Source organism: Pagrus major, chromosome 9 (assembly GCF_040436345.1).
Source record: "Pagrus major chromosome 9, Pma_NU_1.0".
In the NCBI taxonomy this organism is placed as follows: Eukaryota; Metazoa; Chordata; class Actinopteri; order Spariformes; family Sparidae; genus Pagrus; species Pagrus major.
Window position 1 is genome coordinate 15,742,140 of NC_133223.1, and position 61,869 is coordinate 15,804,008.

General features: G+C 39.8%; 3 protein-coding genes across 4 annotated transcripts; 2 read left to right on the top strand and 1 right to left on the bottom strand.

Annotated features, from left to right (window-relative positions):
• Window positions 1–1,605: 1,605 nt before the first annotated feature.
• LOC141002149 (immunoglobulin superfamily member 3-like) lies at window positions 1,606–10,009 on the bottom strand. The gene is made up of 10 exons (XM_073473347.1): window positions 9,848–10,009; window positions 8,053–8,427; window positions 7,526–7,942; window positions 6,958–7,362; window positions 6,255–6,620; window positions 4,819–5,193; window positions 4,306–4,698; window positions 2,976–3,386; window positions 2,134–2,526; window positions 1,606–2,046 (listed from the first exon to the last, which is right to left on the bottom strand). The coding sequence occupies exons 1-10, from the start codon at window positions 9,918–9,920 to the stop codon at window positions 1,853–1,855; spliced, it is 3,402 nt and encodes a 1,133-aa protein (XP_073329448.1). The 5' UTR covers window positions 9,921–10,009; the 3' UTR covers window positions 1,606–1,852.
• Window positions 10,010–13,049: 3,040 nt separating this feature from the next.
• On the top strand, window positions 13,050–24,167 carry klhl6 (kelch-like family member 6). Its single transcript, XM_073473761.1, has 7 exons — window positions 13,050–13,803; window positions 13,882–14,047; window positions 18,427–18,876; window positions 20,018–20,255; window positions 20,628–20,830; window positions 22,079–22,292; window positions 22,659–24,167. Exons 1-7 carry the CDS (start codon window positions 13,547–13,549, stop codon window positions 22,955–22,957), a joined length of 1,827 nt encoding a protein of 608 aa, XP_073329862.1. The 5' UTR covers window positions 13,050–13,546; the 3' UTR covers window positions 22,958–24,167.
• Window positions 24,168–24,624: 457 nt separating this feature from the next.
• On the top strand, window positions 24,625–36,364 carry LOC141001942 (uncharacterized). Of its 2 annotated transcripts, XM_073473106.1 has the most exons (13): window positions 24,625–24,873; window positions 26,652–26,942; window positions 29,027–29,290; window positions 29,697–29,795; window positions 30,108–30,170; window positions 30,855–30,917; window positions 31,215–31,259; window positions 31,356–31,430; window positions 31,670–31,882; window positions 32,951–33,055; window positions 33,477–33,737; window positions 33,938–33,997; window positions 34,129–36,364. In XM_073473106.1, exons 1-13 carry the CDS (start codon window positions 24,825–24,827, stop codon window positions 34,548–34,550), a joined length of 2,010 nt encoding a protein of 669 aa, XP_073329207.1. In that variant the 5' UTR covers window positions 24,625–24,824; the 3' UTR covers window positions 34,551–36,364. The 2 variants fall into 2 exon arrangements, with proteins under 2 accessions (XP_073329207.1, XP_073329208.1); XM_073473107.1 differs by lacking the exon at window positions 31,670–31,882 and having other exon boundaries at window positions 24,733–24,873; window positions 34,129–34,731.
• Window positions 36,365–61,869: the final 25,505 nt, after the last annotated feature.

The window sequence follows — 61,869 nt, forward strand, 5'->3', positions numbered from 1 at the left end:
CCCCTCTTCACTCTGCCGCCCTCTAGAAGGCGCTGCAGGTCTTTTAAGGCCCGCACCTCCAGACTTCAGAACAGTTTTTACCCACATGCCATCAAAGAACTGAACTCTGACAAAAACTGTCTATGAGCAATATTTTCCTGTGCAATATTTTACATGTATTTTCATTATATATCCTGTGCAATATATCTGGTTAAAGTGCAATACTATGCTGCTGAGTCTTATTCAAGACTAGTGCAATACATTTTATTATATTTAAAAAAAAATATTATTCTACTTTTTACTTACTTACTTGATTTTATACTTTGTGTGAGTCGTCTCATTTGCTGTGTACTGGTGTTGTATACACATGACCACTGAGGAGTTGCATGAAATTCCATTGTACTCGGTGCAACAACAATGGTGGCATTCACTGACATTTTCACTTCTCCTTTGCTTTTTTAAAATAATCTGCATTCTGCTGTAGAAACATTTCAATCGTAGACGTCATCTCTTGGCTTGGTCTCCATTCTCACATCTCAGGTTGCTAATGTGATTGTAAACTATGACCAGCACATGGAAATGGAAGTCTGGCCCTGGATATCTGCTGGCTACTTCAGAAGCCCCCTTAAAATTAGCCATAGCCCCCAGAAGCTAAACACTGGCGGCTATCAGACAATAGCCGCCAGTGTATTCCAATTCTTTAAATGTTTAGATGGGATTTAACTTTAGTCTTGTGTTCAAGAAGTGAAACACATGCTCAGCTGATTTTAAATAATAGACTTGGCTATTCAAGGCCATCTCTCTAGCCCACAATGCCCTGTCTCTGTAGGGTTGCAGTGTTATTCTGGTTTTAAGATATGCTGTGACATTAAAATTGACAGTTATCATACCACGTTCACTTTCTTACCAACGGTATTGAATTCTATTGTGTTAGTGTTAATAAAAAGTACATATATTTCAAGTTTATATCAAGTTTCATGTGTATGCCAGGACATATTATCCTGTGAAATGATAATATAGCATTTGTTCAACCCCAAGAAAACCTTCTGTTTTAATACTGTAATACTGTGAAACTGTGATATTTTCTGAGATGGTTATTGTACTGTGAATATCTCCTCTTGTTGCAGAGTATTTAGGGTCTTTCATCAGAAACAATGAACAACCTTTAGCAGGACTAATTAGTAATGTGTGATTTCCGCTAATTTTACTTCTATTGCCCAAAAGTAACCTCTTAAACCTCTCTGTCTGCACATATGCTTGTCACACAGACATCTCAGCAGACCACAGTCATCCTGTGCTCTCACAGAACCACAGAGCACTTTCTGGTTGACTCATTGCTCGTGGTACTGATAAAGAAAAGTTTTACATTTTACCACATTTTGTGCCTAGCTGCTCCCTGATACATGCTATGCTTTGACTTCTCCTCATCAAAGGCACAGCATCAAGCTGCCTGCTATGTTGCTACATGAAAAGGAATCTGTCAGAGAGATCATGTTGTTTTGTAGGTGCAAAGCCACAAAGTTGATCTGCTGCCTAGCTCAACTGTCCATTGCAGGCGGTAAGAAGCTGGTAATTATGCAAAGAAGTTTTGGCTGTAAAATGAAAAGAGCCTGTTTAATGTTAAAGGTTTAATGAATTTTATTAATTCATAAAGGCATAAAGTTCTTCCCAGCTGCACAATAAAACACTGAAACAAGTATTTTATGGAACATTATCAACAGATTCATTTAAACAAGAATGATTGAACTTTGGATAAAAATGAATGAAAAATATGTACAGTGGAATTATAAAACATTATTTCATATATTACATGTAACATAAAAAAAAATATGAGCGCAATTTTTCTCTCCTCTCGTCAGCTGGTCTACGATGTTCAGTCCCCTGCACTGGGTTTCAGAGGGTGTTGCTCGGTCCACAGAGAATTTTCATCCTTCTTTCCTCCATTGTTCTGACACATTTTCAGCACCAGTATGACTATGACCACCAGTGCGCAGATGACAAAGGCTACAAAAATCCCTATCCACATAACCGACTTGCATTTGGGCTCAGAGACGGCTCTAGTATCTCCTGCAAAGAAGAAGACAAATGTTGATGATTAAACATGATCTTTAAACCCTGATACCTGCTGAGAGAAACTGCAAATCACATGCTTACCTTCTGCGTTGTAATAAACAGTCAAATTTCCTGACTTGTCCACAGCAACCCTCCTCCACCCATAAGACAGAGATGGGATCCACTCCTCTACCTCACAGAAGTACAGACCACTATCTCTCGGACCTGGCTTCAAGACTGTGAGGCTGAACTGGTTGGGCAAAGGGTGGCTAAATCTTAGCTGATCAGCCATCCCAAACCTGTCTTGTAGGGTGGCGTTTCGATAAGCGATGAATATGGGGAGTTGTTTAGTCTCTGCCTCTTTCTGCCAAAACCAGGTGACCTTGAACTCAGAGTTACTGCTGGATTGTTTGGTGATGTGGCAGGGGATAGTGAAATCCTGGGTTGTGCTCCTATTCAGCTCCAGCTCATTCTTTTCAATGGACAGATTATTTTCTGTAAAAAAACAAACAAAAAGAAATAAGCACAGCCGTAAAAAGACATTTTAATTTAACAAGGCAAACAGATCAATGTTACTTTAAATTAAATTCCACAGTACATCTTTTGCAAAAAGGCAGAAACAGACAACGCAACAAAACAAAACTTTTAAACTGAAAGTGCTGAACAAATAGGACAGATGTGCGTAACAAAGTGGAGAGAAATAAATGCATAAAATCATCAAAACCACTAGAGCAAAACATAGCAGCAAAATTAGGGAAGTGGTTTATTTTGGCTGAGAAACAACTTCCATGTGTGGTTGAAGCGAGACAACTGCATGCAGACCAACATGCACATATGGTATTAGTATGACTGGACTATGACTTGTTACAAGTTTTATGGGAATATTATCAATCTTCTTGTCTTACTCCGCATTCATTTAGCTGCTCTATAAGATGTCATCATACCTGGAACATTTACTGTCAGCGTGATGGGACCTCCGCTTTCTGAAGCCTTTTGCTGCCAGCGACCTTCATGATCCAGCTGGTGCTGCTCCACCTGGCACTTGTAGGTCCCGCCATCCCCCTCATGTGCCCTCTGAATACCAAGGTGGAAGCTGCTCTGAGTGGGTCTGGAGAGACGAAGCCGCCCCTGCAGGCCTCGGACCTTCTGGTTCTCTGGGTAACTCAGCAGGCCCCTGTGATCAAGCTCCACCAGGGCGTTCATGACGGAAGAGTCGTGTTCAGTATAGAGCCAAGTGACTTTGTAGAAAAAAGAAGGACTGGGTGCACCCGAGATGACGTTACACTCGAGCTCCACCTCTTCTCCCTCACGGGTATTCAACGACATCTCTGTCTGATCCAAACGAAGGTCATTGACTGGAAAATGAAAGTGGGCAGAGAAAAGACAGCTAAGTCAACCGAGAACTGAAATTGTTGTAGTTTAAAGTCCCTGAAACTTTCAAATCTAATAAATAAGATAACAGAAAGACACAATAAATATAAAAACAAAAGTAAATGCTCAGAGGTCATATTCACAAAAGGATTAAAACTTTTGGGTCAACAAGCACTTCACAAAGGCTTCTAAGAGTTACGTTAGAGGCAATCAGGAGGACTTCTAAGTCACTGAGACCACACAGTTAGTAATGTTCCTCAGGTAAGGTGTGTCATCTTGTCAGTGTTTTGTAAAAACAGAATGACAATGAACCTGGCCACTAATAAAGGATTCAGTTGGCTCACTAACAAGTCAAAACAATCACATAACCACTTTGTATTGATGAACATTAAATTTCACTTTCACTGACACAAAACAGGTCACCTAACAAGTAGGTTCAGTCATAAAAACATGATGTCATTCACAGCAATGGAGTCAGCCACACCTCTTTCTCTGCGTTTAGGAGAAAAAGATCTTTTTATTTATTCAGGGAGGGTTTTCAGGAACGCCCTGATTAAATCCACACACCTGGCATTAACACCAGTTCAGCCACAGTCTGCAGATCTGACTGTGGTTCGGGTTAAGGGCCTTGCTCAAGGGCACCTCAGTGGTGGTAACGAGGCAGGGGTCACTAGTTCGATTCTCTAACCTTTAGGCCACCACTGCCCATCGCTTTTGTGAATTTGGCCCCAGAAAAATTTTTACGAAAGTATTAAGAAAGTTGATTTTCTTACAAATTGGACCTTTAAGCTAGTTGAGAAAACAGGTTTAGGGCTTTTAAAATAGTATGGACAACTTGTTGTTGATGACATCTGTTCATCTGGAGACATTTTCAGTGAGCTAATTAAAGACACACAAACTTACCAGGTTCAATGACTGTTATGTTTGTAGTTCTGGACACTGGCGAGAGCTCATACCATTCACCACGAGGATCTTGCAGCCACTCCACCACCTTGCATGTGTACGAGCCTCTGTCTGAGATCTGAGCTTGTCGAATGCTCAACTCAAAGCTAGGGCCCTTAGTGCGCTTCATGCTGATTCGCTGTCTGAGGCTCAGCTCTATCTGGGGTCCAAATGTTAGGAGGGCATCCCGGTCCGAGCTTACGATGATCTGTTTTTCTGCCTGTTGCTGGAGCAGCCAGGTGACTGCATAGCGGGAGGAAGGAGATTGGTTGGAGATGGCTGAGCATTTTATCTCTATGTCAGTGTTGATGTTACTTGTCAAGGTTGGGGCGGAGGTCAGGTCGAGTGTGCTCACTAGGGGAAAGAGAAAAAGTTGAGTCGTATATGCTGAGAAAACAGGAATAGATTACACTGCAGCTTTCATCTAAAAATGCTCCAAAGACAGCATGTTGCCTTACGGATCTCAGGGTTTACCTGGTTTATTTACACTCACAGCCAGCTGGTTGGATGCAGGCAGCCTCTTGTACGCATTCTCCATGAAGACTGACGCACTACACTGGTAGCTTCCTGCCTCCCGTTGGCTCGCACCTTTGATGAGAAGATAGTGACGGGCTTCATTCTGTTGGTTCTCTACTTTGAGCTGGTAGCTTTGCTCGAATCCAGCAGACCAGCTGACGGCACCGTCGTAGCCCAGTGTCAGGATGTTATCGAGGTTTGTGGCATCACGCTGGAGGCTCCAAGTCAGTGTTATTGGCACATGGGGCCCTCTGACCCGGCACATCAATGCCACATTTTCTCCTACGGTCACTTTGTTGTCGCGACTTATAAGGTTCACCTTCACAAAGGATTCTGTAACACAAAGCGTTGGTTAGTAAGAAAGGAGAAGTTTCAATTGTTCAGAGTAAAAAAAGAGATGTGAGAAAAATGACTTTTCCAAAGTTCTGTCTTACTCCCCTCACACTTGCACGTCTGTTCTCAGCATCATTTCCTACTTTAAAACAACAAAAGGTTCATTCATGCATTAGACATAAAGTATTTCTATGTCAAAATACTTGTCTTTACATTAAAATGATCACTTTTGTTCGTCCCATTTCAACATGTGCATGTACAAAAATCTTCCCTGCAATATTCATCACACCCTAAAGGACAACACAAAAGTGATTTGACAGAACTAGGGCTGATAGTTAAACTAGAAATTTAGTTGTTCGGTCTTTAAAATTGTGAAAAATGTCGATCAGTGTTCCCAAAGACCAAGGTCGCGCCACAACCCAGAGATATTCAGTTTACTGTCATAGGGGAGTAAAGAAACCTGAAAATATCGACATTCAAGAAGCAGGAGTCAGTGAATTTGGACATTTTTCTCAAACCAATAAATCAATTTGAAAATAGTTAAATTAGTTGTAATAGTAATTAATTACACTTAAAAAGATGAATTTTAAATCTAAAATCTTTACTCATAGTCGGGTTTTAAGTGCTCAGTTTGTGCTGGTTGTCTTGGAAGAATAATAAGTTCCTTCCAACTTTGAATTGTCTTGAGTGCAAACTTCAAATTCTGAAAAGGAAACGGTTCATCCTCTGTGGGGCATGAACGCACTCAGTAAACTCTTTCCAATTAGATTTAGACATTTCTTGCATTCAGATGAAGGTTTTGGCCCGGTGGTGGTTCAGCAGGTAAGATCAGAGGGGCTGTGAAAACATTAGGAATTATTTTCTGAGAAACATGAATACACAGCTTAGATGTCATGCCGATCCAGCCAGCAGTTGTCCAGATATCTTTCTCTGGACTAAACTGTTAACTGTCAAATGTTTTGACGTCTCAGACGTTGTGAAATCTTGTTAGTCATCAAACCATCTGGATAATAAGAGGAACCTTTTGTGTCAACATGCAGCTTTCATCATCCATGTCTTACCTACAGGATCCACTGTGACAGTAGCGGTCTGTGACTGGCTGTTGGTCTTGCTGTTGATTTTCCATTCAGACACAGTACACTGGTAGACACCTGAATCTGAAGGCGAGACCTCATCGAGCTCCAGGGTGAAGGCGTCAGTCGCTGGGCGCGTTGCCTTCACTCTGCGTCTGGTGAACTCCCCCGCGGTTTCCATAACACCCTCCTGACTCAGGCTGATGACATTTGTAAAAATGGCTGTGGAGGTTGCTTTGCGTTGCCAGGTGACGGAGAGCTGACCTTTGACCCCGTGCACCTTACATGTGAGCTCCAACTTGTCACCTTCATTAACTTTCACAGTGTTTTGCATTTCAAGTGAGAGCCCACTTTCTGTGATGAGACAAGAGACAACAGACGTGTTGGAGAGGATAAAAATAGAAAACACGACAACTGTATATGAAAAAAATTACACACTATCTTATCAGAGGGGCTCTATGTAACTCTATGTAACTATTTGTAGCAATTTACAGATACTAATCACTTTTTTTTATACACAAGCCTCGTCTCAGTGCCTCACTCTCTGTTCCGCTAACAGAGAGCAAATTGAGAAAATAAACTAAACTCATACATTTGAGAAAATGAAACCCTGAATAAATCTATATCTCTATAAATAATCTATAACAGTCTGTTTGTTTGTGTCTTGCTGAGTATAGATTCTCTGACTGACCTGTGGCTGAGATGCTGACTAGCTGGGAGCTGGAGTCTTGGGCTGCCCCCTGTGTGAAGGCACCATCCTGGCCTCTGTCCTGAGGCCATGCTCTACAGATATACTCTCCATGGTCATCAGTTCTGACGGGCTGCAATATGAGACGGTAATCTTTGCTCCCTACCCGGGCTGCCCTGAGCTCTCCTTCTTTTCCTCGCACGCTGTACTCTGGTCCCACGGACAGAATGCCTGTAGGGCCAATGCGGGCCAGCTCAACACTTCCCTTGAGCCAGGCTACAGAGAAGAACTTTTCCTCCAGGCTTTGTGTGTCTACGCTGCAGGATAGAGATAGCTCCTGCCCCTCCTGCAGGGTCGTCGGCTGAGACGAGATTCTCACTACCAGAGACGACGTGTCTGGCAACACCTCTGTTCAAAGCAAAAAAAAAAGCACAGTGAGACAAATACAGATGCACACATCCTGTCAAGAAGCCACAACAACTGCATAGAGGAAGAGCAAAGATGAAGGTGTCAGCTCTTCAGGATGTGATGTGTAAAAGATAAAATCATTTGAATGGGAGCTGCGTCTAACCTCTGGCTCTGACGTTCAGGGTAGTCTCCGCCGCATCCTTCTGTGCGATACTGTACCAGGAGCGGTCAGGATCTTGAATCCACTCCTGAGCCTGGCAGTAGATCTGGCCTTGGTCTGACACCTCCAGCTGATCCATCTTCAGCTTGTATGTGGCCTCTCCCATTTTATCTAACCTTATGAGTCCCGCCTGGTAACGCCCTTCAAACCCCGGGCCTGGGCTCAGCGTGAAGTCTCTGTCCATAGAGATGATGCGCCGAGCGTCGCTCTCGCCGTCTTTACGGAGATACCAGGCAATAGACAGATGGGTGTGCTGGAAGGTGTTGCTGGAGGCTTGGCATGTTAAAGTGAGAGCATCACCCTCGTTAAAGCTCACTGAGGCAGAGGCAGGTGATGAAACACTTAGAGAGTTGTCAATCACTGTGGAACCACAGGGAGAACAGACACAAAGACAAGAAAGTCACACATTTTTACTGTCATACCGTACAGCGACGTAGTCATATTGAAATGGCTAAAAGTTGACAGATTACCTTTCACTACTGTCTGAGCGCTGTAGGCTCCAAAAAAAACCTTTTCTGAGTTGATCACACTACAGTCAAATTCCCCTTCATCATTCTTCTCCAGTCTTTGTATCTCAAACACGACAGCAGTTGGAGACACATGTGTCAGAGTGATTTCCTTGCTCCTCACGCGATCCGAATATATGGCATAGCCAAAGCCTTCGTTACTGGTGCTGATGATGTTGATCTCAAATGTTGGACTTGCAGACAGCTTAACACGGAATTCAAATTCCTGCTTGGCGTCGGGATTGGAGAAGCCGCTCACATTGCAGAAGATGGAGAGCGGAGCGCCCACCACACGATACAGAGGCCCGGCCTGCACTTCAGTGTTCACTCTGGCCTCTCCTGAGTGAAGAACAGACAAAACACAGATGTTGAATACTGCAACTTATTTAAGTGTCAGTCGTGTTTATAAGTGTGCTACACGACAGGGTCTGAACTATGTTTGAGTATTGATGTATAAAGCATAACTCTGTACCGGGCTGGGAGGGTTGTTTGTATACATTTATTCCGATACAGTTACTAATTACCTGTTTAAAAGTGTTGTCACTAGTGTAATCATTTTGTTTTTTTAATTTGTAATTAGTGGTCCTCCTTTTCACTGTATGTATCTGTAATCTAATTACTTATTTTTTTCTGTAACTTTACCAGAATACAGTCAAAATTACCAAGTAAAGTAGGCTGATCATTTTAAGTTGTTAATACATTTTTGCTTGTACATCATTACAACAGTAGTAGTCTACTTTACTTGATTCTGAGCTAATCCATTACTTTTTTCAAGTAAAGTCAACTTAAAAAATTTACACTGTAGCCTTCAAATTGCTACGCGCATTGCAATAAATATAAACTTTTTGTATGGTTGAAAGTCAAAAGGGATAAGCACTTGAGTAAATGTCTTAAAGTATCTGATATTAAATGTAATCCAGTATCAAAAGTAACTATCTGGCAATAAATGTAATTCAGTACCATAAGTACAAGTATAGGAAATCATACATTCAGCATTTTTCTGATGATTAGGATCTTTTTTTTTCTTTTTCTTTTTTTTTCAATTGCTAATTAAATAAATTAATTCAAAAATACACTACTTTGGATATGATGCAGTGTGTGATCAACCAAGTATCTAGTACCTAAAGTTGTGGTAAGAAGTACAATATTCTGCCTCCAAAATGTAGTGGAGTGGAAGTATCAAGAGCAGAAAATAGAATAATAAGTACGCTGCATGTACTTCAAAATTGTCCTCAAGTACGGTACTTGAGTAAATGTACTTAGTTATATTAGATCAGTGTTCATTAATAATATCTGAGAGAAAAGGTCCCTGCAAATAGTGAAAAAGGACTGTTGCAGAGCGTTGATCTTCATTGAATGACAGGAAGATTATTGCTGCTTTTTCAATTTAGTGAAAATGATTGTCAGTAATTTGCTCGCTGACATCAAATTAAATTGTTGGTTAAAAAAAGTCAGAGAGAATAACACACATCAATCATCTGTTATGACTCACTGGGTTTAATCACAGAAGTCTTGCTAAATGCAATTTTAGTGGTTGTTATTATTTCTTTTTATCTATTAGATGAAGATAATTAAGATGGACATAATTACAGATGAACAAACAACTATATTCCACTTAAAATGCACTCAGCGACAACAAGTTTCCTCACTCTGCTTACTTTATAATTACTTCTTCTTTTCTGTCCTTTTTCTTTTTTACCAACAGATCAATCACCAGGATCCAATCCAACTGCAGGAAAGAACTAAGTGTACTACTCACCACAGTGCAGAAAAAGCCCCAGACACAGGAGCAAATTAGCCCCCCAAGAGCAGAATTGCAGGGAACAGCTCATCCTGAACCTCCCTCAGAAGTAACACAGTGTTCACACCAGCCTCCAGTTGTGACCAAGCCGTCAGTCAGTCTCACTGTGGAAATCTGTCTGCTGTCACAGAGACAGTAGAGGGTTTAATGCTTCCTGTAGGTACACCAAGAGGAAGTCTGAAATGTTTCCTGCACACTCATAATCGCAATCACGCTGTGCTGGTAACTCTGTCATTGTCACTTATATGTTTCAAACATATACAGGTGCATGTGGTGGAGTGGATATAAAAAAACAAAACAAACAGACCCACATATAGGTCTTGTTCTGTTTTTTATCTGCACGCGATCATGGGTACCTGGTGCATCATGTGAGTGCTCATTTTATTTTTACCATACCTCAGATAACGTGTTGTGACGTTTTCTGCTCCTGCCCCTGCAGCAGTCAGCATCCTCAAACACCGACATCCCTCCATGTCTGAAAGCTTTTGCCCATGCACCTGACTGCATCAACTTTACCTGTATTTCAGAATAAAATATGTGTGACTTCCGGTTTTATTCATTGCATGAAGAAACGTGTGTGCGTTGTTAGGCAACAGCTTGGGTCCAAGTGTGACCTACTTCGACAAACATCAACGACAAAAAGTGTGGGCTCGTTTAGATTGTGTCTCAGTGGTGGCGTTGTGTGGATCCACGAGGCAACAGTGCCGCCCAGTGGACAATATAAGAGCAACATGTCTGCTGCAGCTGAGTGTATACAGTACTGCTGGAGAACATCTCTGTGCTGTAGGACTGAGATGAGTCAAATAGTAACAGATTGAAATCTTTCTTTTTTCTCTCTTTCTTTTGTTTTATTTTCCATGGATGTTTGAGCAAAAGAAAGATAAGATGAGATGAGATGAGATAAGGTGAGATGAGATGAGATGAGATAAAACGAGATTAAATGAGATGAGATAAAATGAGACTAAATGAGATGAGATGAGATAAAATGAGATAAGGTGAGATGAAATGAGATGAGATGAGATAAACTGAGATGAGATGAGATGAGATAAACTGAGATGAGATGAGATGAGATAAAATGAGATAAGGTGAGATGAGATAAAATGAGATGAGACGAGATTAAATGAGATGAGATAAATGAGATGAGATGAGACGAGATGAGATGAGATAAACTGAGATGAGATGAGATGAGATAAACTGAGATGAGATTAGATTAAATGAGATAAGGTGAGATGAGATGAGACGAGATAAACTGAGATGAGATGAGATAAAATGAGATAAGGTGAGATGAGATAAAATGAGACGAGATAAACTGAGATGAGATTAGATTAAATGAGATAAGGTGAGATGAGATGAGACGAGATGGAGTTACTTGACTAACAAACTAAATACAAATAAAATAGAAATTAGAGAAGTTATATGACATCTAAAATATATTTATACAATTAACATTACAACCAGACTAAACAAGAGAATTGTACAAATATTTGTGGAGAGGAAATCCAGAATCCAGTGGTGCAACTCTGGCAGCCGTAATGTGTGAAGTATTTATCAAATAACAATAGCTATTGTACACATTACATTTGCTTTGGGTTCATTTCAGTATGTTAGTTAGTTTGCTGATTGTGTGTTTATTTAAAGGTGCACAATGTCACTTTTTCAAAATAATGGCCATAGAGATTGCATCTTATTATGACCCATATTGAAGTGTGTTGTGTGTGCTGAACTTTTTTAAGTACAGTGTTGGTATGTAGTCCTATATTCTTGCATGCTGGGACTTCTAGATGGGCCGTGCTGTTTCTCTTTTTAACCCACCACAACTCAAAATGCAAGCCTGTTATTCAACATATCAAGAGCTGTGTCTCTTTTTTGTTTATAGGCCTGTAAAAAAATTGCATAGTGAACCTTTAAGTTGAACAGAATATTATATAAATTATTTCATTCTAGTAAGAATGATTCCACAAGATTATTTTGGTCTTGCAAAATTCAGTTGCAACACAAAAAATATTTTATCATCATTTATTTAACAATGATTTCATTTGTGTATTTACATGTGTGACATTCAAGTTGCGCTTTATGTCCCTTTGCCTGAGTGAATGTTTATTCCTTCCTGCTGAGGAGGGACAGGTATTAGTATGACAAAGTAAGAGAGTAACATGTGCGATAAGGAGAAGAGTTGTGATCCCCAAATGTGTGATGTACACCATCTTGCCATGTTGGTTTGACAACTAAAAGAAGATTAAAGAAAAGTAACCAAAGACAAATTGTATGCCTGCTTATTGCCCACAGCCCAGAGGGACTGGAGAACCAAGAAACAAGTTTACAAGAACATAAGCATAGGTACAGGCAGGTACGTATCAATAATAATCATATACAGTAAACTGTGATTTTGTTGATCTGTTCTGTACATGCGACATCCATAGCATGTCTGTTCGCCCTGGGTGAGGGATCCCTCCTCTGTGGCTCTTCCTGAAGTTTCTTTCATCTTTTTTTCCCCTGTTAAAGGGTTTTTTTTTTCAGAGGATGTCGTTTCACTGTACAGTTTGTAAAGCCCACTGAGGCAATGTGATTGTGATTTTGGCCTATATAAATCAAATTGATTTGATTTGATTTATGATGATCTTTCTGCTGAAATGGAATATAATTCAAATAATTGTGAATTAAACATAATCATTTTTTCAGTGTATTATCTCCTGAATGTTTTTTGTGTTTCTGTTACCTAAGAGTGAGCCGACAGAGGCAGTAGGTCCTCTTCTACAGACTTTGCCATGTTGCACCGCCATGTTTCTACAGTAGCCCAGAATGGACAAACCAAACACTGGCTCTAGAGAGGGCCTTACAGAGAGGGTGCCACCGTAGGGAGGGTGAGACGAGGGGTGTCAAATTGTTCTAATCTGCATCCTCACTGCTTGATGCCACTAAATCCTACACAACGAACAATCTGCTACAAAACTTTGGTTTATTTTTTATCTTTCCCTCTAAAAACTGTCAAAATTGAACAATTTAAGAATCGCATTCCATCGCTCACAACCCACAGATGTGTGTCACAAGTAGACACAGTGACACATTGAAGGGTTACAGCTACCTTTCTCGGGGGCACCTTAGCTGTGGTAATGAGTGAAGGGAAAACCTGCCTCCTCTCTCCTCCCAACCTCAAGATCACAAGTCAGTTTCTTGTGATTACAATCAGTCATGTCCCACTTATTAGTCATGTCTGAATGACAGAGTCAGACATTTAAAAGAGAATTGAGTTCATGTTAAATTGACAGACTCATTACAGCATGCAGTATCTAAAAATATGTTAGAGATTAAACACTTCCCATGCAGTTAAGATATTACTGCTTGGTTCTCTATGTGGTGTGGTCTGAAGGAGGAGAGCAGGCGACTGTGGTTCTGAGTTAAGAGGAAAATTGAGTAACTTAGAGGAACAAGACACAAGAAGAGGAAGTGTCTAGAAAAAAGCAAAGCTACGTATGCATGTTTCTCTCAGAACAGGAATAGGAAGTATGAAGAGGACAGGAAAAAACAAATCCACATCTCAGCACAACTCAACTGTTGCGAGCGTAAACCACAGGGCTCTTTTTACTAGTGCAGGTGCACCTCGAGTAGCTGCACGCTGTTCTTCTGAGAGGAGTTTCTGAAGAGCTTCTGACTTTAAAGATGAGTGCCTCACTGGAGAGGACTACAGACTGTCCCTTGCCACCTCCTGGAGATAACTCCAGCCCAGATGAGGAGAAAGAGAACCTGACAGACTCGAGTGAGTTACACTGGGAAGATGGAGGTCTGCCAGGGGAGCTTCAGAGAGGGATGGAGACCTTACGCGTGAACAGAGAGCTGACCGACGTGGTGCTCAGTGTTCAGGGACATGACTTCCCTTGCCACAGAGCCATACTCGCAGCTGCCAGTCAGTACTTCAGGTAAGACTGATTCTAGTCTTGTCAAACTGGATTGTGATGGCGTTGCTGTTTTTACTGAACAGATGTTTTTCTGTGCAGGGCGATGTTTTGCAGTGGTCTGAAGGAGAGTCACGAGGAACGTGTTGAAATAAAGGGGTTGGACAGCGGGACGATGAGATTGCTCCTGGAGTATACCTACACCAGTCGGGCTCTCATTACACACTCAAATGTCCAGAGAATACTGGAGGCTGCCAGTCAGTTTCAGGTAAAATGACAGTCACTTACACTGAATCAGTTTACGTTGCATGATCCTTATCTGGTACAGACAGTGTTCCTTGTAAATCTTGAGCACGTTATCAGCAGCAATCTTTCTTTTTCTTCACAAAGTGATTGCCAGTAAAGACAAAAAGTTCTACGTAATTATCTCTGCCAAGTAGGTTATGTTTTCACTTGTGTCCATTTATTTGGTGGTTGTTTAGTTGGTTTGTCACCTGGATAACGCAGAAACTACTAAATGGATTTCCTCAAAAATTGGATAAATAATGGGTCTCGGCCCAGAATAAACCCCATTCAGTTTTGGTGCAGATCCAGATAAAGGGACGGATCCACGAAGGTTTCTCACTTTCTTTAAGATTGTGATAGGGCTTTTTTTTTTACATTTGCATTGGTCTCTATGAGTGAGTACAATTTGACGCAGATCCTCTATCTGGTGAGCTTAAATTATGGTTAAGCAGTTATGGGTGGTTTAAAATTTAGATTGATAAAGGGCTGTCGAGTCTGATATTGGATGAGGCTTGATTGAATTAAAGGGGACAGCTGGGCCTCAGTGGAGGTATGTGCTCTACTGAGAGCCATCTTAGTTTGGACTGTAATTCACAAAAAACTGAAATTCAATTTCATGTTAACGTGTCTTCTACGCAGTGCTGTAAAAGCTACTTTTGTAGCATGGCTTTGCAAGCAGTAAACACTGGAAGAGGTTGAACCATAGGAAAACTACCATGGAAATCTTGTTTGTTTCAGAAAAAGTACTTCAAAATAGTGGCCAAACAAATTCACGATGACAAATTATCGCAATGTCAAAACAAATGCGAACTATGAAATCTATCCATAACTTTTTTGTCTGTCTGTTTTGTCTAATTTTTGGCAAATAAATTATGCTCAAAATATGAGTCTATAGGCGGAGAGAGAGAGCCTGTAACCATAACTGTAAGAAATGCACAAAAAGAACAATTACACTTAATTATTAGTAAAAAGGCAAGCAGATGGACAAAAGATGCACAAGGCCGAACATTTTCTCTGGATTATTCACACAGTATTATCATATGTGTTTTATTAACACAACATTAATATTTCATTTGTTACTATCACGGTCATCGTGAATATCGCAATATTGCGGCAACCCTAGCTCGAACTAGTTTTGAAAAAAAATGAGAGAAAAGACAATGTGATAATACATTATAACAAAATGTAATTTAAAAAGGTCACACGTCGGAAAGAAATACCCCTCATTTGAGTTTATTGCAAAAAACTACCTAACTGCCTACAGGTCATAGATAAACTAAAAAGATGAAAAACCCCACTGTTCCTGGGAAAGTGTGACTGTCAGCTTTGGTTTTGTATACACTGGCCATCAGTGAGACACCTGCCTTCCAGAAACTAGAGTCCAGATGGGGGGATTACACCCAGCAGGATGACTCAGTTCACTGATTACTCAGGTTACTGTCAGTTAACTTCTAAAATAGCGTGCAACAACATCATTTGGCAATAGTCAATACTTATGATTCATTGATACTTAATATATTTATGTTTCTTCTTTCCTTTTATTTTCCAAAATTGTTTGTAGCTTCAGTGGTTAATGACACCAAAATGGCAAAAAAGAAAGAAAAAAAAGAGAAAAAAAGCAATTTCACTACTTGGTTCACTTTGTAGTTGAATGTAGCATGTAGTTAAACTATCAGCAACCTACTGCCAAATTAAACTATTAGTTTAGTTACAGGTAGATCACTACTCCCCAACACTGCTCTTATGCAAAGACACTGACTCTAAAAACCTTATGCTAAACTGAAAAGTACCTACAATCCGATGACCTCAGAAAATAAATCAACAAATGACAAAAGAGTTGTTATTTTTTGCTTGGTATATTTCTGATTTGATGTGTGAGGGGTTTTTAACAGGATTCTAACACTTTCACATTCATGTCACCACGTGAACGATCATGTGATTATTCAGTGGAAAAGAAAAAAAATTAGAGTCCTAAAGTTCAAACTCCAACAGCAACAGCTTACTGTTTATGTAATATAGTTGATAATCATGACATTTTAATTCAGTGTCAGTGAGTTATTATCAGCAATCAGCAATACAACCCTGCTGTAGTGTAGAACTACATTTAAAATCCTCCCATTGTTCAGATCTTCTTGCGTTACACAGTCCTTCCCCCATGTGACAAACATCTCACTGGTCGTTGTAAAAGGGAAGTGAAAGTTGGCCAGTTGTTTACACTCAGGATCAGTTTTCCATACAGGCTTAAATTAACTACGCAGCTGTGTGAGTCAACAGAGTGGGCAGATGTTTGTATACCTACACCTCTATTTTTGTGACAGTTTGAGTTTTAGATATTAGAAATAGAAAATGTTCAGGCATTCTGGTTTTCAATAGGTAGTTTTAGGTTCAGGGAACAAATCATATGTAGAAGTACTGATTAACTTATGCATGATTTATGATGATTTTAAACATAAATGAATGCAAAATTTATTGTGGGTGATGTAGGCGCCAGGTTATAAAAAGAATGTGTGGAATAAAAATGATGATTTATCTGGTTCTGCTGTATCGATGTTGAAAATTTGTGTTCAAAACTGTCCATAAGTCCAACAGTGTTATAGAACTACAATGCCAGACCAGTGGACTGCTTTTTAAAACTTGGCACCTAAATTACCCACAATGCAACTTGCCACTGAGTGACATCACTGGAGGCAGTTTATCAGATTACAGCAGCTTCCTCTGGAGCCACAAAAGCCTTTATACTACTTTTTTTCCCTCACATGCGGTAGTACTCCCCAACACCTGTCAACACACTTTAATGTAAAATTGGTGGCGTTACCCTTTAACAAATGATCAAGTCACTATGACTTTCTTTGTTAGTTTGCACTAAATAGATGATCAGTTAAGGAATGTTAATTCACGTGCACATTTGAGAACAGGCTGATCAAACACATGGGTCTGAATTAAAGGTTTATGTTACTGTAATCAAGCTAATTTGGTCGCATATGAATGTACAAAGTAACTGAATTAATGTTCTTTAACAGGAAGTCAGTGTTGGGGAGTGACGTGGCACAAATACTTCATAACTGTACTACAACAAAAGTAGATTTTTCAGGTATCTGTACTTTACTTGACTTTTAAAATGTTCTCTCTATATTTTAACACAAATATCTGTACTTTCTACTCCTTACATTTAAAAAAAAAAAGGTTCATTACTTTAGTTTTAATTCATTTGAGGGGAATTATTGATTATTTTTATTTTGTGTCATTGCACACCGCCTTTTCCGACATCACAAGACTGATTTCAACCTGTCAGTAGGCTTCATATCGCGTAAAGTACGTAAAAAGACAGAGAGGGAGACTGGAATGGGGAGAAAAGGCATGTTAGTGTCTCGTATCTGCAGAGAACCTGCAGCCCTCTACCTGGATTTTCTTATTTTCTCACTTTGTTGCTGTTCGGGACGCTTTACCAACCCGAAATGTGGCTATTTAACGTCCTGGGAATGAGACTCATCAATCAACTCTCTTTGTGGTGCATTTATGAAAACCTGAGGATCCTAATGATTCTTCCTTTAAGTTTAATAGTCTTTGAATTATATTAATATGACATCAGGTTAAGTTAGCTTTGCACAGAAATGGCTAGTAGAAATGTCCTTCAGAGGGATACTTTTAGCTATTATACTTTAAGTACATTTCAGAGCCTGTACTTTCTGACTTTTACTTAGATAAAGAAGTTGAATCATTACTTCTGCTTTTACCAGAGCCTTTTTACACAAGTATCTGCACTTGTGTAAGATATATTTTAAGTAATGCATGTGTATACTTTTGCCACCTCTGCAGGAAGTCACGATACATCCTGCATTAATTAATGCATTAAACCATCATGCATTAGTTAAGCATGACTTAACTCTATGAATTCTACCCTTATTATAGTGTCACTCACTAAGATTAGGGGTACAGTTTGAAGATATGCATGTGATCATTTCTACAGCGCTTTTCAGTTACAAAGTGGTTAATGGTAAAACAAACAGAGTAAACAGTGAAAGTGCTAAAATCATCAGATCACAAGAAACAATTTAAAGGTATAACACACTAAAACAGTAAAACAATAAGGAGTATACAAAAAATGTAAATGTTGTTGAAGATTAGAGCATGAAGTTTCAACTTTTTATGGCCCATGGCACTTTTTTTTAGGTTTTTAAGCAGATTTCCGAGATGTCTTGTCAGTTTTAGTTTTGCATTCTTGAAATTCCAGTGATCAGTCTTAGAAATCTCATGTAGCTTTATGTGCTTATCAGTGACACAGAGAAACCCTGAGTCAGAGTGCTTACTCAATTTTCATCTTAACTGTGATAATAACACCCATGTTGACCTTGTCTCCTGTAGTTCCTGCGTGTGGTGGACGCATGTGCTGGCTTCCTGAGCAAGTCCATTCACCTGGAGAGTTGCATTGGGATCCTGAATCTTGCTGAAAGCCATGTCCTGACGACCCTGAAGACCGGGGCTCAGGACTACATCACCACTCAGTTCTCCCAGCTGGTCCAGCAGCAGGACTTCCTGGAGCTGCCGGTAGAGTCACTGGAGACCGTCCTGCAGAGGGACGACCTCGATGTCAAGTGTGAGGAGTCTGTGTTTGAGGCACTCATGCTCTGGGTGAGGGCCCAGCAGGAAGAACGCTATCCTCTACTGGCCAGGTTGCTTTCACATGTGCGACTGCCGCTGTTGGAACCTGCGTACTTTGTGCAAAAAGTGGAGTCGGATGAATTGATTCGACGCTGCAGTGAGGCTTTTCCTTTGCTGCAAGAGGCACGCACCTATCACCTCTCCGGCAGTGAGGTCAGTATACAGGGAAAACCGAAGATGTGTTGTCACGTCTGACATTAGGGAAGTTAATTTATGAAATTCTGGTGCACTATTTTGGAAGCACCTCTTTGTCCATCCATGGCAGGAGCTATCTACTATCCTTTAAGTGCTTGAAAATGAATGACAAATTATCCTATAACACCTACCCTGGTCCAGCCCAAATTAAATTCAAAGCTGTTGTTGAACCATATGGTGGGTAAGGCATGGTTGGAGCTCTTTTGAAACATTATAAGCTGATTTTTCCCCCAAGCTCTGTAAGTTCTTCTGGCATTAATCTATGGGAGTTTGAACACACTGAATTATTTATTCATTTGTCTCGCCTACTTTTCTGGATGCAAAAATATGTATGCAACTGTCCTGTATGATTCTATTTGCTTGAAAATACATATGTCCACATCATATAGTCTTACATGGCCCGAGTTAGAATTTTGAACCAATATCACTGAAAATGATCACTTAACACATGTTTGTGTTTATAGAGTAAATTTTCAGGTTCCTGGCAAAAAAAAGAAGCCATTTTGTGACCTCAAAATACCCCTGCCTAAGAAGTAACAGGGGCAAAAACTCATTAAAGTGCATTATTTCCTTTTTTACACTAACTTTGTGCATATGAAAAAGTCCAAAACAAGTGCTTATGTGGAAAAACAGCCTATGCAAAGAGCAAAATACATAAAACTACATAAATTTGCATAATTTCAAAGTTTAGGGCTTTAAGAAACTGTAATAAACTATATATTGCTGGATTTTAAATCTCATTGGCTACATGATGCATCAGTCATCCAAAGGCAGGAGAGTGGAGAAAGAAGTGTGAGTGAGTCACTTGTCTACACAATCACTCTTTGTCTGTTGTAGGCTTTAAGGTGTAATGGGGTCTGCTATCTTTTTTGACAGGTAAAAACATGAAAAAGCATTTGTGATTGCAGTTTATTTAGCCATTTTGTCACTATTTAATCATGGAATACTGTTAAAATGATCCATATTTTTAGTTTAAAAATAGGCATGAGAGTGTGAGGAAAAAAAGTCCTTTTTGTGGATACCTCATTTTGTAATAATTTCTGCTGTATTTCATGATTTTTTAATTATGGTGCTTTGTTCATGTCTAACATCCTAACAGGTGGTCTCCGAACGAACCAAACCCCGCGTGCATCACTTTCTATCAGAGGTGTTCCTGATAATCGGAGGCTGCACTAAAGATGAACGCTTCATCTCCACTGTCACCTGCTTGGACCCCCTCAGACGCAGCCGGCTGGAGGTTGCCAAGCTACCAATCACAGAGATGGAGGATGAATCCCAAAACAGAAAATGGGTGGAGTTTGCCTGCATCACCTTCCGCAATGAAGTGTACATATGTGGTGAGAGAAGTCACGTATTCGAGTTACCCTCTATTGTGCAGGTGAAAGTGAAATTGTTCACCATCTACTGATTATGTATCTGCCAAGTTATGGCCCTCTTATCAAGTGTACATTTTTCTTGAATCTTCATCATGTTAGCAGGTTGTTGAAAATGTCTTGTCTGCAACTGAGCAAAACAACAGGAAGGCGTGACATCATGTGCACCAACAGTTTATGTGGTTTTAGGTGTTTCCCAACTCAGGAAGTGATACTCGTGTGACACGAGCACACAGACACAGTCATTACTAAAGACCGAGTGAAACATCCATGTTTTGGGATGAAAACAGTCCATGCAGCTGGTGACAGTTTTCTATGATCTTCCTGTTGTTGCAGGAGGTAAAGAGACACAGCATGATGTTTGGAAATATAATGGCGCCCTGGACAAGTGGATTCAGATCGAGTCCCTGATGACTGGCCGCTGGAGGCACAAGATGGCAGTCCATGGGGGGAAGGTGTACGCACTGGGTGGATTTGATGGAGTTCAGAGACTCGCTACTGTAGAGGCCTATGATCCCTTTCACAATCGCTGGTCACAGGTACAATAATTCTTTATTAATGTGCTTTTGTGTAACTTTACACTGAATGTTATTTTAAGTTCTATCTCATTGCTTTCGTCAGCATCCTTTCCACGTAGATAATTCCAGCTAAAATGCTCCAACTGTAAGATACCTGTCCAGCACCAAGCAGCAGACAAAGTTAGCAACTTACTGCTGAACATGTTGAACATTTAGCAGGTAAAGAGCCAGAAGTTGGTGAAGACCGTAGACTGTATTAATAGTGTTTGGAGTTTCTTGGTCTGAAAAGTGAAGCCAATGCAAAAGAGCCTTAAACCTGCATTCTTTTCTAATGGCCAGCAGGGGCAACTCCACTGGTTTGTCTGATCGTATATAAGCCTATGAGCAAAAAAAAAAACATTCTTCTCACCTGATTTAATCCTTAAACCGTTTTTTTGATGAATTTGGAAATTCTTGTCCAAATATGGTCAAGTCGCCCAAAAACCTGTGAAGTCTGATTTGACGTTTCATTGGTTTCTCCAGTGCGCCTGAAATTAAGCCGTTTCCTTTTTTTAACATTGAGGTTATTGCAATTTCTTGAAGAGAGAAATAAGAAATTAAAAAGTATTATTAGGTGCCCCTAAATGATGCGCTGGTGCACCTAAATGAAAAGTTTGGCACAACACACAACTCATTATTTTGAAAGGTTATTCCATCATTCACTTTAACATAACATAACGTTGTTTTCTTGGATATAAGTTTTGTTTCGTTACAGACATTTTATTGCAAAATGCCCCCTTGCATAAGTCTTCTATGTCACTATGGCTTTTTAACGAGCTAGTGGATGCCATTAGTGGCTAGTGGCTGTGGAGTTATGTGCAGCCTTGTCAAGCAATAAAAGTTCCTTTGTCTTTTATTATTTACTATTTACAGCAGCAGCTAGGAAGTTGATTCAGAATGACTGAATGAAATTGTTGTTGCTCTAACTAGCTAAAAGGTGCTAACTGGCTAATTCTAGTAACAGCTGTTGAGCATAGGATGTGATTGGCTGAAAGGTGAGAGGGTTGTGACCACACCACTGTCATGAAAAGTGACATTTTGACCTAAAAAGTGGCATGGGAACATGCCATTGTGAAATAATGAAAAAGGGCATCTTGAAATGAAAGTTTAATGTTGAACACATTGGTGCTCCATAATAACCTTGATAGTTACTGTACTGTTACTGTGTACATTAATAAAGTAGATCTGCTGCTCCATGTCATGTATACTTGGATGCTTGGATTGTTGCAGGTGACACCTCTTGCAGTTGGTGTGAGCTCCTTTGCTGCTGCGAGCTTTGACAGATGGATCTACGTGATCGGTGGCGGGCCAAATGGAAAGCTGGCGACTGATCAGGTCCAGTGCTGGGAGCCTGGGACAGACTGCTGGGAGCTGAGAGCGCCCATTCCCATTGAAACCAAATGCACTAATGCAGTCACATTCAAGAACTGCATCTATATAGTTGGTAAGTTGGCAGTGGTGGGTGGTAACTAAGTACATGTACTCAAGTACTGTACTTTAGGACAAAATTGAGGTATTTCTACTTTACATGAGCATGTTCATGTCATGCTTCTTTATACATCCCACATAATAATGTATATAAAGAGTTAAATTCCTAAATGAGATGAACACAGTGTGAAAGTGTAACATTAAAATAAGCACATATGACTTATTAGCTGAAAACCCGCTCAAATAATTATTGTTTTTGAAGAAATTGGTCACCTGTATCTGGTTTATTGTGTAAGAAATCAATGTGCATACTGTACATATGTGAACATATTTATCAACCTTAATATGGCCACTGTTTAATTATTTTCCTGTCTGCTCCCAGGTGGAGCCATGCATGCCATGTACTGCTACTCTCCTCTGTCAGACTCCTGGTCCCTGGTGACCCGGCTGGGGGAGAGGGCAAGCTGCGCCATCGCTGCCTGTAACAACAAACTCTTCATCACCGGGGGACGGGATAACAAGAACCAAGTCATCTCAACGGTGATGTGCTGGGACGTTGACCGAGGGGTGTTGACGGAGGAGTGTGTTTTACCTATGGGAGTGTCGCACCATGGCAGTGTGACACTGATGAAATCCTACACACACATACACAGAATAACACCTGCTGCAGAGAGCCAATGACAAAGACTTCATGTGAACAGGACAATATTGTTGTTGAGAGAGTGGTGGAAAAGGAAGAGTGCAAGAAAGCGATGAAAAAGGACATTTTTGAGTGCATTGTTATGTTAATTTGATGTCATTTTTTGTCACTTTCAAATACTAGGAGTCAATCACTATGTTTACCTTTCGCAATATAATGCTATATTACAGTAGCAGCTGTTAAACATTAAATAATTAAGATTAAAACAACAAATGATAATAACAGATGGATGTAAAATTGTTAAGTGGAATTAATACCATAGGATACATTGTTTCATGGCTTTTACAGTAAAAAAAAAAAGGTTAACAGAGAGATGATTTTAGTCATACTAAGCGATTAAACATTCCTAACAGAATAAAACAAATATATGCATTTTAATTACTAAAAATATGCACATCAACACGAGGTGTGACTTTCAAGGAGGAACCAAACCAAAGCCCAACAGCACCTGGTGTTTACACCAAATGTGATTCTGTAGGCCTGTGTGTCTATCTTCCAGTGAACACTGCCATCAAGTGGTCAGTATAACTCTGAGTTTTGTTTTATTTATACAAATATGCAAGATAAACATCTGGAGTTTCATCTAAAACAAGTCTTGGATTGTCCTTTGTCCACACTGCAAATCTGTTTTTAAAGAAATTACAATCTTTGAGTCAGTATATTTTCAAAATAAAACACATTGACATGAAGGTCAGTAATAAATGACTAAACACTTGTCTAAAAATGTGTTGAATTTGAAGTACTTGAAGTAGAAGATTCACTCAAACTTACCGTAAGTAAAATTTTGAAGTACCTGTACTGTGTACCTGTGTCTTCCCATTTATGCTACTTTGTACCAGTGCTGTAAAAAGTACCCAAAAGTCATACTTAAGTAAAAGTAAAGATTACCTGTAAAAATATGACTTTGGTAAAAGTGAAAGTCACCTATACGTATAGAACTTGAGTAAAACACTTAAATCATCTTTATTTAATGTACTTAATTATCTATTTTCTGGTGATAAATGTACTTGACTATCAAAAGTAGAAGGAAAAGTAAATTATACATTTATCTACAGGTGTGTATATGTATATATTGTATACTATGTGTCGTCTGATAACCAGCCCTGGATCCATTAGTCAGCATTTTTCTAATTATTGGAATCTGTGTTTTGTTTTGTTTTTAATCTGATTGTCGATGAAATAAATGAATTTTAAAAAAATGCAAAGCAACCAGTGACTAAATTGATCAAGTAAATGTAGTGGAGTAAAAATACAATATTTGCCTCCAAAATGTGGTGGCATGGAAGTACGAAGCAGCAGAAAATTGAAATACTCAAGTGAAGTACAAGTACCTCAAAACTGTATTCAAGTAGAGCACTTGAGTAGATGTAAAATATTACAATTTCATTGTACTTTTACTCCACTACAGAGACAAATATGCTTTTCGTAGTATGTTCTACTTTCCAGAGATTATAGAAATACTGGATTTTTTTAATAAAGCTGCCAGGCTACCTTCTCTGATGGTGTGTATTATGATCAGGTGAACTTCATTTGAACTTATTGTGAAGGGCAGGGGAAATCAAAGAGACCGGAAACTCTGCTCGCAGCTGCGATTTTTTCCCTGGACTAAATACTTTCGCTGAGAGTAGATCACCTGTCTCCACCCCTTAACTCACCTTTCGGTTTTGGCAGCTACTATCAAGTGTGTGGTTATAACCTTGTTCCAGCTTGTTCGAGGAACTTAAATAACACCAGAGATTCACGAACGACAGTTAAATAGTTTTTTTTCCCACAACACCTGACACGACGGCGAAGCGAAAGTGAATGTAGACTGAGGCGGAATCTCCGGGATTTTCCTGCTTTTCAGAAATGGCTCGTCGGTATTTTCTGGTCTTTTTCTTTCTTACCTCCAGTCTAGGTGAGTTTATTTGCGGGTTATAGTTGTTTTTTTTCTTTGTTTTTTTAAAGTTTGGCACTTTTGTGTTGAAATGAAAACTACAGTGAAGAGCTCGCATGATTGTTAATGATTTATCTGAAGTTGAGTAACAGCAGTTAAAATGTCTGCGGCTTGCAGCCTACATTACAGTAGTTAGTAACGACCTCATGTTTCTTAACTCCTGTGGTTAAAAAACAACAACTCAGTAAACAGGCCTACTGTTTGATTTTTAGTCAGTATGTGATTATTATGGAAAAAGCGTCTGATTACTAAGGGAATGCTAAGAAAAACACATAATGATAAAACATACATTTTTATTTGTTATAACAGTTTTCTTAATGACACTGATTTTACACCTGTAATTACACCTGTACAGTCATCTAATGTAACAGCCCTGCATTTAATCCACCATGTGTCTGCTGGCTGATATCATTTTGTTGCTACAATGTCAGAGAGCTCTCTCAGGCTACTTTTTGGAGGCTGTAGTGTCTTTTTTTGTCATGTTGGACTGAAGTATATTGAGACATTCGACAAAATACAGTTGATTTATCTGTTCACAAGCTTTTTCTGGAGTTAATCTACCTGGGAGTAGATTGCAATCCATCTGTCTCCTGCATCATATGTGAATGTCCTGTTGATCTTTCTCTGGTGCCGACTGACTCCTGGTCAATGAATTGGACCTCTTTTGAATCCATGCTGTGACTGGCTCTGACAGCTAATATTGTCTGTATCCTGTACTCAACCAAATTACCCGACCAGTTTTTTCATGCAATGTTTAATGTCAAGGTAACTAGAGTCTGACTAATATAGTGTTTGCCCGATATTATCTTCCAATATTGGCCTATCGCTTATATGTTGCCAAATATGCGCCGATACGAAAACTGTCTTTTTAGAGATTTTATTGCAGGGAAAGATGTTTGGGATAATTTAAAATGATTTAATTCCCAGTGAGATCAGTGTTTCAGTGCACTCATAAGTAAGTTTATTGATAATCTGTAAAATATCCTGTCTCCATTACAGGTCTATGTTACAAGTGTTTGATTGCCAATAACCACATTTGAAGGATCATTGCCAAAAACATTTGTATGTTGACCGACGTATTGTTATTGGAATTTTGAACCTCTTTAATATTTTTCTTGAAAAATCAAAGTTAATTGACTTACAGCTCTCCACCAGTCATCCCTGTGACATCTACCATAACCTAAGCTTAGCTACCATGCAAGCTACTGGAAACGCTATTTTTAATCTTTTGGCATTTTTGCCTTCATAAGACAGTCCACAGTGAATATTATGCAGACAAGTAGAGAGAGAGGGGGCACAATATGAGCTATAACTATTCTGTTACCAGGGCAAGGAAGGGGAAACATTTTAACACAACACCTGTTTTAATTCAGTCGACCTTAAGTTGAGATTTTATTTACAAACTTACTACTACTACTACTACTACTTTTCCAAGGTCAAGAATTAACTTTCACACTTCATGCCCGACGTCATTAACATACATTATGGGTATAAAATATAAGAAACAGTAATCTAAACTGATACCTACTACACCTAACTACAGTCTGAAAAATGATAGTGGATTTGAATCAACACCTCTCTGCACATTGCAAGTTTTAATGTGAATGGTATTTTTTGCAGATTTATTTGTATTGGAGTCAGTCTTGAGTTGGCATTATACCCTCTGATGTTTAAAATATATTGAACTCTTTTGCTCATTATGCTGCATGTTTCTATACCTCTATATTCTATGTGTCTAGTTACTGGAGAATCTCCAAGATATGAACTCAGGGGGCAGAAGGTCAACTTGAAGCCAGACATCCCTGGACAACCTGATAGTATTCTGTGGAAGCGTAATGGCAACAAAGTGGTGGAGTTTAACGGCCAGGAGGAAGAGGTGTACGGACAGTATGCAAACAGGATCTCCCTGGACTGGCACACTGCAGAACTCAATATCACTGACCTCAGATTTGAAGACAGCGGAGACTATGAATTGGAAGTATACATGAACAAACAATTCTCTTCGTCACTTCATAAATTGGAGGTCATAGGTGAGTTTTTAATTGTTACATTTTGAGTGTTTATCCACAGTTAATCAATATTGGTAAATACACTCTGTTAAATTGAGGGACGCATGATATGGTTAAAAAATATCATATTGTGATCATTTTGATAGATAATATAATTGTTTCTGTGATGTGGATATTGCACCTTTTGTGTCATTTCAACAATATGTTGAATAATTGTGCAGCACTAATAATAAACCCAACACACAATAAAATAGAAAATAGACTACCTGCAATAAAGAAAAAGGATATATTGTTAATAGATTATAACACTGCCACTGCCAATAAGAAATGTTAGATTGTTTCATGTTTTATTGTTTGCACCACGTGCATTCAACTGCTGCTGGTTAGTTTACTTGTTGTAGCATTGTAGTGGGGCTGTGTATTCCAGGAGAGATTGGAGATAAATAAATGAAGGCAGGTTTCACATATACGTTCTGATAAGACAACAAAAGAGCTTTCTTACCATTCAGTTAAATGAAAAATAGAATAAAATAGTTTTTTTGCACAAGTCAAACACCACACTGCGGCAGAAACACGCGACTTGAAGCATATTGGTGGCGATGGTTTTGCAATATGATGATATATATCTTGTGATAATAGAAACATGCTTATTGTTCTATATCCTTTATTCCGTTGTGTCACGAATCAAACACTTGACAGCGATATTTTTCGTCATATGGATGGCGCTTTGCTTTCATCCATGTGGCTTGAAGGCAAGACAAACAAACACAGAACGGGGGAATTACAAACAGGAAACTCTACTAATGCTGCTTACATACCTAAATGGGTATGAAAAGTCTGACATGGACCAGATAAGCCTCAAACCGCTTGAGTTTTATATAAACTATTTAGTCATTGAATAAATACAAATATAGCAGAGAAAATGTGGTCAGATGTTTAATGCTGATAAAGAGTCAAGGCATTTTGCTGCTAGTATTGACCCAAGAAGTGTCCCAATTCGATAGGGATTTGTTATAATTTGGTTTCACTACACAAGTTTTATCCATTGATCAGAAAGGTTTGTCATTCACTCGTGCAATGAAAGCTGAAAGGGGTGTGGTAGTGCAGGTGGGGAATATTTTCAGAGCTACTGAACCTTTGACACTGTTTATGTTTCAAGTTGTTCATTTCATCATGGTCAAGGGTTTGTTGAGCCTTTCATGCTTTTGAATTAACTCCTTAAAGTTTTTGGATTTACATTTCTATTTAACCTTGTCAATGAAGGACATTGTTGGGTTAGTTTAAAGAATAAATAAGTCACTGTGTGCTGTTGTTTTCACTTTCACTTTCTATACAGGGAATTTGTCTTCCCTGAAATGTTCCCCAGCCACTCTTCATAGTGAATAACTGTAATTGGTACCTAAATTCATGTATTTATCACAGCCTCCAATCGCTGTAGGAGAGATATTTAACCAGTGCTGCCCTTTCACACTCAGTGTAGTGAAGAGATCAAGACATCAACCCCTGTTATCTCTTAATACATTACCTATAAAATGTATTTTATAGTGCATTGCTTTTTATGATGGCTTTTGGTATCAATTGAGACACTTTGCTCTTGAGTAGCCCAACAATTGTTTGCTTGTTTTGTTCAAACAATTTACTGTCAGTGCTAAAGTAAATATTACAACAGCTAATAACTGAGACTTTTTTTATTCTGCAGTAAAATGTCATGTCCTATAACCAAAAGTGTTTGTTTTTTTGTTTGATTTTTAAAAATAACTTTTTATAGTAAGAACTTAATGCTCTTTATACCCTATACCAGTGGATGTCAAACTTGTTCTGGCATGCCCTCATTTAGATGCCAAAAAACTCTATTTTGTACATTTCCCATGCATGAATCATATTCATTTAACTCCATATAACTCCAACACTATATTTATCCCCTGCTTACTCACCCCCCTCCTCATAGTGGCTCTGTGCCCCCCACTTTGAGAGCCACTGTCCAATGTCATGTTTAAAATTTAGTTGCATGAATGTTTGTTATGATATATATAATAAAGGTAGCATAATAGAATCTTTCATTTAGATATGTATTAATTTGTGTGTTCATCTATGTCTTCATATAGACAAGGTTGCCAAGCCCACTATATCCTGTGAGATGAACGATGGTGGCGGCTCTAACAAATCTGGAACACTGCTGTGCTCCGTAGAGCCCAGACAACCTCAATCCTCAATGTGGTTTGAGTGGCAATCACATGGAAACGTGCAGCCTGGCCCACAGTTAACAATATCTCTGGGGGATAAATATGATGATGAAGTATACAGTTGCAGGGTGAGCAACCCTTTAAGTGAAGAAACAGCTACATTCACAGCAAAGGATTGCTACCCTGGTAAGATTGCACTGGATATTGAATGTTCATTTTGTTGAATTTGTTATTTCAAGCAAATTTATAGTTAGACACTAAATTACATAGAATATTTTTGTTTTTTACCCAACACAAGTCTTAGGTTTCATTAAGAAACATGCACTTTAATGAAATTCACAAATGTGTGTTTCCTTTACATAAACAATAATAGTAATAATGATAGACTATATGTATTAATAAATCTTTTTTCAATAACAGAGTTTCAAAATGTCTTCAAAATGAATATATCCTTAGGTTATAGTGTCAAGAGAGACTACAGAGTTCCCGTGTTAAAACTAGACTGAAATGTCAAGCATCATGATACTGATTGTTGTTTTAGTAATGGATGAAACATAAGTTACCATATTTTGATGTTTGTGTTTCCACGCAGAGAACAATTCAGTGCTGATTGCCGTTCTAGTCACCGTCGCCATACTACTCTTACTCCTGGGTCTGGGTCTGGGTACATTCTGCAAACAACGCCATAAAGGTACAGTTGGTACACCTTAACCAGAGAAATTGATTCTAAGATGATTTATTACTAGCTGATCTATACAGTATATATTCACTAATGTGCATGTATTCTCAACGCTGTGTATAACAGTCGACCAAATGTAATAAATTCTGTATGCGGCAAGATTCTGGTCATTTAAAGATCAAACATTCTTCCGTTTCATTCTTACTGTAACTAAATGTGTAGTATTATTGAACATAAGCAGCTGTTTTTATTGACTCTAATCTTCACAATGCATGAAACTAAAACCTACTGTTTCTTTTTCTGACCTCTCTCTCTCTGTTCCAGCATGTTTTGCGAAAGGAAATAGACCTGATTCAGAAAATCCGACACACCCTGGTGAAACAGAAGGTATTATACTGTACTCTTTCAGTCTCAGATTTTAGGGCTGCAACTTAACTGTTCATTCATTCAAACCTTTATTAAAGACTTCATCAGAATCACTTGAGGGAAGCCCTCATTTCCTGTGATGTGGAGTATGAACAAAGACATCAAGCGAACAAAAAGGAAGCAAACCAGAAATACAAACTAGAAATACAAACATACAAAACAACAACAGTGTCAGTTAAAACAGTTATAGGCAGATAGTGGACACTTATTAAGTAAAGATCTTTTAAAGCGTCAAATAATCTTTTAATACAGTAAATACATTTTAATAAGGCATGTTTTGAAAATGTTAAGTGTATGCATCTGGACCCCGATTTTCACAAAAAAAAAACACATAGAGATTGTAAATAATAGGATACATGTGACAGATTCACTCATGTAAGCTCTTTCCTTGCCTGGCTGACCCATAAAGCATCCACTGTTAAACTGATGAATTGATCAATTGATGAGGCATTCAGTGGTTTATTTAGATGCAGTCCATGATTCTCTTGTGGAAAAAGTTGATCAGCTTCTTATTAACATCATATGCTGCTATTTATTGGACTGTTTTAATCAAAGTTCATATTGTTTAACATCTTTTTTTAATCTTTCTTTTCTGTCTTCCTTACTGGTGAATTACATTATATTTTGCATTTCAATCTGTTTCAGGTGAACATAGGCCTTTTATTGACAGAACACCCACAATTCCCTCTACTCAGCGACTTATCCAAGGTAAAAGGAATATGAAGCTCAATGACCGTACTAGAAATCAAATAGAAGACACAGATTCAGACCTGGACATTGTAAAAGATAAAGGGTGCTGATTGTTGTGCTTCTGACATATAATTGTATATACCTGTTTTGTGCTATATGCAGGTTTGTCACATTTTATTACTGTTGCTAAAACAGTAACAAAACTTGTGTTGAAGACAAATAGATAATAAACAAAGACATTACATTGTTTCTCTTGAAACTATTATAGACTGCAGCACAAAGCATTCTTGGTCTAAATGCTTTCTTTTGTTACAGAACATGATAAAGATTTACAGGATGAGGATGAAACGCCTGAAAAAGGTTAGCCTAACACAAAACCTATTTATTATAACTTATACATAGTATTCAGGATGCTATAAATTAATTTTGCTTTTTGTCACTGTTCACTCTTTCCAGGTCATGTCCGAAACAAAATAAATCAGTTTGAGTCAAGCTTTCATGGACCGACTTCGCCCACAACATCTTCAGCAGGTACCTTCTTGTTAGTTAAGAACAAATAATTGGTAGCTAACAGCAAGAACTAATGGCTTCATTATCACTTAATATATTGATTATTTTCACTTTAATTTAAATAATGTTTTCAAGATGTGAAATATGTAATATATCAAAACGTAATGTAACATTCCCAAAACTAGAGCTTGTTTTATTTGACCAGCAATGTTTGTAATTTCTCAAAAGAATGTTTTTCTTTCATTTATATTTTCTGTCAGGTTCACTAAGAAACAAAGCCAAGAATAAGAGACCTGTGTGTCCTCCTACCTTTCCGCGTAGTGAGTCACCTCCTCATCTGGAACTCAATCATCTTGCTATTAATGACAAAGGTGATGCAGATGAAGACCAGCTCAGAAAATCTGCAGAGACAGAAGTCCCACAGTGTGAAAATACACCAGAGCTGGAATCCTCAACTGCTGCTGAACAGTCAGGTTGGACCATGACACATTAGATTCAGAATAGTCACAAAAACACAACACTCAGGTAAATACAAAAGAAACAGACCTGCAAGAACAAGACAGAGGGAACATTTTAATATTGGATAATTCTAAATTAAATTGAAAGTGGAGCACTTTCCGTTCAGCAGTAAACATTCTGCCCTTGAGGCTAACATTAGCTAGCATAATACTGATGACAGAAACTTAAAATGTCACCTCCTTCTTACTGCTTCTGCTTTTTTGTTTTTCTCACTGCAACATGTTACTACAGCAAGTTGTTGCACCAAGCTAACCTCCATTTTGTTTACGTCTGCTTCCGCATGAGATCATGTGATCCCTCTCACCTGAGGTGGTGCATTGCTCCCTCTGCTATGATGACTTTATCTGAAGAGCGTGATGTGTCGATATCTAAAAATCATATAGTGTGTGCATGTTATAGAGAGAATAGAGAGAAGAAAATCTCTGGAGGTTCTCCCTATGTGTGACACAAGTTGATGTCAAAATCAGTTAGGATTGTAAAAGTCCTGTAGTGTGAGCCCAGCTTATGTCTGCAGAGCCATAAAGCCAGAGCGCTGAAGACATGCCCCTGCTGCTGGGCAGAGCAGTGTTCTCTATTTATTGAGAATTTATTAATATGAATGTGTTGAGTGTCCAAATTATACCAAATTTGACACTGCATTTCCTTGGTTTGTCATCAACAAACCTGCCAAGTGGGAAGTAAATCGGATGAAAGGTTCTCAAGATATGTGAAGGATAGACGGACACAAAGAGAAATTCCTTGCTTTATAGCTAGATATAGATGATGGACTGAACCATGAAGCATCCACTGTTAAATCTCATTTATATTTTATATCAATGATATAAGTGATATTGATTGATGCAGTCAGTGCAGTCTCTTGTGAAATGGTTTGTCAGCTTGTTATCTACATCACACATTTCTCTTTAATGGATTGTTTTGATAAAAGATTATATGATATCATCTCAGATATTTTATCTTTCATCTCTTTCTTTCTCACTTGTGAGTTACATTATATTTAAAATTTTATTCATTTTTGGAATCAGTTAAGGAGACAGCTGAGGGTGATGATAGGCCTCCTGTTGACACAACACCGACACCCCCCTCTACTCAGCCTCTCGACCATTTGGGAGACCTGGACGCTGTAAAAGGTATAAACTGCTGAATGTTATGCTTTCTGATTTGGGATGTTTTAGGCAGGATTATTACAACTTTTTACTGCTGGGAAATGTGCTGATTGTTTATATGCAATAACACTAAACAATAAAAACTTTGTTTAAACTAATAGAATATGTATGCAATTATAGTAATAACAATATTCATAATAATTAAGCATTTTATTCAGAACATCAAAATGTATTTTAAAATAATATAAAAAGACATTAAAGCAGCAAGTACTCAATTGTAGAAGCTGAAACCAGCGCACTGAAATTCATTAATCAATTGTTTAGTACCATATTTTGTTAACATTACACATGGCACTTTACTGGATTTTTTATAAGAATGCTGTTCTGGTGTAATCTCTTTAAGCGAACTTTTTTATTAAAAACTTTTTCTGTGTTTCATATTTAGAAAACAACACAGATGAGCGTGAGGAAACTGTGTCTCCTCTTCCCACTCCACGCAGTGAGTCACCTTCTCCTCTGGATCCCAGGAATCTTGCTGGTAATGACAAAGGTGATGCAGATCCAGACCAGCTCAACGAACCTGCAGAGGAAGAAGTCCAACATGGTGACTCCTCAGATTCTGAGAAGGAAAATGAACCAAAGCCAGCTGCTGAGTCAACAAACACGATGTCTGATCTGGAATCGTCCACTGCGTCTGAACACCAAGGTTTGGATACTACACTCAGAATAGTCACAGGAAAAGCAACTGATTTTAAACCATGACTGCCTCTGAAAAGTTTTCAATTGTTAAGTACTATATTTCGCTAACATTACACATGGCACTTTACTGGATTGTTTCTAAGAATGCTGTTCTGGTTTAATCTCTGAAAGCTTTCTTGTTTTTAAAAATGTTTTTCTGTGTTTCAGATTCAGAAAAGAACACAGATGAGCATGAACAAACTGGGTCTCCTCCTTCCAGTCCATGCAGTGAGTCACCTTCTCCTCTCGATCCCAGTAATCTTGCTAGTAACAAAGACTGCCTCTGAAAAGTATTATCCTTTTACAAATTCTTAGCAGTTAGGTGCACTTTTCATACATTGTTTTACTGTCTGTTTCAGATTTAGAGAAGGATGAGGAAGGAAAGTCTCATCCTGCAAATGCTGACACTCCTGTTCCGAAGCCGCGTTCACATTTCACCCAAAACTCTCCAAATATGGCTCCTGAGGTGACCACTGGTGGACAAAAGGAAGACGCCAAGTTAGATGAGGTCAATGGAGAAACTGACACATCAGGCGTAGGGGAAACAAATGAATCAGGCGCCTCTAGCGAGGACGAACAGTTGTCCCCTGTTTCTGAACAGAAAGATTCAGAAAAGACACGACATGACCAAGATCCAAACCTGTCACAGAGTGAAACACACACAAGTGAGGATAACCAGCAAGAAATGGACAAACCAGTTCCTGCAGCTGAAAAAGAATCAGGTAGTGGATATAACAGTGAAGAACCAGATCTGTATTTAGACCCCTCCCATCAACCTTAGAGCCCCACACCAACAAAACCAGACAACAGGAGCACCGATACCTTTCAAGAGTCTCCTGACACTGAGTCTGGTGAGAGTGAAGATGATACTGTTGAAGATAAAAAATGATGTCCAGAGTGGCCCAAAAGAAAAAAAGCCAGGCCAATGAGAATATTAGTGAGCATAAAGAAGGACAAAAGAATGATGAAGTTGTTGCATTGGCAAACTGAAAAGAGAAACTTTAAAAGGGAAGAAAGTCAAGTTTTATGTTGTTTTTTTAATGATTATTTTTTTGATAATTTTTATGGGCTTTTTAACTTTTATAATTAGATAAGCAGCCAAAGATAGAAGATAAATGGAGAGACAGAGGACGACACACAGCAAAGGGCTGCTGCTCAGGACTTGAGTACGTATGGCGGACGTTGAAAATACCACATAGCAGAAAGACAAAGGGAACAGATCAATACAAACATGTAAATGCAGAGTTCAAAGAATATGGAGGACTTTCAGCCTTAGATAGTCCTCAGGAAGATAAGTATGTGCTGTATGGCTGTAGGGATGTTATGGAGAGATGGATATATCTCCGTTGCCTCTTTCTCATGTAAAGTAACATTTTATAAAAAACAGCATTAACAGAACACTAACTAGATAACTAGACAGATCTGTAAAAATAACACAGAGATAGCCATGTTATACACAGAGAAACAGTCTCAGAGATCTGGCTGACACCTGAAATGACACTACAGAAATGACACTTCATAATTTGTAGAAAGTGACCAGAAATGAATCTCAGAGATTACAGGAGGAAAACTGCGTTGATTTACTTTAGTTACTCTCTTTCTCTTATGATTTCTCTGGTTTTACTACTTTTAACTATTACACTCCTTTTAATATTGTTCATTCTAACAGATTCATTATACACTACGTCTTATTGCTTGCCTTTTTAAATTACACAAAAAAAGTTTTGATCTTTGAGACTACATGTTTGTGTTTATTTTATGAATCACTAGTTATAAATAAGTTAAATATTTAATTTAATCAAAGCTCTGATAGCACTAATCTTATGAACATTGTGCTTTGACTTTTAAACTTACATGAAAGAGACACTGACAGAATAACAGAAAGAACCACTAATCTTTTTAATCTCTGCTCTAAAGGCAGACTTCATGCTGCAATGGGACGAGAACAAAAACAGATATTTGCCTTTTTTTTAGAATTAAAATGCTTTATTGAAAGTGTTGTATGAGAGTGAAATCATCATCAACATCAGATAATCCCCGTGGATTAATAAAGGATTGAAAAATAAATGTGATGTCACACGTGATTATGTGACGATAGAAAAGTAACCATCATACCCACTGAAAAATATGAGATAAAATTACATTACAATACATTTTTGTATTTTATGTTCTATGTTTATAAAAAATATTTTGTACAGTCATTTATTCAGCTTGTTTTTGCTCATTCATTAATGTGACAATGTTTGAAATTTTCAGAGCTCAGGGTAAAGTTGTTTTTATTGAATGATTTGTGATTTCCATGCATGACGCCTAAAGGTCCCATTTGTAAGAAAAGTTTATTTCTCAACTCGTCAAATACCGACGCTTTGAGATTGTAAAACGAGTCGGCCGGCATCCCATGTGTCAGTATCTGATAAATTGGGGATGAGACTCAAATATAAATCTCTTACAAATAGGACCTTTAAAGCTAGATTTTATTTGTATTTTGTGTAGCTTTCCCTTACCGGTGATCAATGTTTTTGATAAAGAGTATGAGTAGTTTATTTCCATTGTCTTCTCTTTTTCTTATAGAATAAAAGCTCAGATTCCACTGTATTTAAAGTCATAATAGCACCAGAGTATTTATTGATGGTTGCAGTATTTTCTTTTAGATTTCCTCTAAAGCTGAGAGAAGGAGAGGGAATTTATTAGCGGGAGAAGCCATGAATCAGAGGGAGAAATGATTATTAAAATGCAATACACTTTTGTAAATAACTGTAAGAACAATTTTTTCTCAATAGGGGGCAGTGTTTGTTAGTTCTTCTTAGCTCTGATCTTAACACAGAGACGGTTGAAGGACGTTTTCAGCTATAGAGGCGAGCTTTAATACACAGTGGAAAAATGATGGTCAAATGTGGTTTCAAAGGAATTTATTGGAGAACATTTATCTCCAGTCTCAAACATACTGATGAAGGATATTACTTTGAGTTCATAGCAGGGTGTTTTTGAGGAGTTATGTGAATGCGATATACAGGAACGTGTGAGACTACATGTTCAAAGAGACACTGAATAGTAGCATCACATTTTGGACATTGAGATCTAAATAACTGGAGGTGAATTTAGCAGCCTGACTGACTAAAGTGCTCAGTGATGTAAATGCATGTTAAAGCAGGTTCACCCACTGCTGCATGACAAGCTGGTGTAGATTTCTAAAGGTACTGCTCGGGCCATGTGGGAAAGTCATGCATGATTAGTTTAACCTCTGAGTCACAGAGAAGTCTGTGATCTGCTACCACCTGACCTGTGGGTTCAGGGCACAAGCAGGGAATGAACGCTATCGTATTTCTGTGGTCGCAACAAATACCAGGGGGATATTGGAGTATTGAATTATTTGTGGGGATCGGGGCTCCTCAGACAAGGGTCATGATGCGGTTCCACTGAGATGCTGTTGATGTGTTGATGGCAGCGGGGATGCTCATGTCCTGGCTCATCTAGAGTCTTCTAGTGGAGCAATCGTTTCTCTGTGCCAACATTATTTTTTATTATATATAAGCATCAATTTTTCTTTTCTTGAGACCTTTTTGAGTTTTTCCAAGGAAAAAACATGACGATGGCATGGCTAGCGAAAGCCTTTTAACATAAGAGTACTTGTTTCCTTTTCCACATCATAGAGTTACATTACACTGGAGTGTAATGTTCCCTCAGATACAGGCCCAATTACATTCCTCTCCTGAGATTGTTAAGGTCCTTTTTGGCCTTACTGCAATAGGAGAGAAGGAGGGGAATAAAAGAAGAATGGGCCACCCTCCAGAAGTGCCTTTTATACCAGGTTGATTAGCATGCTGGGTTGTTTAAATTGCCTCCTGGAGGGCTGACGTGAAATCGAACAATATCCTCTGGCTTTAGAGACTAGCCCCATAGCTTCTCATTTATTTTTATGCACAGTTAGGACAGACCTTGGCACTGCTCCACCGAGGAAGCCGAGCCCGGGGAGGCCGGGTCTGGGTAGGTCAGGACAAATCAATTAATATCAGCTCAATAAAAGTTCTTGGCTCTTTCTGGGCCATACTTTACTGTGACACTGCAACCTGGGCGCCCACGGTAATTATGTGGATAAATTGTTAAGTGTGGTGGAGACATTATAATGAAATAATATCCCCTTCCTATCTCTATAAAAGAGCTCTATTAAGGCCTGATTTGTCTTTGGACTCGGCTTTTACGAGAGGTGATAGTAGAGCATTGTTTGTCATTGTTATTATTATACTATATTTAACAAGGTTTCCCTCCTGGGTGATGATGTTTATGACTGTGTATCTGCTTCCAACACAACCTCTATGCTCTTATTTTTCTGCTAACATTTGTTCATCATGTAAAATTCAACCGTGCCCAAGGCGGAAAGATTATTATCCCCATGGCGGCAGCCAACACAGTGGAAATGCTTATTAATATACTACTTATATACCAAAATGCTACAAAAGGGACAGATAAAATAGGTGTAGGGTCGAAGACAGAAACTCTCTGAACCAAAAATGATCTCAGTAGTCCCAAATATTTCCAGTCACCTTATCAGATCCTCAGCGAGATTTATACAGCTATCATGTTGTCACAACGCCTCTAATAAGGAGCTTAATTAGAGGATGTTATCTACTGTTTGAGTTGTGTTTCAACAACACAGCATCTATCAAACGCAGCGCTGTTGCCATGTTCATATTTGGTGACCACAATATAAACACTGGTTATTAGACCTCCAGGCTGAGCGAAGGTGTACACAGTGGCAGCCATGTTTGCGTGAGATTCCACGGCAGATTCCTCAACACCAGGACAGCTCGAAGCTAATTACAGAGTCTCAGACATCTCCTTGAAACCTAACTGGAATTTGGGGTTTGGTCACATCCTTGAGTCACAAAACAGAATAGTTTCCATCCGAAACATGAACTGTTAAGTCAGTGACTAAATATTTTCTTGTGTATGGGCAGGAGAAATGTTTACATGAGTATTTGCTTGTTTTCATTTTGGTTTCTCTCGGGCATTTGCTTTGGAGGCGTCTTTCATTTGTCGAGCATTGGAAAACATCAGTTTGACTGTAGTAGTATAATGTATGTTCTATCGTAGGAAACTGGACGTATTTCAGTTTCTTGAAGATGTTCACCTCTCATCCAAGAGGCTTCTTCAGTTCTAACCAACTGGAGGGGAGTTGCAGGCTGTTAAACTCTGTGTGGGAGTGTCCTTACAGAGTTGTTAAGGACGTGTGAGTTTCAGAGTCGCTAGTCGTCAGAGCTCACACGTGTCCTTAGCCGCACTTAGAATTACGATGACCTGGATGACTGAGAACCTTCATCAACATATAATGTATGTTGTTTTGAGGGATGTCGGTTATTTGGTCCAGACTGAAATATCTCAACATCTAATTGATATATTTTCATGAAATGTTGGTCATTTACAGTCCCCATGAAACTTAATGACTTTAGTGATGCCCTGATTTTCCTCTAACTTCACCAGCAGGTTGACTTTTATGGTTTTTGGCAAATTGTTCTTTGAATTCTGAGAAAATATTGGATGGATTGCCTTAATTTATGGTTTGGACACTCATTTACTATACTTTATACAGGCCTACTTGCAAAACTACCTCAATCACAGTCCCATCAGCCTTAGGTATACTTTGTGTTTAGTGCTAATTGCTAAACTAAAGCCTCTTTCACACACAGTTCCCACTAAATTACAGTGATAACTTTTAGCCATTGCTACTTATGTTCACTATTCACAAATGCAACTACATTCAGGAACATTTCCGTCTTGCGCTTTTTCACACAGGCCGTGGTAATGCTGGAATGGATGGTGCGAGGGACAGTCGAACAGATTGCAAACACAGATTGAAAAAGACAGTTGTGCAAGGTCGTGATGTACGTGTCTGCGATGGAAAATGTTGCATTGTTTTTAGGAATTTGGCAACCCCAATGTACGTTTCTGCAAGACCACTGATATGTTTAAACTTTACATTTCATTATGTTGCAACTTTGCATTTTTTCAGGTCCAATTTTCTGTTTCATGTTGTGACAACGCTGTGCTTATGCTCTGGTTAGGTTTAGCACAAAAAACACTTGGTAAGGGTTAGGAAAAGATTGTGTTTTGGCTTGAAATACTTCTCTTGGTTGCGACAAACACGGCTGGGGATGTCATGACTTCCCTGTTAAGAATATACATTTTTGGTCCACATACTAATGGTGAAATGCGGAGGTCCCTGGTGAAAGATGTGGACAGCAGTTTTACACTTACAAATGTTGAAATGCTGTCACAAACTGTGGTCACTGGCTCGGCAGCCTTCTCGCCTGTAACTCCACCACCATCCCCTCCACCTCCAGACATGAAAGTTAGGTCATTAACATGTAATGGAACATAATATACGTTTTGATTAAAAGTCAATATAGTACGTAGCCTATGACTTGTACAAATGTGGTCGTAACAGTGGTTTGCAGTGCCAACATTTTATCCTGGCAACTGGGCTGAACTTGGTGGGTGAGGAGCTGTTTTTATCTGGTGCCAACGATTTGGTAATGTATTCAACAAGTTGGCTACAGCATTGGCAAGGCAACCGTAAACAAGTTGTGGATTTAAATGCATCATCGGTGGAGTCTTGTGATTGATTTGCTCGCTCCACGTGAAAGCGCCATTCATCAGAAGGACGTAAGCTGTTACGCGCTTTTCCCTGCAATGTTACTGTACTTGGTCTTGAGGTGGGAAATTAACAGTACAGCTTTCCTTAACATCTCAGGGATAGACTGCAGGTGTGAAAGGGGCTTTAGATGGTGAACAAGGGAAACGTTAACGCTTGCAAAAAACAACATGTTATCATCGCCATTATAAGGTAGCATGCTGATATTAGCATTCAGCACAAAGCACTACTTTGCCCATGTACGTAGCTACAGCCTCACAAAGCTGCAAGCATGGCTGCACACTCTAGTTCTGTAAAATAACAGTTACAGAGAATTGGTCATTTGCAACGAAATTCTTACGTTATATGTCAAGAAAGTTAATTATATAAAATTGATAAAAGTCCTGCGGAGCGTGGAGTCTTTTGAGACAAATACAATTGATGGAGACACATTAGTATTTTTGATTTACATACAGTTTCTCTTGCAGTGAGCGCCACTCATCATCTGGTTTCACGCTCTTGTGTCTAAAAACAACCAGCACCATATGACGCTATTTGTCAAAGATTAGCTCCCCACGAGTTGTTGAACACTCTTGACTTTTCATAGGCGAAGCTGTCACAAAAGCTTATGTTTTCCATTTGTCCACATTTTTTAAACCACTCTGTAACCATTTTGTAATTAACTTTGGAGTGGAAAAAGTATGCATAGCCCTTTTCAACAATTTGAAATATATGCTTTCAGCACCATGGACAGACAGTCTCTGAGAACCAGCACAGGGAATCACTTTGTTTTTTTGTTTTCTGTTGTCATGTGCATGTGTTCCTGTAAATACTTTTCTCAACACTGTGGCCGCTCACTTCAGAGCTTTGTCAGTTCTTTATTCGAACAAGCTGCCTGTCAGTGTGCCACGCTGACGTATCTGCGCTGGTGCACTTGCAGAACCTGACACAATTCTCTTGTGACAAAATGGAAAACACTCGCAGCATACCGCCTGCCTCGTATTGTCTGATGGGAAGATTAAAGCCAATCCAAACAAAATTCACTCTCTTCAAGTCGGGGTTGGTCGATGGTGAGACCACCAGAGGGGAACAGCTCGCTCAACTACGTCATCAGATCACATTATCATTGATCCCAGTCTCCCGCTCTCCTCCTCCGTCTGTCTTTGCCTTCCTGAGTCTGCCCTGTGCTGCTTTCACTAACATTTGTCATGTCTCACTGTAGCCTCTCGTCTCCTGAGTGTGATAAGGAATCACGATGACCTCATACTATATTTGAGTGCACTTAAGATTCACTTTTAACTGTTTTTGTTGCGGGCTTTTAATATGATTTCCTTTACATGACTGTAATTCTAAACATCCTCTGGTAATAATGGGAGGAAATGATGTGTTGGGAACACAGCTGTAGGTAACTGTTGCCAGTTTGGTGGTGTATTTATGGCTGTTTTGTTGATGGCATGGCTTTCTGCCACAATCGTAGAGCCCCCTGCATTCATGTGTATTCACTGACAGCGAGGAGCATTGCAGGCAATATTAAATCGGTAGGGGATAACAGGATAAGTCGAGCCAGTGGGTAAAATGAGCCACCCCCTGTATCTGGGTTACCATAAACAAAAAGTAGTCATTTGACCACAAATTAAGGAAGCACACTTGATATTAGTCAAGTTATGTTGGCCTGAAGCACATGGAGAGAAAGGTAAGCAAACAGAGCAGAAAAAATGAGTATTGTCATCAAGTTATCAATCCTGTATCTTGAATAAAATGTAGATGTAGATGTAGATGAACTCTTCAGTAAGAGGCAAGATGTTTTACAGCACATCAGGTAGAGACTAAAGGTTTGACATGGAGGTCACCCACATTTAAACTGTGCCTCGGTTAATTGGTTTATCAGAGTCCTCACTAACTGAATAAATCCTTACTGCGCAACAAAGATCCGACCCAAAAGACAGAAATTCCACTTTCATTTGCTAATATGCAAACGGCTATAATGAGAGTTACATGCTTTTCAGCTGAAGCACATGTCCAAATGACAATAAATCGAGTCATAATGAATTACAGTCTTCAGTAAAAGAATAGAGAAAATAGCAAATGAATAATAGTTAAATGTGTTTATTTTAGTAAAATGGATCCAGAATTTTGTGGACAATTGTGGCTATTCAAGATTTTTGTGAAAATGAGATGTTACCAAAACAAGATGTACAACACTGTTGTCTGGCTCTGTTGTGGTTGAATCTGTCCAAATGCTCTCCATATGTCTGGCAACTCCACTGACCCCTCTTACTTTAACACTGCCAGGGTGGATGTGCTCCACGCTCGGCCAGTGTGCGATGATGTTGCTGTTTTACTTTACATGAGTATCGCAGCAGTAAAAATGCCAGTGAAACCTAACAAGATGGATCTACTACTGCAGTGTGTCTAAATATGGACTAAGGGAAGCTTGCCACTGATTCAAACATTATAGAGGACTTTTTATGTACTCTATAATGATGCATAGGTACATGGAGAAAAAACTCCTGCTGTTAAAGCTCACTGTGAGACAGAGAGTTACTGTATGCGACACTGAGTGCTGCCGCCAAATTTTATGATTGTTTATTTGTGTCTGTTCAGCGTGATGGCAGCGTGTCACTTCTGTTTCGCGGATCTGTCTGCAGAGGAATGATTCATGTGGACGGAGCCGCAGATTGTGCTGCTGATTGCCCAAAATAGCCCTGGCATGCAGCATTGTACATGCGTAGAGGGGGTGCTTGTATGTCGTGCGTAAATGTTTGTGCACGTGAAACATGTCTGCTAGTGTGTGCGCATTCCTGCTTTCGTGTGCACGTCGTCTGGGATCTGGCGAGTTCCTCTCCACCCATGGTGGGCCTCTCTCAGCCAGATGGATGGTCTCAGCCAGTGTCAGAGAGGTGACAGCTGGCTGGCCTGGCCTCTCCTGGCCGAGGGTCTGGATCCTGTCCTCTGACAGCTCCTGACAGCTCCTGATGGGTGACACATCCACCACTCCTCCCCCACCCACCCACCCACCCATGAGCTTGCATCATGGAAACTCCTGTTTTACAGAGAAATCAATGATGTCTCACAGTATGCTCTAATGAAATGTAAATGATATGAGCCACACCCCGGTGAGATGACGCCTGAACTCATATGTGCTCTCAAGGAAGTAGCCACCCTCCTGATGATTGAATAATTAGGCCTTTTCGATGGCTGTAAAACATGTTTTACAGGGGAAATGAAGAAATAAGACAACAGGTCATGTTACATGCTGTAAAGCTATAAGAACTCATGTACCATGTCAAACCCTCATTAGGTAAGCTGCACAAGCTGTCAAAAAACCTCTCGTGAAAGTCGTAAATTAGATTAGGCTACTTCTTTTGCTTCAACATAACACCCGGCTCTCCCTCCTGGCTCTCACAGTCTTAACTGGCCTCAACATTACAGTCTGAGCAGCAGCGACCTGGGGAGTGGTGCTGGAGCTGGGGACTGTGTACGGGGGGACTCTGTAATGTGTGTGTGAGTCATTATTTTCAGCTTCCATGCAGCACGCTGCAGGTTTCGGCAGGACAGAGACGGGGCTATGCTATGCTGGGTTGTGTGTTAATGAGACAGCTCTGCAGGGATGAGAAGAACACACACAGAGCAGCTCAGGAGACGTCTGCTGGCCTCCCGAAGGTAATTCCCTTAAATGAAAAGCAGACTGCATGCTAGTCATTGTTGCGTCAAGGGGGTGAGGATGAATAGTGACGGGCTTGTATTTCAACACACCTCCCCGTGCTCTTATTACGGGGCTGAGATGAGTGGAGGCAGGGGTACCTTGTTCAGATGCTCCCCGCCGATGCTCTTTCTTACCCAATTATCCTTGACTAGAATGACTTGCGTAACACCGGCCGTGTCACGCAGCTTTGGAATGGATGTTTTATCCTATCAAGGCCTTTTCATTTTTCAGATTAAGAGTCTCTCTTGCTTCCAACCAAGGACGCCAGCAGGGCTGAAGTACATCTGGGAGACATTAGAGACACATGGAAGAGGCTCATTTCAGGCTCTTGTTAGCTCACCTGGCGCTTTAAGTAGGACCATTAATATTGATCTACTTAAAATACGAACGGTTCACACGTGTCCGTTCGATGAGAAAGACGCAGCGTCCCCTCGGTGTGTCAATTCCAGCCATCGCTATCAAACTAACCCACGCTGTGATTCGGAGCTAATAGGCTTTCCAGATGTTCTCCCTTGTATTTCATTGAATCCAACACCTCTGCAGGCCACTGTCCAGCCATAAATCACAGGCTGCGTGCTGCACGAGGAGAACGAGGGGATGTGGCTTGATGCATAAGTCACATGCTTGATTCATGAGCTCACTGCGAATATCTTCAGGACACAAGCGAAACAATTAACTGTTACCTTAACCCCGAGGCCACAAAGTCTCTTAAAGGGATTTAGTATCCCCTTTATAAGCCCTGAAGCTCCGTCTCAAAGCCGTGGGGACAGCAGGGCTTTATAAGAATGATTTGGTTTTATGTGGTATTCTTGGATGACAGTCCACCACCAGTCACTGTGCAGTGTTAGCAACAGTTCACGGCTTTATTTGGTTCTGCAGGCGAGCTCCAGTTCCAACTTTCTGAGATTAGTCGGGATGAACAGATGTCTGATAAAATGTTCTGCTCTCATCCATTTAATGTAAATGTAGTGTGTGACCAAGGTTGTTATTAATCTCTATAAAGCACCAGGCAATGTTTTCCTTCCGATGGCTGAGCCAGGATAAGGTCCTGGTAAGAATTAACATCTATACATCATGTGGGCTTAACATTTATCCATAAACAGAGTTGCACCCATCCTTTTGCTCCTAATTTAAAGGGGCACTATGTAGTTTTGAAGAAGAAATTCAAACAAAGAATTTTAATTTTTATAATATTGATATTAATGAGGTCATAATACAAACTCCATAACTGAATGAACACGCTTTTGTCAGAGGAAAACACAGTTTGAAGCTAGAATGGTGGCAGGGTCCGCCAAATATAAACAAAGTAAAACAGTATATTTGTTTATTTAGTTTAATCAGTCGTGAAAACAAAAACATTTTGTTTATTTAGTTTGTTTAGGCATAAAAAGTCGATGAAGATCTTTCTCTTTCACAAAACTACGTAACGCATCTTTAATATCCCATGTTGTGATTTGTTGATCCGTCTTAACCATGCTATTTGATGAGCATCTCAGCCTTGAGCTGCATTCATTCATCTGAAATGTTATGAATCCGCACACACAAAATCAAGATGGTCATATTTCACTCCAAGTCTTCCCTCCAACTTCTCCTCAGTTACTGAGGCCTTGGGAACATCATGCCATTTTAAATCTTTCTCCTTCCTGAGAGGATGTCGCCTCGCTCCCACTTTTTCAGCCTTTAAAAATGGCCACTGGCGCGTCTGAAGTCCTCTAATGTGCAATCCATCTGCTCCGTGGCTCATACAGAGGAAATGAGCAGATCCATAATCTTTACCTGCGCTGGCAAGTTGATCTGAAGTGGTGACGACAGCGATCGATCTGGTGTGAGGGCCTATCTCTCCAGGAGATTTTTTGTTTGGCTTAGATGTCTCAGTGGAATCACTGGGTGAAAAAAAAAAGAAAAGAAAAACATTCATGAAGCTGTTTGCTTCTACTATCTGTGAGCTCTCCAATATCGTGAATCATCAAACATCAAAAAAAAAGAGAGGAAAAAAATGCTGCTGCAGACGCAAAAGTTTATGAACCGTTACTCGCAGGCTGTTAGACATTTCCCAAGTAGTTCCCCACCCTTCACGTGTGAGGGTGTGTGAATTTGAAGCTATGTTTAACTGTGTGTGTGAGTAATTTCACACCTAGATTTCACCCTTTGTACAATAAAGGCACTCTGGAACGTATTGTTCCCCTTGTCCAAGTCTACAAACAGGCAAATACCACCAATTAAAGATTCAGTGAAGAAGGAACAATGATATACAACAGAAAAGGTAAGCGTGGCATGACAGAGTTTTGATGAAAGTTTGACATACAGTCTGGGTCGTTTTGTAGATTTCATGTCTCTCCTTCACAAGGCCGTGATGCTCGCGGGGAACATAAAGTCCTTAATTATTAGCAACAACTTGCTAGTTTCGAAACTACTGATTTACTTAATCGGGTTGCCACATTAAACTTAAATCTTAGGACATCAGTTGCCTCACAGCAAAACAAAGATCACAGCAGTGTAGAAGCAGAGTTTCTGACAGATTTCAACATGGAGGATTTCAACCAGATATTAATGTAATAATAACTCTGTCATCCTAGACTGTTTAATTAAAGGATTGCAGGAACAGTCTCAGTCTATACTTTAGACTGGTGTAGGTACTAGATGTGCCAGGTCTGTCATTTCTAATACCTTGAGCCCATCTAGTGCCAACATCGGGCCAGTGGTGAATACTTCTGAATACTTTATTTAAAGCAAAATTATGTGCTTTGAAGCTGTTATTTTAAGGTTAAAAAAAAAGTTACATAATGTTGCTTAAAGTACGAAGACATTTGAATGTCCGGTCCACATCCAAAGCAGTTTGAGGGGCGGCTGAGCTTAGCTGAGCAGGAGCTGGCCAAATCTGCAGGAGAGAGTTGGGTGCAGAGTTTGAGGGGTAACGTACTTTACTTCATGGATGTAACATGACAGAAAAGGTGAGGGGAAAGGAAGAGAGAGAGAACCAGAGTTTCAGGTGAGTGCTGAGTTCAGCAAGAATCCGCTGAAATTTAAACACACAATGCAAAAAGATCCCATCAAACTCGCTTCACTGGTCGTAAATACACCGTTAAGCAACCACCATTGCTAATAAAAATCTATCTGACTTGACTCAGGCACAAATGTTCACAGATGAGGTCATGTTAATAAAGTTTTATTCACGTTAAGTTTAGTCTCGTTTGCTGGCTTCCCAGGCCCTTACTCTGAGTAAACGTGTGGATTTCTCAGGGTTTGAACATTGTTGGAAACATTTGGGATGATGTAGGCACACAACTGCACATATAATATCTTTAAATGTTCATCCTTTGTCACATAATTATTACTTTGTTTGATTTATATGGAGATATTTGTGTTAGTAGTATTTATCCATATGATCATATCATATCATATCATATCCAGCACCATCTAACTGACACAATTACTGAACAGTTTATCAAGTGTTGGGTCAGTTATCAACCACCAGTTGTCATCAATAGCCACATTATCTCTTTTCCTCCTCACTGTTAACACATCATATATAAACAGGCTAACACAAGCTTTGTCACTTGGTCCTGTTGGCTAACTAACAGCATCTCCTAGTGACGTGTCTAAATATTAAGGAACTGTAAAAACCAGCCTGTATGGTGCCACCTGTTTTGATTCAGTGATGCATAAATCCCCACTAAACATGAGTGATCTTCCAAAGGGCTCCAGGTTTCCACAGTGACAGCTCGAAGCCTGGCTCTGTGGCCTCCAGAGAGCTGCCTCTTCTAGGCCAATAATAAAGCCCAGAGCAGCTGCACTGACTGTCATAAGACCATCCTGTTATTTATTCCATACAAATTACTTGCATGTGTTCGCCGCTGCCTTGCCCTCCAGGTTAAAGCTCTCATCTGAGGCCGAGGAGGGATGTATGAAGAGGACAGTTGGCAGGGTGACAGATCTCCTTTCAGCTGTAGCCACTACAATGCTGTCTCTTGTTTCCTATCCACACCTCGCAGCAAGGTCCAGACACCGACAGAAATGAGTTCCAGAGATATTCCTGTGAAACGCTCTGCTGACTCTCGGCCTGTTTGCGATCACACCTTTAGATTCAGATTAAAGTCAAATCAGAGGTAACAGGAGCGAGCACCTTCACATGGCAAACCATTACAATCAATGGCATACGTCCGAGTCGAGCTGCACGGTGACGAATTGTTTTGCTCCCATATCAAAGAGAGCTCTTAGTTTGAGGCTCGCCGTACGACAGCGGCGTGTGGTGACGGCTCTGACTGATAAATGAAGAAACTAATTAAAGGAAGTCACCCTGTGGCGCTACAAGGCCGCTGGAGCTCGAGATCCAGGATGTCATGTCACCAGGTTTGCAACACGGACCTGTCAGGATGCTCTGTGAACAAGCTGACGTTATGGCCTATCCAGCAGCCTTCATGTGAAGATGAAGCCTGCAACAGCTATTCACATTCATCACAGACCTTGTAACTGTCAGCACAAAAACTGCTGCGGACATGACACGCAAACGAAGGTGAATCTAAACAAAAATAGGTCATAATCTGGATTCCATTACAGTACATGCTCTGGCCTCCTGCCTCAGTTACTGTTTAGTATCTGGGCAGGGCTGTTGCTCCGCTTGCGTAGCTTTGGCTTTGAGGATCTATTTGTAACAGCCTTTTAATATACTACACTAAGGTCATTTGTAGGAAATAAATCATCTTAACGTTGGTTGGGTACCGATTCAAAGGTAGCAAAAGTCAATGACACCATGAACAATAGCGCAGGCTGGGAACCAGCAATAACAAACACACTTTTATTTTACTTCCGAGTTGCTGTCCAGGAAAATTTTATGACATTTCAGGTCACTGGCACAGTTTGTTCTTGAACTTTTCATATTTAATAAAATATATTGATAGAAAAAGCCATTCGGGGGAAAAAAAAAAAAAAGACGTGGTGCAGATTTCTCTCTTAAAGTCAAAGCCGTTCTACTGGGAATGGTATATCCACGTGTTCCTTTCCTTGACATTCTCCTTTGCTTTTTAACAAGCTCGCAGAGACACATAAAGCCCCCTTCTTCTATCCAGAGAACAAGGTTGATGCAACTCTTCTGAGCGGGGCTCTCAGAGGAATTCTCCTCCCCCAAATGCAAATGCAGACTGCAGGGAAAATAAATCATAAGGTAACCGTCGTATCATGTAGAGTGGTTTGAAAAGACTTTAAATGTCTCCAAACTGTGTGGGTTCAGACTAACCAGGCAGACTTCTTATTATTATAAACCAACTATCCACTAAATGGATGCTAATTCAAACTCCAGCGTATTAAATATCACTAAATCCTAAAGTTTCTTTTGTTCTTTCGTGATCTGAAGCTCATTTCCTCATTGTAACATAATTCACTAACGCTGTCCTGACTAGGATGTAATGATTAAGATAAAGACTTTGATGGTTTGCTTTTGTTTTGAAATATGGATCTATTATAAATGGGCTCCTGACAAACAAACACATGCCTGGCTTCCCCCAGACGTCCTCAGAGGCTCGCAAAGCTTACACAGAAACAATGCGACAGCAATCATGAAAGGGAATAGCAAATCCTCTGCATGTCATGTGCTCTCACCATATCCATCAGCTTGAAAGAGCTGCTTTAAAAGGGCTGGACAAAATATACATATCCCTTGGATTTGACATGGAACCTCCGCAGGGGCATAAATCCACCCTATCCTAATCCTGTGGTGACTTGTAAACAGTCTGCTGCTCACATGACATACCTCATACCCACTCAAGTCTGTTTCAGCGTCTTTCTTGTCTTACAATATGTCATTCCTCTGAAATCTGCTTCCACATAATTCCAATGTAAAGTCAACAGACTGTGGTTTTTCTACAGTGCCGTCCTGCTGTTTCTCACACGGACGGTGCCGGAGGGGTGGACAGGGGTTTGGATGTCCTACAAAATGGACAATGGACCAGAACCACTGAAATGATGGGACTGTTAACATGTGTTGTAAATGACAACAAAGAACTGCAAAATCACACGAAACAGACTATGCAGCGACAATCAATATTTGACGATTTGTATGTGAAAGGGATCGCTCACAGTGATAAACCTCCTTGTTTTGGTTCCTCGCCCCACAAGCTTTTGATTAACTTTCACAACTCTCATCAACCTTATTTCCAACAGCAGGGAGCTGTTTTCAGAACAAATACCCCTAAAAACTCCCTGTATAGTGACAATAGTTAAAAGGACAGATATTTCCCTCAGAATTAAGGGGAAAACCAAAACAGAGCTAAAAGAATGAGTTAAAATTGGAATTATGTGTCCAAGACGCAACTTTAAAATGAATGCAAATGTTCCTCCATATCGGCTGGATTAGTTCATAAAGTTAAAAATAAATTGTGAAATAGTATAAGTGTCTAGAGATGAGGGACCAAGATTAAAACTGTATGAACAGGGTGGGATCATCCAGTCTGCAACAAACCAAGTCATTAATTACAAGCTATAACTTGAAAATTTCCTGAACTCAGTGAAAATAGGCTCAATGGGTGTCACACAAAGACAGAAAACCTTGAAGTCAACTCAGTTCAAATATCTACCAGCCAGTGAAAAGCACAAAAAATTAGCTAATTTAAAAAAATATATAAATGATGAAGGATCCTTGATTTTATTTTATATATGCAATGAATATCAACACTTTCACATAAAAAAAAAGTTTCAAGGAAATTAAAATAATCCTTCAATCTACAGGGAAGCTATATTTAACAAGATCTGTGGCCGTCATTTTTTTTATGCAGGACGAAATAACTTCTAGATGTTATGAATAATATAATACAGAAGAATAATCTTGTTGCAAGAAAGTGAAAAACTAGTGGAGATATGAATTTTTGAAAAAGAATGAATCTTCGCTCTGGTAAAAAAATGACTTGTGTTAATTTGACTACTGTAACCGTTCTGCAACGATCGATTTAAATGACTGCATGTTCATTTAAATACAATACATGTCAAGTTTCCTTTGGGTCTCTTGGATGTTCAGGACAAATCTCAACCCAATCCAGTGAAAAATGAACAACTGGGGAGGCTTTGAATACACATACAAAGAATATTTTAAAAAATCCTGAAATTTAGCTCAAGAATTCATAACTGAAAAAGGTATTTGAAATACAGCTATATGATTTTGCAAGGTTCCATGAATTTAATAGAAGTTTCAATATGAATTATTTTGAGAAAATCATTAATCATCGATGAAATGAGCTGGAAAAAGTTCAGGATTTTGGGTGAGTTGGCATGAAATGACCCACTTAAAAGGAAACCATGTACAATCAAAGCAAATGAAATGCATGTGTCCTGGATATCTCGGCGCTTAAATAAAAAAGAATAAAGAAATAAATAAGAAATCCCACAAAATAATACATCACTGCGAGTTATGTGAGGTGCCCACTGTTCATAATTCAGAGCACCGAGGTGTAAAAACTGACTTTGACCAGCATGCAGCAGGTTTGAGCACTGATGCTCTAGGGTTTTCCCTGAAGGAAAGGAGTGAGGACAGACTGTGTGCTGGATGGTTGGTGTCCTTCTGCAGTGGGTGGTTTTAATGTCCTGGAGCTGTGGCAGCGATGTTCCTATGATTTTTTAAGCCATTTTTGCTGTCCTTCACAGTTAATTGTGTTCTTGTTCAGTCAGGTTGCCGAACAACACCAGCAGATAGTCGGCTGGTGTTTAGAGACCAGGAGAGGGAGTCTGTGGTCTGAATGCCTAAAAATCTAAAGTTCTTTACAATTTCAAAGGGGACACTGTTGATGTAAGCTGGTATCTGAACTGTAACCAACAAGTATTTCCTTTGTTTTCTCAACATTTAGGGAGATATTATAGACTTAACACCAAATAGATAGGTCCCTCACCTCTTTCCTATAGTCATTGTTGTCATTAATCAGAACAGTCAGTATGGTGTCACGCAAATTTCACAATGCTGTTATGAAATGTGGTGCAATTCGGAGTCTGAGGCAAAAACCCCGCATTGCTTCTGTGCTGAGAACCACAGATGAAAAGCTGGTATCTGCTCTCGCTGTCTGAGGTCTGCCTCTGAAAAAGTCATATAACCGCCTACAGATGGAGTTACAAAGACCAAGGTCTCTGAGCTTGAACAACATTTTAGATGCTACAATGGAATTAAAGACAGAGCTGTAGTCAATATATTACACCCTGGCACGGCGTTTTTACCTTCAAAGTGTTTAAACACAGCATGCAGAGCCAAGGATACAGCATGTTCCACAGATATGTCTGAAAACTAAAGAGGCAAAACGACAAAACATAAACACATAATGACAAAAGAGATGAGACGTGATTAAAAAGAGGCATTAACTACAGCAAATACACGCAAAACGACAACGTGACTAACAGTTATTATTATCAAGAACCCAGGTAAAACAAGAGAAATAAAATGCCAGAAGAGATAAGTAAAGTGACTCAAAAATATGTGAAATACCCAAAGAGACTAAAAAGAGACATTAAATGCCAAAATGCATGTAAAAAGACGTAAGAGTACTGATAACAACTAAACCGAGAGTTAAAAAATGCCTTAATAAATTTAGATGTATCAGACGTAAAATGTCTGAATAAAGAAAATGATTTAAGAAACGTAAAAGGACTACAGAGACACAGTGCAACTGAAAAGAAAAGTGAAATGACTGAAAAGAGACCTAAAATGCCCAAGGATGGTAAAATGCCCCCCAAAATAGACATTAAATACCAAAAGACACAAAACAAATGGAAAGAGGTAGAAATGCCCACAAGTAGATGCAAAGCGACAATGTACCTGTATATAATGAACAGTTTATGCTAAGAACCCCGGCTTTAGATTTGAGTCTCATCACATTTTAACTAATTTTACATAACTGTGCCCCAGTCTGGCCCCTCCATTCAATGGTTTCTAAACCGGGCCCTGGTCTCTCACAAAAACATGTGTTCAGTGCTGCTTTGAGAGGTGATTGCATGCTGTGCCGTGTCCAGACTCCTTGGCCCCGACCTTGGCTCCATTCATTTGAATCAGAAAGAGCTTTTCACTGGATGGTGTTGTAGTCACAGAGCGAGCTGGACTCAGCTCTCCGCTCTCTTTCCTTGGACTTCACAATAACTCGGTGCCAGGGGAGGAATATTCTCTTGAACTGCAGACCTTATATAAGCCTGCGCGAGGATAAATGATTTTCTTGCAAAAGTGAACGTATGCTTGACTTTTATGATTTGATCTGAAGCACATGTGGAGCACACCTACGATTATAAAAATGTGGCTGTAAAGTCAAACAATGCATGATGGGTTTCTTTGTGTGTGTGTGACCGCAGATAGATGTCATATTTTCAGTGACAAACTCTGCAATTTTAAAACGCCTCCATGATAGATTCACAAAAGAAAACATTTCCACCATTTTAAAATGACGCCAGCACGATGTCACCTCAGACATGCCCTTTTCGAGTCCAAGGCTCAGATCAGCTGCATTGTACGCTTCTTCCTCGGTATATTGTACAGGCGTCATAGCACAGGCCCCTCTGCCCTCATAAACACATCCAGAAGGGAGTGATTATTTCTCAAGATGTGGAGATGGAGGACTTGCCAGTTCATGCCTCTTTATGAGTGTTTTGGCATGACGGCCTGTTCCGCCTCACAATGCTTTTGTTCCTCTTGTTAGAGGAGATGCTTAACCCAACCACCCTGTGGGCCGCGGGTCCCTGTCACCTTGATCCCAGCGAGCGACGGGGCTGAGAGAACCAGCGCTGCGGCTTTCTGCGTTTGCATCTCCCTCTGACAAAACGCACCATATCGAGTGTCCCCAAATTAGTAACAGTATTGCAGGTCGTAAAACATGGCATCTCCTTTAATCCACAGTGACACGACCGTGCCCGCATTCTCTCATGTTGCAACATCAGGAATGCATTTTCATCTAATATGGGGCTTCTCAGCCATGTTCATGCATTTTTGAGGAGACCAATTTGTCCCCAGATTGTGAAATTCGAAGACGTAATAAATCAGGACGTTTAGCAGGGATCTCATGAGTGGTTGAAGTGTGGGCTTTGGAAAATGATAAAAAGAAAATATGTGCTCAGTCATAAGAAAGTTTTTCATTTTTCCTTTCTTGGAAAGGACTCCTGAATGAATGCCAAGGAGCGAGTTTGTCATTAAAAAGGCACAGATAAGCTTTGATGAGTCAGTTCTTGAAGCAGTAACGTCGTACTTCATCTTCCTCCCCTCAGATCTGCATTTAGTGATCCGATCTAATTATCCTAATGCTTCCTCCCCGACACAAGGGAACTGTCGTATCTTTTTATGATGCTTTATCTCTGATTATTCTTCCATACACACACCTTGGATTCAAATTTTATTCTCTTGGAAAAAAATGGAAATCTGAACAGCTGCGATTGCACGACAACTGCTGATGAAGATTATATGATATGATTGAGAGCTCCAAACCAGCTATTAAATGGATCTTATGGTGATTGTTTTCACAAATTCTAGACGTCATTCTTCAACTATGAGAAGGTTTTTGTATTTTCCATCCATAAAATTGAAGAAAAACATCGACAAGGTGAAAAACATTTAGGAAATCCATCAAATTATGATATTTATTTAAACTAGCTCAGTGTTTATTTCAATGCCTGTGCCTGGATTACTCACCATACTGCAGTATAGTCTCTGGAGTCAACAAGACTGAATAATGAAATCACTACTCATCTCCTGAATACCTATCATTTTAATTATATCGTGGAAATACAACTGGCTCTTTTCCCAGACCTATACGTACAGAATCAGTCACACAAGATCGGGCTTGGCAAATGTTTATTTTCCCAAATACTAAATGGGACCCTGGGGATATTATGCTTCATTCCACTTTGTCTCTCACTTCAAAGACGCTGCTGGGAATCAACTGACATATTTCACTGAGCTCACTTGTCCTGCGAACAACTGCAAAACACAGAAATGAACAGGTTATAAAACATATTTGTTGGAGTACCTCTGGATAATTTTACACTTGTAAAGTGTTCTCTATCAAAATGATAGAACAAATCCCCAGAAACCAGCGAGTAATAAAAAAAACCTAATTTCTGATTCTACTTCGGGAGCTCTATTTCACATGGCCAAGCATTATCAACAGGAATGCACTGGCTTCACACCTACAGACCTCATAAATTAAAATGTGTCGACAAATTACAGTAAAAAAAAGAAAAGAAAAGAAAATTAGACGAGAGAAATGTGAGCTGTGTATTCAGCAGCATGCTGTTTGACTCTCTGGCTCTATAACAGGGCTTTTTATTATTGTGCCGCTTCCCGGTACTCCTCAAACAAACTCTCACACTCGCTTAATTAAATCCTCGATTGAAAATGTGTTTGTGGAAAGAAAGGAGATATTCCGTGCTGAAAACACTTTTGCAGACAATTCACGGCCCTTTGTTTTCTCAAAGACGGCTGCACTCGCTCCAACCCAGATTGTGTCTGTGTTTGTTGGCTTATAAGTGGCTGAATTTATTTCCAACAGCCTTTTTTCCCCCCTTCGTTTCTACTCTTGCGAGGCTGTGGTGGATTTTTTTACACTGCTGTGAGCTGACAGTCAAACGGAGACCCGGGTCATACGAGCAATTAAAATACTCAGTGCATCCAGGATTCCATATCTGACAATGTGGATTTTATAACACTAATGAGGCATCTGCTCAGGAGATGTTTCCCTGGAAAAGCCTGCATTCTTGGTTTGTTGGAAGCTGTCACCACCTCTATTGATTCATGTCTTCAAAATGGTTGTTTTTGAGAGCTAGGATGAAATTTGTAATTTCTACTGAGCATGCTTGGGCTGAAAGACCAGAAATACAGGCGCTGTGCAGGACCGTTGTGGTGAGAAAGGAGCTGAGCCAGAAGGGAAAGCTCTTGATTTACCAGTTGCAGTGTAACAGGGACACACCATGCCGGACCTCTGTCATACGGTAGCAGTTTGTTTAGGTTTAGGCAAGAAAACTACTTGGTTAGTTTTTGGGAATAAAACTACTTGGGAGTTAGCTTTTCTTAGGGTTAAGCAAGAAAACTACTTAGGTTTAAGAAAAGACTGTGCTTTGGGTTAATTTCAGTACTTTACTACTTCCTTTACAAACATACCTGTTATGCAAGTAAGTTACGTCACTTATTGTACATGATGTAACACTATCCTTGTAAGTTTAAAGAACTCATTGTTGACTTCTGGTTTCACACTGGTCATCTTAAGCTTCTTTCATTTATGACTTTATCTGGTTGTTTCCCGATGAGGACAGGCTGGATGATCAACATCCCAACTCTCAACTATTTTCATAAACTGACAAAAAGAATGAGATCACAGATACAAGGGACTGAAATAAGTTTCCTTTGTGGGGTAACTTGGCTCAGCATTAGAGATTGGACATCTCGAGGGAGCTTGGAGTAGAGACGCTGCTCCTTCCCTCATGAAAGGAGCCAACTGAGGTGGTTCCTAGCATCTGATCAGGATGCCTCCTGGGCACCTCCATTTGCGGTCTTCTCGGCATGTACAACTGGGAAGAGACCCAAGGGCAGACCCAAAAGTCACTGGAGGGATTACATATCTCATCTGGCCTGGGAATGCCTTGGGATCCCCCAGAAGGAGCTGGAAAGTGTTGCTGGGGACAGGGACGTCTGGATTACCCTACTTATCCTGCCACCACCGCAACCCGACCCTGGATTAGCAGAAGAAAATGGATGGATCGATGGCTTGTTTGGGATGAAAATATGGGGTGTTCTGATAATGGACAGCCTTGAACTGGTGCCTTATTCTGCATGACACCTGCTGGACATTACGGTCTGATCTCTTTTAAAATGACTTCTCTCGTCTTTCGAGCAGGTTACCTCATCTGTCTTAGTTTACATTTAGCTTTCAAGTGACTGTTAATGGTTTGGATGTCATCACATGCTAATCCAGCCTAAAATAACTGTTTAAAGCCACTTGATATGAATTTTAAAGGCATTCCTCTTGTATTATCATTCTGAGGGTTTGTTCCAAGAGTGGAAAGCCACAGACTAAATCATACATAATGCTGCTCTCTTGCACATGTTTCACGGTTTGGGATCATTTTCGCACAGCGGACTGGGGAGTCCACCACGGCGCTCTGCTATGTAGTAGCAGCAACAGGCCTGATTGACACATTTCAAGTGGGATTCGATGGGATTGAAAGACTGTGAGTGCATTAGGAGAGGAGACATGGCGCCAAAGGCAACACCTGTAATATGAGTTGCATGTTTCAAACAAAGCAGCAGTGCAGTCACTTTCAATCCTGCAAGAAAAGTAAGCACTGCGGTCAGCTAAATCCGGAGAAATCTAAATCTACTCTGTCATCCGAGTTTCTGGTGAGCTTTATTTACCAAAACAGTGACAAGACGGGACATTTGTCTTTTCATTCCGTGCATTAAGGTTTGTCTCCAGAGGCAAAATACCCTCCGTTAGGTGGAGCGGAGAGCAGGAATGCAGCAGGGATGGTAGCTCTGAGAGTGTATTTACTGTAATGAGAAGCAGGAACTCTGAGCTGTTGTGCACAGGTTTGCTTTGGATTCCTGTCTCACCCCTGCAGGCTACAGACCCATGAATATTTAAATAGGAAAGGGACTTCCTCTAAACATCAATCAAAACCCTATCTATTCAATTACTGGCCTCAGATCTGAGATGTTCAGCCAACAGCAGCTTCTGATGAGAAGAAAATTCTGCCCGTGGCAATGCTCGTGATGCGGACAATGAGTCAATTAAAACCAGCCCCTCAATAGCTGGCAGACCTTCAAGAGGGAAAGTCACTGGATATTTATTCAGTGACACTGCACTTGGAGGAAATTCATAAGAAGTTTTAGTCAAATGAAAGCGTCTCAGAATACAGAAGAAAAATCGCAGTAAAGAAATATTATCCCCTTTTTTTGGTGAAAAAAAACCCCTAGCCAGTATGAAAGTTTAACTCAATTCAATATTTTTCTCATAAAGTACGTTGAATAGGCTCAAATTCAAAGGCACATTCTCTCTCTGAACACATTTCATCCTTGATAAATGCCAGAGGCTAACACTATTTCTTTTGTATGAAAAGAGCAAGAGAAAGCGAGAAAGAGCGAGCGCGTGGGTGTGTGAGAGAGAGCGGGAGAGCGGGAGGGGTGGACTCAGATACACAAACAGTAAAAATGAAAATAATATATTTGAGAACAAGAGCGATGAGAAAGAAAAACAACGGCTTTGGACACCTGTTCAAAGCCTGCTCTGGTGGGCCTTTGCCATGAGAAAGAGATGACTCACACTGGCAGAAGATCAGTTGATTGGAGGTGTGTCATTTAGCAGCTCCGACATCTCTGTCAGTGAGCGATTGCACACAACGATCCCGTGATCTTTTTTAAACCACAACAACAACACGGCCCAGCCTGCGGAGAAGCCGTGCTTGACACAAACCTATCCTCCACTAACAAGAGCCAGACACATCAGCCAGAGTGCTATTCTTGGCAGTCAGCGCTGGTCGTCTATGAAAGACAGATCATGCAGCAAGGCCAGAGGACTACTAGGGGGATTTTGCAGCAACCACTGCAGTGGTTAGTTAATATAACGTTTGCTTTTTGTGTTAACTTTACACGTTGTAGCTTCCGATTCTTGATTTAGTCATACTAATTGAGTTGATGGATCAGAGTGTTGTGCCCTGCAGCAAATGGTTGATTAAGTCTTTAGACATTTAGAGAGGAACTGAATGACCAGTGAGAGTGCTGAAACACTGCGCTAATTAAACATAGTACTTTATTAAGAGAATGGTTTGGTTTCAGAAATGTGACTGTTGGCCTAAATGGTTAGCTTAGCTTAAACCAAAAACTGAAACAAGGGAGAAACTGTCAGCAAGGCTGTGTCCAAAGATAATAAAAGCTGCCACCAAGCACCTCTGAAGCTTGCCAAAAAACATGTTGTATCTTGTTTGCTGACTCAATAAAAAAAATACAAAGTGTAAGTGTGTTGCTCCACAGGTGGTTTTAATAGCTCAGCTATGATTAGCTGGCACTAGTTTAAGATTTAGCATTGTTTCATGAGAGTGTCATCAATCTGCTCATCCAACCCAGTGGCCAGGATAAAAAATTAGCAGTTAACATTTCTGGAAACTACAGATATGTTGACATTTGTATGTGTCATAGGCTATATACCATAATGACATTTTCACAAAATGTGTCATATCACATGCTTATTACCTGATTTTCATGTTGATGAAAATCAGGTAATGATGTCCTTGTGACATCTCAAGCCGTGTTTGTGGCAACCAAAACTGCATATTTTTGACACCAGATCAGGCCGTTGACATCTCCAGTCCTGTTTGTGGTGACAAAACCTGGTGTTTTTGACGAGACCTTGGGACATCTGCAGCTGTTGAAAACCAAAACAGGAATTTAAAGCCAAAACATGATCTTTTCCTAACACTTACCAAGTGTTTTTTGTGCCAAAACCTAACCACAACATTAAGCACTGTGACAAGGGAAAAAATACGTTAGCCTGAGGGGGCAGATGAGTCAAACAACAGCGGTGTTGTGACATAAATGCAATAGTAGGGGGGAGATGGAATGCCACATTTATTGGCTGAATGTTATCTATAACACCTGAAACTGAAACTAAAAAAAGTCAAGTTGCAACAGTGTATTTTCCGAAAATGAGGAACTATTCCTTTACATCGGTAGAGTTAGGAGTCTTAAATTGACTGATGTGCTCAGTCACAATTGTATTAAATAGTGTATTAGTGTGTTAAGAGCTTCACCTATAGATATATGATCTGAAATCCTGCAGTTTCTCTCTAAATTAATGGCCTTACTTTTCCACATACTGTTTATGCAACATCGAAACAAAGCATAATGGGTTTGCTTTTGCTTGAGATTAATTGAAACGCTATTCAGAGAGCCACTAAAGAGATGATGGTGAAATATTGTCAGAGCTGAAAAGGATCTGCAACGCATTAAGAGCCTCGCTCGGAGGAACAGATGAAAGGCGGCGCCCTGATATTAAAAGAACTGCTGGGGAGGTGAAGGATTCTCCTCAGGAGAAATCAGAAACACTCTTTTCCCACTGGCGCACTGACAGTAACTCACCGGGCTGTCAATCCATTTTAATCAAATTACTGTGATGTTTCAAACAGTCTATTTTCAAACTGGAATGACATAAGGCTGCGAGATTGCTAGTTTCACATTAGGAAAGCTGTTTCCAATCAGATCTGCCCAATATTTCATTGTCTTTGGAGCTGCGCTTTAAAGGACTTTGAATATGAGAAGAACATGATCACAGAGATGAGTTGAGTCGAGGGGGATCGTTGGCAGCATCGTGTAGTCACAGGCGTGAGAAGGCACAATTCATATGAAGCAGTAAAATGTTTCTGAATTGAGAAGAGAAAGAAACGTTTGTTTAGCGCATGTGGATCCTGGAGGAACCATGTGGGTTCTCACAGCGACTCTTGAGGTGCTTCAGCCGAATGACAGCTGATGTTGCTTAAAACAGGGCCTCTGGTGTAGAGTAATTAAACATCAAACAATTATAACCCCGAAATAAGTTGCAGCAGTCATCAGATGTCAGTATAAAGAAACGTGGGAGTGAACTGAGCCTGGAAAATACACTCTAGGTTTCTGTCATAAGAGATGAAAAGCAGATTGTCCCAGAAAAGTATCAGATAAGTAGCTGATAATGTCATTTATCCCAAAGGTGGGACGTGGTTAACAGCCACTTAGCATCAAAGAGTGGAAAAAGACAGATCTTCCCTCGTTTAGCCTCCCTAACATGTATACCATATGTTTTTTTTCCTCCTCCTGAGTGTCATAAACGTGTTACAGGCTGCACGGGCACAGTGGCCTGTCCTGACACTGAATCACAGGATTCCCTCAGCTCACCTAAATCTTGGCTCCACTCAACACCTCGACACAAACGGAACTGTTTATGTTGCAAACAGGCTCCAAAAAGCACACTTGCAACGCTGCGTTTAGACAAGGGATTTATGATCGAGATGTCACTGTTTTACTTCACATTGTCGATCCACCCACTGTCCCAGGATGTCAGTTACTGCAGATATATGATCCTTCAGATAATCTGTCATTTCAGTGAAAATTTGGACTCTGACAAATGCTCCAGTGGTGTGACTGAGGTATATACCATAGCCCTCTCCCTCTGAGACAAACAAGACCAGGCTGTGCCTCAAAGCACGTTGAGGCACAGGAAACAGTCAGCCATCGCTGAGGTCATAAATTGAAGACATGAAAGTATTACATGTTGAATGAACCGTGCATTTCTTAGTGATAAAGTGTACCCAAGCCCAAGTGTCAGAGTCGTCTTGTTCAGGTATGTTTTTGTGCTTTTTAATGTCTTTATATGATGTTAGCTGAAACATGACAGAAATCTGGAAATCAGAAATTCAATCGGCGTACAAATAATACAATTTTAGACTTGAATTGCGCACAGTGCATTCGTCAAAGTCCAATTTTGCATGACACAAAGGCGACCAAGCATAAACAATTTTCAAGTGACCTGTTATACAGAGCGAGAATGTCTGAGTAGAGTGGAGATCGGGGCTGATGGATGGGTCAAACAATCACAGGACTTTCACCAAGGAGACTGGTGTTTGTGTCTCCGTGTGAATGAAAAGAAGGTAACGCCTGCACACTTACTCCATGCCACAGACGTTTAATAAAGAGGGCGGTTGGAGCCCACTTGGATCTTCATCAGGTCAAACTGTTTGTGAAATGGAAAAGCCGCACCCATATTTATATATCATGCACAACAATAGGCCTACAGGCTCTAC

Excerpts from the sequence above, each read along its gene's own strand:
- klhl6 (XM_073473761.1), top strand. The coding sequence starts at position 13,547 with ATGAGTGCCTCACTGGAGAGGACTACAGACTGTCCCTTGCCACCTCCT. Across the intron at positions 18,877-20,017 it reads ATCACCTCTCCGGCAGTGAG|GTGGTCTCCGAACGAACCAA; the intron begins GTCAGTATACAG and ends ACATCCTAACAG. Across the intron at positions 22,293-22,658 it reads GAACTGCATCTATATAGTTG|GTGGAGCCATGCATGCCATG; the intron begins GTAAGTTGGCAG and ends GTCTGCTCCCAG.
- LOC141001942 (XM_073473106.1), top strand. The coding sequence starts at position 24,825 with ATGGCTCGTCGGTATTTTCTGGTCTTTTTCTTTCTTACCTCCAGTCTA. Across the intron at positions 26,943-29,026 it reads TCATAAATTGGAGGTCATAG|ACAAGGTTGCCAAGCCCACT; the intron begins GTGAGTTTTTAA and ends GTCTTCATATAG. Across the intron at positions 30,918-31,214 it reads TACTCAGCGACTTATCCAAG|AACATGATAAAGATTTACAG; the intron begins GTAAAAGGAATA and ends CTTTTGTTACAG.
- LOC141002149 (XM_073473347.1), bottom strand. The coding sequence starts at position 9,920 with ATGAGCTGTTCCCTGCAATTCTGCTCTTGGGGGGCTAATTTGCTCCTG. Across the intron at positions 4,699-4,818 it reads TGTGAGTGTAAATAAACCAG|TGAGCACACTCGACCTGACC; the intron begins GTAAACCCTGAG and ends TCTTTCCCCTAG. Across the intron at positions 2,047-2,133 it reads TGTTTATTACAACGCAGAAG|GAGATACTAGAGCCGTCTCT; the intron begins GTAAGCATGTGA and ends TCTTCTTTGCAG.